The 71,929-nt window shown below is 45.1% G+C and overlaps 2 protein-coding genes and 1 long non-coding RNA gene across 4 annotated transcripts; 1 reads left to right on the plus strand and 2 right to left on the minus strand.

Annotated features, from left to right (window-relative positions):
* Window positions 1–7,397: 7,397 nt before the first annotated feature.
* ddx39ab (DEAD (Asp-Glu-Ala-Asp) box polypeptide 39Ab) lies at window positions 7,398–15,749 on the minus strand. The gene is made up of 10 exons (XM_015945201.3): window positions 15,619–15,749; window positions 14,793–15,011; window positions 13,996–14,123; window positions 9,638–9,914; window positions 9,433–9,551; window positions 9,213–9,344; window positions 8,421–8,530; window positions 8,089–8,233; window positions 7,847–7,994; window positions 7,398–7,635 (listed from the first exon to the last, which is right to left on the minus strand). The coding sequence occupies exons 2-10, from the start codon at window positions 14,998–15,000 to the stop codon at window positions 7,619–7,621; spliced, it is 1,284 nt and encodes a 427-aa protein (XP_015800687.1). The 5' UTR covers window positions 15,001–15,011; window positions 15,619–15,749; the 3' UTR covers window positions 7,398–7,618.
* Window positions 10,729–12,374, plus strand: LOC139062222 (uncharacterized). Its single transcript, XR_011515823.1, has 2 exons — window positions 10,729–11,584; window positions 12,152–12,374. It is a non-coding gene; the product is annotated as an uncharacterized lncRNA (long non-coding RNA).
* A 7,763-nt stretch (window positions 15,750–23,512) lies between the features above and the next one.
* Window positions 23,513–30,930, minus strand: si:ch211-106h11.1 (volume-regulated anion channel subunit LRRC8D). 2 transcript variants are annotated; one of them, XM_070542097.1, is made up of 6 exons: window positions 30,548–30,930; window positions 30,117–30,446; window positions 27,228–27,767; window positions 26,910–27,160; window positions 25,715–26,092; window positions 23,513–25,647 (listed from the first exon to the last, which is right to left on the minus strand). In XM_070542097.1, exons 2-6 carry the CDS (start codon window positions 30,417–30,419, stop codon window positions 24,525–24,527), a joined length of 2,595 nt encoding a protein of 864 aa, XP_070398198.1. In that variant the 5' UTR covers window positions 30,420–30,446; window positions 30,548–30,930; the 3' UTR covers window positions 23,513–24,524. The 2 variants fall into 2 exon arrangements, with proteins under 2 accessions (XP_070398198.1, XP_054606738.2); XM_054750763.2 differs by having other exon boundaries at window positions 30,544–30,930.
* Window positions 30,931–71,929: the final 40,999 nt, after the last annotated feature.

Below are 71,929 nucleotides of genomic sequence, written 5' to 3' on the forward strand. Positions count from 1 at the left end.
AATGTTTCAGATCAGCAACAGAATTTCTGTGTCAGACAGAGATGATGTGAGTAAATACGAAACGCAGTTTTCAAATGACGATTTCAGTTCATTATTGAACAAATCCATCAAACCAGCCGTGTCCAGTGTGTGAGTCATCTCCCTTAGGCTAGATCTTGAATGAACTGAGTTCATTTACAGCAGCCGCAGTCAGACCTGCTGGATTAAGAATCGCTTCATTCAAACCAGTCTGGTAACACGAAGGAGGCTAAAAAAATCTCAAAAAGCAACACACAAGAACCCAAAACAACATCTAAAGCCCTGCAGGACTCAGTGGGTCAGGGTCAGAGGTCATAGTTCAACATGGGAGAGTTGTAAGACCCTTCTGGTGACCCCGACGGCTGCTGGTCCCAAACCCCAACACTAGAACATCAGTCAGACACGGAGATGGTAGTGTGATGGTCTGGGGCTGCTCTGTTGCTTCAGGACCTGGACCAACTGCTGTAACCAGAAATCAGTGGCGTGCCCAGATCTTTTAAAATGGGGTGGCACCAATGGTTATGATTTTTTTCTACCCCAAGCATTTTGTAGACAAGTCTATTTAATGGGAATTCAGTGGGGTGGCCAATCAGATTCCAAGGGTGGCATGTGCTACCCCAGGCCACCCCCTGGACACGCCCCTGCCAGAAATGTCTGACCTTTGACCTTAAACAGCCCATTCCTGCTGGAAAACCCACAGAGACGAGGGATTCCTCAGCAGTCGTCACAGCTGCTGCTGCCGGTCCTGTAAAGATGCTCGGTGATCGTTGCTTTTTCACACGGGTAACTTTGGTTTGCTGATCTGACACCGTTAATACGACCCCTGACGAGCAGCAACCCCACCACAACCTCTATGGTACACCTTACAGACCCTGTCTCCTTCGCGGGCAGGCCCTATCTAAATAACGTGTTTGTTTTTAAACGTAAAAAGACTTTATTCTGGTGGCGCAGCTCATCCACGAACCTTTCCACGTGCCGACAAGCTTCAGATGTTCGCCGACAGATCCCCGACGAGGGTTTGTTCAGAGCAGCTATGTACGGACGATCTCTGCCGTATAAAAGCCTGTCTTCATCTACGTTTAAACAGTTTAGAGCATGATCGTACGACTCATCGTGGTGGCTGAGATTATCTGTATTATAACTAAATATCTGCTTTCACAGCTGGGCAACAAACGTACGGCCGGCATCTGAGGTGGATTCTGTTCATGTCTCAGTTGTTTTTGAATAAAGAGATTTTCATCCTGACTGTTTTGAACATTTTAGAAATGAAAACCGTTTCCCACAAAATCCGGGTTGGCTAGCAGAAATCCAGATGAGAGAAAAAATGATAGAAAGGTTCCTTTTTGTCTCACGGGACAAAGTAAAACCCAAACAGGTTCATCTGTCAGGCCTTCGCTGTGTTGGTTTTGTTTGGATTGTAATTAAAGTCTTTAAAGTTTGGAGGGGTTGAGTCGGAAAAGGGTAGAACGCCTTCTCCGGGTCAGGGATGAGGTCCTGCCCCAAGAGGAGGAGTTTAAGTATCTCGGGGTCTTGTTCACGAGTGAGGGAAAGCTGGAGCGTGAGGTCAACAGGTGGATTGGTGCTGCATCTGCAGTGATGCGGGTGTTGAACCGGTCTGTCGTGGTGAAGAGAGAGCTGAGTCAGAAGGCAAAGCTCTCGATTTACCGGTGGATCTACGTTCCTACCCTCACCTATGGTCATGAGCTTTGGGTAGTGACCGATAGAACGAGATCGCGGATACAAGCGGCCGAAATGAGTTTTCTCCTCATGAGGGTGGCTGGGCTCTCCCTTAGAGATAGGGTGAGAAGCTCTGTCATCTGGGAGGGGCTCGGAGTAGATTCGTTGCTCCTCCACTTCAAGAGGAGCCAGTTGAGGTGGCTGGGGCATCTGGTCAGGATGCCTCCTGGACGCCTCCCTGGTGAGGTTTTCCAGGCAAGTCCAACCGGGAGGAGACCTAAAGACCTAAAGGAAGACCCAGGACACCCTGGAGGGACTATGTCTCTCACCTGGCCAGGGAACGCCTTGGGATTCCCCCGGAGGAGCTGGTCCAAGTGGGAGAGGGAAGTCTGGACCTCCCTGCTTAGGCTGCTGCCCCCGCGACCCGACTCCGGATAAGCGGATGAAAATGGATGGAAGTTTGGAGGGGAACCATTTCAACATGGCCGCCACTCTAACTTTAGCAAACACAAAACATTACGTTTTACAACTATTGAGCCAAAATGTGGTGTCACCGTGTGTATGGTGTGATTTCCACACAAACTCCTGACTCCACACACTCGTGTGAAAATGTTGGCCTTTATGTACGCCGGTGATTCGACCTTTGCTCAAAAAGCCTGGACTGGATGCTTCGCTGGCTGCAAACTACAGGCCCATTTCTAAACTTCCATTCTTAAGTGAGGTACTGGAGAAACGTGTTTACCACCAGCTCTTGGTTTTTATGGATGAGAATGCCATTTTTGAGACTTTCCAGTCTGGCTTCAGAGCTCTACACAGCACGGAGACAGCACTGGTTAAGGTTGGTTTATGCTTGACGCGTCCGCGAGGTCCGCATGGCTCTGCGCGAAAAAGTTGCGTCATTTTGCTTCATCTTAACAACCACGCCCCTCCACCGCGCCTCCGCACGGCCCAAAATTTCCGCAACGTGCACCTAGGAAATTTTCTTACCACGCGAACGGTCGGACGCGGAAAAACATGGCGGACCGGCAAGAACTAGTATGGCAGAGGTTGGTAAATACAGACATTTGTATGATTCAGCTCTCAGAGATCACCGTGATCAACATGTTGCTAATAATTCTTGGAGAGAAATAGCTCGCACTGTCGGAAAAGACGAGGACGCTGTTAAAAATGCTGGAATGCCTTGTTGTAAACAGTAATTTCTACTTCTACTATGGTGTAGTGTTGGATGCATGCCGTAGAGCTCCATGCTGCCCCCTACAGTTTGGGAGAATATTGGCTCACCGCAGAGACGAGCCGCATGAACCATAAACGCTGCGAGTTGTGAAGCACGTTCCATCTGCGAGCCGCATCACCAAGCGGAAAGTAAATGCGTCAAGCATAAACCAAGCTTTAGAGTGCTCAGGGACTTTTATCTAGCGACTGATAGCGGTAATTCTGTGTTGTTACTTCTGCTGGACCTCACGGCAGCCTTTGACACGATAAACCATGAAGTGCTGCTTCACCGTCTTCATCATTGTGTCCGGATTTCTGGGTTAGCCCTGGAATGGTTTAGATCATACCTGACAAATAGAAAAATGTGTGTAAGGATGGGAAGTTATTCCTCAGAGTACTCTGATCTACCCTGGGGGGTACCGCAGGGCTCAATATTGGGACCTCTGTTGTTTTCTGTTTACATTCTGCCCTTAGGTGACATCTGCCGTGAGCTTGGAGTTCAATCCCACCTTTATGCTGACGATTGTCAGCTGTACCTGCCTCTGAACACGCCAAGTGGTCTCTCTATTTCTATTCTTACGAACTGTTTGAGACCAAGACCTGGATGAGTGAACACTTTCTGAGCCTAAATGATCACAAAACAGAGGCTGTTTGATCCAAGCAGACATTGTGACTCTTCCCTAACTGACTGTGGGTCATTTAATGGCCAGCTGAGTGCTTCAGTGACTAATCTTGGTGTTAAACTGGATAGCGCCCTTAGTTTTGACACCCACATCAATGGAGTGATCTCCTCCTCCTTTTTCCACCTTCGTCGGCTGGCAAAGATCAAACCGTTGTTGTCACAACATGATCTTGAGACGGTAGTTCCATGCCTTTATCACGGTGCGATTGGACTACTGTAACTGTTTTATTCGGTGTGAGCAAGGGCTCAATAGCCAGGTTGCAAATGGTGCAGAATGCTGCTGCCAAATGTTTAGAGGGCAGGCGCAAGTATGACCACATTACTCCTGTCCTGGCTGCGCTTCATTGGCTGCCCGTTCATGTAAGGATTCGTTTTAAAATACTCTTATTTGTTTTTAAAACGTTAAATGGTTTAGCCCCTCCTTACTTGGTGTCACTGCTTCAACCGTACACCCCTGCACGGTCGCTCCGCTCGGAGAACCTCATGCTCCTCTCTGTCCCAAGAATGCGCCTAAAGACATGTGGTGATAGGGCTTTTGCTGTGGCAGGTCCTAAGCTTTGGAACGAGCTTCCTCTCAGCAGAAGGGCCTCCACCTCTGTGGTGGTTTTTAAGGCAAGGCTAAAATCCTACTTTTATGATCTGTCTTTTAATCCTTACTTGTTACCATCCAGCACTTCACTGATGTTCACCAGGATCCCATGTTGATGGTGGGAGAGTCGGACCAGAGAAAATCCATCTCCAGCACCTCAACCTTGGGTAAAGCATCGACGTTTCATTTAGACAGTTTAGTGATTCATTTGCAAATATGCACATAAAAATACCAGAAAAAGAATGAGTTTTGTAAAGCATCACCACCAAGAGCCTGAGTAAATTTAGTTGTTTTTTTTTCCCCCAAAAAATTAAATAAGAAAAGCTACCCATCCATCCTTTTTCATCCATTAATCCTGGATCGGGTCACGGGGGCAGTAGCCTAAGAAGAGAGGCCCAATTTCCCCCTCCCCAGCCACTTGGGCCTAGCCTAGTGAACTAGATCAAATTCTTGCTTTGCAAAGTTTGGTCTAGGCACGCTCCATTGGAACCTCCGCAGCTCCTACCAGGACTCTGGCTAGCCAATCACAGCTCTCTAGAGGGGTTTCAAACACATAAAGAGCTGTGATTGGTCCATAATGGTGGGCCAATAATAGTGCTCTATCTGCTTAGTGAACAAATCACAGAGCTTTATCCGCTTTGTGGGCCAATCAGGGCTCTCTATTGGGCCATTCCCATCTGTACCGGGTCGGCCCAGGCCGGGTAGCTCCAGTCGGCCCCAGCCTGGCCCGGTTGATTCCACACATCCTTGCTTAGGTATGCAAGGAATGCAGTCAGAGACACTTTCAGCTTCTGGGTAATCAGCATTATAATGAATGATAATGAATTGAGCATGCCCACCAATCAGAGGCTTGCTCTAATGGAAGGTGTGAATTTGCTGTCAGCAGTGGGTGTGTTGGCCCTGGTCGGCCTGAAGCAGACCCCCTCGAGAAGAGGGCTGAGAATGAGCCTTGGTTGGCCCGGAAAAATACCAGGCCACCCAGATATGTAAACAACCTACGCTACCCGGCCCGGGCCGACCCGGTACAGATGTGAATGGGGCTTATATGCCTGGTGGGTGGGATGATGCAACAGAGTGAAACAAGAGTATGTCACATTCATTGTCCAGTGGAATGCGGAGATCATTTGAAAGACAACGGTAGAACCCGCCCCACAACCGAGAGCCATCAATGGAGCGTGGCCAAACTAAATAATACATTTATTTAGTCTGGCTTGCCAGGCTAACTTGGGCCAGCTCCTCCGGGGGAATCCCAAGGCGTTCCCTGGCCAGCAGAGAGACATTCCTCCAGCGTGTCCTGGGTCTACCTTTAGGTCTCCTCCCGGTTGGACGTGCCTGGAAAACCTCACCAGGGAGGCGTGTAACCAGACGCCCGAGCCACCTCAACTGGCTCCTCTGGATGTGGAGCAGCAGCGGGTCTACTCCGAGCCCCTCCCGAATGACCGAGCTTCTCACCCTATCTCTAAGGGAGAGCCCAGCCACCCTGTGGAGAAAACTCATTTCGGCCGCTCGTATCCGCGATCTCGTTCTTTCGGTCACTACCCAAAGCTCATGACCATAGGTGAGGGTAGGAACGTAGATCAATATAAATAGCCTGATTTTGATATCAGATTCAGATTTCAGATTTATTGGCCAAGTAAAATTACATTTACAAGGAATTTGTCTTCGGTAGATGTTCGCTCTCTAAAACATACAACAACCACAATAAATGAGAATAAAAATACCTAAAAACACATAAGAACATGTATACCCACACACATGTTCATTTACACACACACCTATATACATACCCACACACATATCCATAAGCATACTGAATAAGTATTAAAAACTATAGTAAAAGGACGGTAAAATAATCTACAGATTCAGGAGAGAAATGGCTGAAGGAAAGAAACTGTTCTTGTGTCTGGTAGTTTTTGTGTACAGCGATCTGTCGCGTCTGCCAGATGGGAGGAGATGGAAGAGAGTAGATGCAGGATGTGTGGCATCCTGGACAATATTCATTGCCTTTTTCCTGGTCCTGCTGATGTACAGTTCCTGGACAGAGGGCAGTTGGGCACCAATGATTTTTCCTGCTGTTTTAATAATACGCTGTAGTCTGCATTTGTCCATTTTTGTGGCTGACCCAAACCAGACAGTGATGGATGAGCAAAGTATGGATTCGACTGCAGCAGTGTAGAAGATGATCAGCAGCTCTTGTGGTAGGCCGTACTTCCTTAGTTGCCGTAAGAAATACATCCTCTGCTGAGCCTTTTTGAGGATGGAGTTGTGAGGAGTGCTTTCTAGAGTCCTAGAACCCCCCAAGGCACTTTACACCACAGTCATTCACCCATTCACACGCTGGTGATGCAGCTACAGCTGCACACTGACAGAGGCGAGGCTGCCGAGCACAGGCGCCACCGGTCCCTCCGACCACCAGCAGGCAAGGTGGGTTAAGTGTCTTGCCCAAGGACACAACAATAGTGGCACACTGAGCAGGGCTTGAACCTGCAACCTTCCGATTACGGGGCGAGCACTTGGCTCCTGTCTCATGATGAAACGGTTACTCTAGAGCTTCACCTTCTGACTCAGCTCTCTCTTCACCACGACAGACCGGTACAACGCCCGCATCGCTGCAGACGCAGCACCAATCCGCCTATCGATCTGACGCTCCAGCTTTTCCTCACTCGTGAACAAGACCCAGAGATACTTACTCCTCCACGCGGGGCAGGACCTCATCCCTGACCCGGAGACACTGGTCATACAGGCGTAACAGCCTGTATCAGAGCGTCCCACACAGCACGGTCCAACGCCATCTCCACATCCACAAAACCCATGTAGATAGGTTCGGCGAACTCCCACGCACCCCCCAGGAGTGGTCCAGTGTTCCACGGCCAGGACGAAAACCACATTGGTCCTATTGGATCTGAGGTTCGACTATCCGACAGAACCTCCCCTCCAGAACCCCGTAAGACCTTACCAAGGAGGCTCAGGAGTGTGATCCCCCTGCAGCTGGAACACACTCGGGGGACCACCACCCCGGTGGAACCGCCCCTGATGTCCAACACAGCTCCACAGCAGCCAGATAAATGCCGTCTTTCCTGCAAAATCTGCCTTTTTGCTCAAATGTCACCAAAGAACTGATTTCTACCTGAAACTAAGTATTGTAACACACGAGCCCACGCCACCGTCCACCAGAATAACACGCCAGTCAGCAGAAAACACGCCTCAGCACCACAGACATGAAGTGTTTTATAAAAAGTTTTAATTAGGCAAAATCAACCAAAAAACAACTTGTAAAAGACATACCCCCCCACCCCAAAATAACCCAACAATAAAAATAAACATTTTGTGGAAAAAAAAAAACAAAAAAAAAATGTGCAGAACTGTAAAAATCAACGGGGAGCCACTTCCAAACACAAGACACGACGGATGAAGAGGAGGCTTCTGTTCGGTCAGAGGACTCATCTGGACTGCTCGACTGGGGGGGGGGGGGACACAGAAGACAAACGTTGTTAGCACACGTAGAAAGAAAATTTGTACAACAAACAAGTTGGATGTTCACAAGCAAACCTCCACTTTGAATGGAGTTTCTGAAAGAACCGTTTTTGGCGCCGCTGGTCTTCACGTTGGCGTGGATACCGGGCTACGTGTCACAGCTCAACATCCGGGAGACATCAGCGATCACTTACTGTAAGACGAGATGTCGATCTCGTCCGGCAGCTCGGCCACGTTGACCTCAAAGCGGTCCTGAACCTCATTCAGAGTCTTGGCGTCGGTCTCGTCAGACACAAAGGTTATGGCCAGGCCTTTGGTCCCGAACCTACCAGCACGAGCAACCTGAAGGGCGCAGAAGCAGCAAACCGGAGGTCGTTACCGCGCAGGAGGAACTCGAGTTCACACAGGCGAGCCTGTGCTGTTAAGAGCTTCTCACCCTGTGCAGATAGGTGTCAGAATCCTCGGGCATGTCGTAGTTAAAGACGATATTCACTCGCTCAATGTCCATCCCTCGGCCAAAGAGGTTGGTCGCCACCATGATCCGCCTTTGGAAGTCCTTGAACTGTTGATAGCGAGACAGTCTGGAGGAGGAGAAGCAGGAGGGAGGATTATCGACACGGCTGCTGGCGGCTTTCGTGGAGCGCTTCTGGCTTTCAAAGCAATCGTGTCGAGTTTACAGACGAGACCTTACGCCCCGATAAACACTCTTAGCAACAGAGTCCCTGTTTATGAGAGGATTCAACTGCAACGTGTGTGTGTGTGTCTGACCTTTCCTCCTGAGCCATTCCTCTGTGGATAGCAATGGCGGGGAAGTTCTGTTCCACCAGGAGCTGGGACAGAGCGGCGCATCGCTGAATTGACTTGACAAAGATCACCACCTGCAGGCCAAACAGAGGAAGTTACAGACAGCCCATCACCCTCAGGCAGGACCAGACTCACGCAGATGTTTCAACGGTCACTTCCTCATGAAATCACCCCAAAGCACCCAGGGAGTCGAGTCCAGATCCCTCCTCCTGGACTGTAAACACTAACAGTCAGTCTCTCCATGCAGCGAGCCGGGAGTTTCATCTCCACAGTTGTGGAGAAGATACTTCCGTTCCGTCTAATCTAGTCTGCACCGAATGATACCTAGAACCTGTCCTGAAGAAGAGTTTATCTTCAGGGCCCACAAAACATCTCAACGTCTGCTCTTCCCATCGTCATCTATAAACCGACGAATATGGCTTGAAAAGCGTTTTCCGTGTCGCCCAACCTTAACGTGCACACTGGGACGAGGCCTGACAGCTCCCGGAGAAGCACACGCAGAATAAATCCAGGACGCTGAAAAGTCTGGAAGCCGAAGCTCCGTGTTTGGTCTGCCTGAGGTACGACACCTGCGGCGAGTCCCTCATCGCCGCCAAAGCGGAGCCATTTTAGAAGGCGGCAACACGCTGAGCTCGTTCTGTAACGGGATTTAAACGTCGTCTCGGAGCAGAGGTCCTTCGAGGACAGATATCCTTTTACACAGGAACACTAGGAACCGGCCCGAGTGGCCCTGAGGCATCGTGTCTGCTGAGGCACCTGATTGAACTCCAACACGTCCAGAAGGTCAAAGAGCTTGCGGTTTTTCTCGCTGTCCTTTAGCTTGCAGTAGTACTGCTGCAGACCATGGAGCGTGAGTTTGGTCTCGTCGTCCACAAACACCTCCATCGGCTGCAAGAGAATGTCAGAATGGGTGAAACTCGAGCAGGAGCTACCATTTTCTCCGTGAGCAGAAACAAAAATCTGGTCGTCGGCTTACATCCTGCATGAACTTGCGGCAAACTGGTCGGATCTCCTTGCTCAGCGTGGCACTGAACATCATGACCTGCTTCTCGTGAGGAGTCATCCTGAAGATGTTCTGCACGTCACGCCTCATGTCTACCACACAGAGGGACATTAAAACCCACATGAGTACATTCTGACCTCCGGCCGGCTGAATCCACCCCGCCGGCTCCAGAACACACCCAGCTGCTCCAGCATCTTGTCACACTCATCCATGACAAAGTGTTTGAGGTGTTTCAGGTTCAGGGTCTTGTTGTTGATCAGCGCCAGGATCCGACCCGGCGTTCCGACCACAATGTGAGGGCAGTTATTCTTCAGGACTTCTTCGTTGTTCTTGATGAACAGGCCGCCGAAGAACACGGCTGCTTTCACGGCGGGCATGTACTTGGAGAACCGCTCGTACTCTTTGCTGATCTGGAAGGCCAGCTCTCGCGTGTGACACATGACTAAAACACACACCTGCAGAGAAGACGCAGAAACAAGAGTCGTGGTTACTATGACAACACACCACTGGAGCAATCAGGACACGTCACTCACATTTAAGACAAGATTTCAACTTTACATCATGATAATAACAATGGAGTAGTTAGAACACCAATCAGCAGCAGCAGGAATTAGCGACAGCGTGGTGAAACTTTTACGGCTTTCATCACAGTTCAGACCAGCTGATCTGTGATTAATCCCATTATTGGACAGCAGAGCTCAGCTCCGTCAGCCACACCCGATAACCGTCACACCCATCGAATAAAGAAACAACGTAAAAAAAAACAACCTGTCTGACAACAAGAAGCGTGCTAAAAAATCCCAAACATATCACGCTGTTTTTCTCCCCAGAAGAAGCTACAACGATGTTCTGCTGAGCTGTGGTGGCCTCATGGAGGGGCCATCGGCTAGCACACTGCTGCTAACCACTTAAACATTCTCCCTCTCCTGATAATAACACTTTACTCTCTTTGACGTTGGATGTGCTACTACTAGTTTACCCGTTTAATTACAGATCCACTAGGATAAATACAATAAAGTTTATCTCACCAAATAGCATATTTACTAAGAAATCACAATATAACTATAGACACTTTACTTTGTGTGTGTGTGTGTGTGTGTGTGTGTGTGTGTGTGTGTGTGGTGTGTGTGTGTGTGTGTGTGTGTGTGTGTGTGTGTGTGTGTGTGTGTGTGTGTGTGTGTGTGTGTGTGTGTGTGTGTGTGTGTGTGTGTGTGTGTGTGTGTGTGTGTGTGTGTGTGTGTGTGTGTGTGTGTGTGTGTGTGTGTGTGTGTCTGCTCTGTCTTCTCCATCCCCAGTGAGTCGTGGAGGATGGCTGCTTATACTGAGCCGGGATTCTCTGGAGGTTTCTTCCTGTTAAAAGGGAGTTTTCCTCTCCACTGTCGCTGCATGCTTGCTTAGTATGAGGACTGCTGCAAAGACTCTGACACTAATCAGTGACTCGATGCCACCTGCTGGGTTCCTTATATAGGAAACTTGTTACTGATGGCTTAACGACCTGGCCTGTGTTGGGATGTTTACGGTGTGAAGGTCCTCGAGACGACTCTGGCAGTGACTTGGCGCTTTATAAATAAACTTGAACTGAATTGAAATACTTCACATTATTATCATTATATTAACACATTAGTAGAGCTGAAACAACTAATCGATTTAATCGATTATAATCGATTATTAAAATAGTTAACAACTTTTTTAGTCATCGATTAGTTGTTTAATAATCATATTTTACCGCATAAAGTCTATTTTTTACCACAATCTGACATCGGTTACAATCTGTTAAATTTGCCGCCAGTGTGTGGCAGTAATGAGCCACTGATCTACCAGTGGGGCCGTAGAAGAAGAAATTAGCCAATAAGTGCCCTCGGTTTTCATGACGTATCACGTTACTGACGCGCATCTTGCTGTGAGAGATGGCGGATCAACAACAAATACGGAAGAAAAATAGAAGCGACAAAACAAGAGAAACCCCGGACAAAAACCTCACGAGTATGGGAGCACTTCACTAGATGCCTTGAAAAGACCGGTGACCTACAAAATATGCAAAAACCATGGCACGACGGAAGCACGACGTCCCTAAGTGAACATTTGAGACGAAAACGTGGGGGCTGATGCAGCAGAGGAATGTCCGGTAAGTAACAGAAAATAAACAAGCTAACGCAGATCACATTTGGGACTTAGTGTTAGCTGAGTTCGTTATAGTGGATGTTAAACATGTTTTTTTTTTTTGCCGCGTCAGTTTACGGTGTTCTACTTCTGATTGACTAGATGCAATCGTGAATCTCCTCCGTGTTGTGAATCATGCGCTTGCCAAATTCAGCACGTCTGTTTATAAGAATGTTCTCGTTAAGAGAAAAACGGCACAAACCCATAACTATGTTCCTCATTCAAAAAAGGACAACTCCGCGGAGAAAAATATACAGACGAGCTGTGTCCAGGTGAATATAACGCAGCATAGTTGTACGCTTTCAATTTTTAAATACAGGAGAAATTCAGAAAGTCCTTTTTTTTAACTATTAAAAGGCTGTTTTACTATCTAACGCTGTAAAATGCCTCACAACACATTTTTGTCAAAATAAATGATCACTGTATATTGTTAATTAATTCAAATAATGTAATATTGATTTAGTGTTGTAGTGTGTGTGCTGCTTTATTTTATATGTGTACTTAATTCAGTTTATTTGTGTTTCTTATGCAGAAAAAAACAAGCAACGATGGACAACTACATGGGGAACAAGACACTCACCCCCAGCAATGCATACCACTTACAAACTCTATTCCAGATTCTACATTATTTTTTATGGAATTTACCTCTTATATTTTGATGCCAAAAAATTATTCTGGACTGATATTTTGCACTGTTTAGCTCATTTTACACTGCTGACTGTGGTCATGTGCAATAAAATAGATTGCAGTCAACTGCACAATTCTCTTATGTTTTTTCTTTTTCTTAACTGAAATGTATTCATCACTTGTATAGGTTAAATAGCTAAACAATAACAAACCGATTAATCGATTAATCGAAAAAATAATCGACAGATTAATCGATTATGAAAATAATCGTTAGTTGCAGCCCTACACATTAGTAAACACACCAGGGCTATTCAGTTCCAGGCCTTGAGGGCCGGCATCCAGCACGTTTTAGTGGTTTCTCTGCTCCAACTAGGGTTGTCACGATACTAAAATTTCAAACTCGATTCAATACTTGAAAAAAAAAAAACTCGATTTCGATACTATTTAAAAACACCAATTTATTGAACACGTTTATTCAAAAAATAACATTCCTCTATTTATATTGCAAAAATTAAATGTTAAGAATTAAGTGTATAAAGTGCTTAAACCTTTCAAGTATCAGCATTTTTTAAAACATGCATACAAAAACTGGCGAAAGTTAACACTTTAAATCATGAATTGTCTCACTATATATACACTATTTGCAGAGTGAAGTTTTGCTGCTTAAACTCTGTTTAAGGTGCATTCTTGTCATAAGATGTAATGCCATATGTTTTGTTCTGTACTTTTGAACAACTCTGTTGGTCAATAAAGGGAGAAAACGAATTTCTCCACAGTAGGACAAAGGTACATCTACCGGTAATCTTAATAAAAACAGATTGGCGCACGGCAGTGACGTCATTAAAAACGCCGGTTAGATTAGCCGCGGCTAGTCTGTTCATGCCTAGAAATCCCAGACCCGCTCCAAACGAACAGGGAAATCACGTTAATGATCCCTAACAAAACCTTTCGACATGAAGACGTTTTGGTGCAGATAATGTCTTATTTCGAGGCTGCACCATGGGTGCCCGTCCGCACCCGTTATATGGATATACACTGATGGCGATTCGCCGATGGGTCTAAATACCCCGGGGAATCCAAGTAGCACCAAAGTTGTCAGCGTGAGTAAACAAACGTACTGCATGCTAGAAATTAAGTCCGGGTTGCAATAAACGGGAGTTTCCTTTAAGCACATAAGCGTGAATATACAACTACGTGTCGGACTTGGTATGCTACTTAAGTTGGGCTGTGAAGCGCCTCCCAAATTTGCTGTTTATGTTTTTGTTTATTTATTTGGCAGACAAAACTTGGATCGGAGACAACTCGCGTGGGAAATTGCTATGTAGCCATGCGGCGTCTTCTTCTGTTTGTCTGGGAGGCGGAGGCTGCTTTACGGCATCTGGCTGTCGTGCGTGTCGGTGTACTTGAAGAAGGCTGTGTATAATAGTCCATAATATCGATACCACAGGGATGGAATATCTCATTTAGATACCACTTTTAGTATCGATTTATATCTGGGTATCGATTTTTTTGACAACACTAGCTCCAACACACTAGATCCAGTGGTTGAATCACCTGTGCAGCAGCTCATCGGGCTCTGCAGAAGCCTGTTAATCACCTGCTGATTTAATTCAGGTGTGTGGAAGCAGGGTTAAACTAAAACATGCTGGACACCGAACTGATGCGAGTGTTATGGATGCAGGATACCACAGGAAAGCGCTACGCCCTCTGTTGTCCTGATGGGGAATTGTTTCACAACGCTCCGCTCACCTGCCCGTCCACTGGTTCAATCTGCTGCAGCGTGGCCAGAACAAACACAGCCGTCTTGCCCATTCCAGATTTGGCTTGGCACAGGATGTCCATACCAAGGATGGCCTGTGGGATGCATTCATGCTGAACTGGAAAAAAGAAAATCCAACATTATCACCAGCATGTCCGTGTCGTCACCAGAAGACGGTAAAACAAGCTGCTGGACAAAGCAGCTCTCCATCTTCAGACACACAGTAGTGTGTTGTTGTTGATTTTTAAAAGTAAACACAAAACAAAACAGCTTCAAACAAGCAGAGCAACGATCCTTCACATGCACTCAAGGCTTGGGTGTGTATCGCTGTGGAAGACAACACTAGGCACACCGGTTTTTGTTGCTGGTGCAGCAGCTGTCGAGTTCACGATGACTCACAGGAACGCTGACTTCGATTAACGGTCAAACTACAATCGTGACACGTAGCACACATACGCCCGACTAGAGACCTGCTTGTTAGTGTTGACACTAACCCCCCACTAGACAGCTCCCCCCACCGCCATCAGCTGTCTGATTTAAAGACTGGAATATAAACTAGTCTTCAGCAGGTCTCAAGTCTGGGACCATCTGGTCACAAACAGCTCTCATGGCTGGACCTCTCGTTGCTGACTAGACAAACTTTAAACAGTTTTAGAGCCTGGAGGCCAAACTGGAAGATCAGCATGTGCTGCTGCAGAGGCTTTTTCAGAAAGTCCTTCCAAAGAAGAAGAAGAAGAAGAAGAATCATCATTTCTAAGACCCAACAGTGACGGCTAAAGGCACACACCTTCAGATGGATGCTCAAACCCACAGTCGATGATGGCTCGGAGCAGCTCCGGCTTGAGGAGGAAATCCCTGAAGCCGGAGCTGTGGATGGACACATAGGAACCCTTCACCTCCTTCTTGCCGGCAGGGGCGTCCCCCTCGGGGCCTCCCTGGGGTTCTTCATCTTCCTCATAATCCAACAACTCGTTGTCGACGTCATTCTCAGCCATTGTGTGTTTGCCTGGAACAAACGTAACGTTTTAAAAGGCAGCGCGATTGTTGAATGCACTTACGTGGACCTAAACTGGACTTAACTCGGAGCGACTGAGCTGCATTGTTTAACCACAAGCCCCGCTAGGACAAAAACACCTGGCGCTAGCTTGCACTCGTTAGTTTTATTATGAGAAGTGACACTAGAGATGGTTCGGACGGCACAGACAAACGCACACAGACCCACTCGGACACACGCATTAGATCACGCTTTCACCGGCAGCGCGGAAACGATTAGCTTCAGTTATTGTGTTGCATAACTCCTGCTAACGAGGCGAGCTAACCTCTTTAAACACCGACTGTACCAACAACCCGGCTGTTTCTCTTGCACTAAAATCACGATACATTACTCCTGAAACACACAACACGCTGACATAAGCGCCACATCCCCTCAGAACGGAAACAAATATGAACGAGCTAAGCTAACTGTTGCTATGCTAGCCTCCGTCGTAGGGTAACAATACACCTAAACGGCTAGCTTCTAAAATATCAAGGAAACCCACAAATGATCACAAAGAGAGCGTAAAGTGTTTAGCTTTAAAACTAATCGATGAGTTTAGCCGAATTAATGACCTTACTTTAGAAGGTATAACTGAAAATCCGCCGGGTCACAACCACATGGACAGGCCTCAGTAGGTCCGTACCACAAACCGGAAGTCCCGCCTCCATCTGGAATGCAGTTGGTGGACTGGTTCAACTGCCATGAACATGAAGCCGTGTTCGAGTTGAGCAGCGCCTCCTCCTGGAAAACAGACGAGAGCAGACGGACGCAGCAGGGGGAGTTGCTGAAAGCCGGCGTTTAAGTCGGACAGATTTCCCTACATGTGTAGCTCGCGGGTGACGATGGATGAAGATATCGCGTTAGAGTTCATACTTGTTTAATTATTTATATTAATTCTGGTGCCCAGTGGCGGTTCTACATGGAATTAACCCCCCCCCCCCCCCCCCCGGGTGAGGCCCCCTTTGAGCGCCCCCCCCCCCCACACCACCCCACCTGCACGAACACACGCATTTTTTCTACAAACAGGCATGTTTTATTAGAATGACTGTTGAACATTCATTTTTCTAAGTTGCACATATTTACATTAATTACTATGAAGTTGTCAGAATGTAAAGCAATATACATTATATACTGTATCAAAATATATAGAATCAAATATACAAAAACAAACAATAACTAAATATTAAGAATATATAAACATAATATATAATAAATATTCTAAATAGCTTAAACTTTTCACACATAACAAACTAAAGATAATCACTACAGCATTGCACTTAGAACAGAAAACACAAACTAAAATTAAAACCTAACCTTGATGCAAAGTCGTCAATAATGTCATCATATGAAATCTGCTCCCCCACTGAGTGACTGATACTAATCAGAGCCAGGTTAGTGAGCCGCCCCTGAAACACAGCTGACCTCAGGTATGACTTGATCAAGTTTTGAAAAGCTCCTCTTAGCTTGAGCCACAGTGACTGGCAGAGCAGTCCAAAAGTTGGGGTAGATCTCCAATAGATCTTTATACGATCCATAATATTTTAGAATTGCCCCTGAAATTGTAATTTAAACTGACATAAAAAACTGTAGACTACCAAAAATACCAACTTTTACAGAACAAATCATGTAAAAAATAATCAGTGCAGCCATCTGCAATAAATAAACAGGATAGTTAGTGGTGACTGGGGAGTTTTCTTCTGCTTGTAGAGTTGTTTTATTTATTATTATGTGAGCATGATCAACATGTGTTTGTTGTTGTTCAGGCAGGCCACAGGCTGCAGCGAGCATTTAACAAATCCTAGTTTGGATCAGTAAAAAACGATTCAAGGAATTTTTTCGAACCATTTGAATATTCGTTTCAATATTTCAGCCCTATTAGCTCTGTTAGCAATTAGATGACCGAATTTAACCGTTAAAATCCCAGTTAACTGGTTCAAAAAATTGAAAACATGCATCATGAGAGCTACATACCTTTATCTTTCTCCTCTTTTTTCTTTTTCTTCCTGAATCGGGCACCTGGTGGTTTTAGCCTTTTATGTTCATCTCTTCTGTTTGGCTCTTGACTCAATAAGTTTCCTTTAGTCAGCACTAAACTATTTGACCTTGATGGGGGGGGGGGGGGGGGAGGGGGGGGGGTTGACCACAAAATCGTTTTGTTTTTGCTTTTTTATTCGGCCATTTTACACAATTCAGAAAAACCTGAAAGAACGATAGGCCTGTGTTTATGATATTATGAATGAAATGTGCGTTAAATGGAAGAACATCAAGGTGTGATTGACTTTAGCCATGTTAATACAGTTGATTCAGCCCCTACCCGCTCATTTCATTTGGGAAAGACTCAGAGGTGAATTCCCCCGCGGCACCCCTCCCCTTCCTGTTCTTCATAGACACACGGTACACGTGAACGTTCTCAGTTAGCAGGAGCGCCTGCAGCTGCAGGGGGCGCCAACTTGCTGTTTCCAATCCAGAGACTGTCATATGACAGATAATAGAAAACCTCGGTGCGGCGCAGATGTCTTTTTTTTTTTTACTCAGCACTTGTGCGCCCCTTTTGTGTCATGAAAAAATGCCGCCCCGGGCAATTGCCCTGCCTAAAACCGCTACTGCTGGTGCCTGTTAGCAGCTGAAACACATCCTCACGTGCTTGTGGATATCAAGTATTGTATATGAAGACATGACTGTAATAATAAGTAAAGGTCATCAGCTGTAGCTTCAGTGTGCTCATAGAAAACGTGATGAAAGAACACAAATCACATTTCTATTTATGGCCTATGTAGTTGTCATCATCAACGTTACATGATTTACAGAATACATGTGACCAACTAACATTTTGCATTCTACCACCGGATGTTTGGATCAAAATATAAACCAATCAGATCTTAGATCAGGTGAGAGCCAGGCGTTTCCCGTCATCCTCTAGGTTTTGCAGCCGGTGGAGAGCAACTGCTCCAAAATCTGCGGCCGCCTTGATCTCACGAGGTTGTCGTTGCCTACGTAGGCATGACGTCAGAGCAAGTCGGCGTCAAGTCGGACACGAATCTAACCGGCAAGCACTGCTCGCCGATCACCGCTGGTCTAATCTGCACAGAACCGGCTCATCTCGAACACGGCCAGTATGTCATCAGCATCAGCTAGCGATTGGACAAAAAGAGTTCCACAGGTTTAAAACGCGGGATTGGATCAGTGTGTAGTTTATGTTTATGTTTATGTGTTTAGCAGACGCTTTTGTCCAAAGCGACTTACAAATGATGATCGGCATGTTGCCCTTGAGGCTAACAACAACAACAATAACAACTTGACATCAATCATGGAGAGGAGGGGACAAGGAGTGGACGGTAGAGATGGGGGAGGGGTGCAGGGAGGGTGCTGGTTTAGAAGATGCTCTCTGAAGAGCAGGGTCTTCAGGAGTTTCTTGAAAATAGAAAAGGAAGCTGTAGTTCTGGTAGTGCTTGGAAGGTCATTCCACATTTGTGGAACGATGCATGAGAAGAGTCTGGATTGTCCTGAGCGTGGTGTAGGCACTGCTAGCCGACCATCCTGTGATGACCGGAGCGGCCGGGCCGAGACGTAAGCCATTACGTCTGTAAACTGGTTAACTCTAACCCCAGCGGTCGAGAACTAAGCTTCCCTTTTATGTCTCTTTCACATCTGCAGGCTGCAGAAGGATGGACATGTACTGTCTGGTTTGAGTACTGTGGCTATCAAAAGTTTCATAATAAAATTCTACTTGAATGTCACGATCCTGCCCTGGAGCCATTGGACTTACGGTTTACGGTCCACACTTGCAGACAAGGACCAAAATTGTGACAGTCCTCGGTGCCAAAAATTGTAATTAGTTTAAAGAGGGACTGAACACCATCAGAAAATGTAACTCCGCCCCTCGCCAAGATTTGAAAAATGCTATGAAAGTGGGTGTTGCCCAGAGGCACAGAGTAGCATGGCCAAGTGTGGGAATTTCCATCCTGGGGGAGTGGGAGGAGACTGTATGATGACTTGAAATTGTTCCAGCCCCAGCCAATCACAAGTTTAAAGTGCAGTAGCCGCTGTTCTGCCTCAGGGGGCAGCACTGAGACGTTTTTAGACCTAAATTCTAGATTTAATCAAGTTTAAACAAACATGTCAAAAATGCACAGAAACAGAAAGATTGCATTTGTAAAGACCCAATTATACAGTTTATAAGCAAAACAAACGTTATTTTGGGGTTTAGTTACTCTTTAAGCAACTGTTTTTTAAAACAGGTCAAAAATAGGCATTTTAATAAACATAAAATGTTATCTGTATCAACAGCCTGCTGGAGACACACAATATATCATTCTACAAATGTTATTTGGGAGCTGCACAAAGTTCCTGCGAGGGCCACAAATGGCCCCCGAGTTGGACTTTGGACATGCCTCGTTCAGGACATTATAGCTAGGACCAAACCCTTTGCCAAAGCAAACTTTACAACAGAAGGGAATAAAACTAAAACCAACACAACAGTGAAACACACCACAAATATGGATGAATAGAAGGGACATTCTCTATTTTGACACCTTAACACCCAGGACACAATGACATAATTTTCACTTTAGAAGTGTGTGTGTGTGTGTGTGTGTGTGTGTGGGGGGGGGGGGGGGAATCTTGACAGTATGCTCTAACGGGAAACAGGCTTCAACACAGTTGTTTTCCACTTGGTCCCAGAGCTCAACCAGTGTTAATTTAATATAGCGTAGTGTTGTTTTTGGATGGTAAAAATTGCAGGGGTCAAAACTTGACTTTGGAAAAAGTGTGGGGGGGGGGGGGGGGGGGGGGGGGGCATGCCAGGACAGAATAGTGTCTACTGGAATTACTAGCGGGCTGCGCAGTGGTTAGAGCAGTTGCCTTGCAGTAAAAAGGTCCTGTGTTCGATTCCCGGCCTGGGATCTTTCTGCATGGAGTTTGCATGTTCTCCCTGTGCATGCGTGGGTTCTCTCCGGGTTCTCCGGCTTCCTCCCACCATCCAAAAACATGACTGTCAGATTGATTGGTCTGTCTAAATTGTCCTTAGGTGTGAGTCTGTGTGTGCATGATTGTTTGTTGCCCTGTGTGTCTCTGTGTTGCCCTGCGATGGACTGGCTCTCTGTCCAGGGTGTACCCCGCCTGATTGCCCGTTGACCGCTGGAGATAGGCACCAGCCCCCCCCCGACCCTACGTGGATGGATGGATGGAATTACTAGCACACCTTGTAACTGGTGCAAACTGGTTCCACTCGGCACATTCTCATGAAAACACAAGCCTGAACCTTTTTAGTCACCACCGGTGTTCATCAGGGTTCTGTAGTGGAACCACTTCTGTTTACCCCCAGTAACATATGTTAAAGTCAACACTGATGTTCACCGCCACACAGAAGATGCCCAGCTCTTCATTTCCAGCCCGCTTCCACCGTCCCACCAACCTCTGAGTGTAAGAGGGAAATTCTGGTTCACATAAAATCTCATCAAACTAAAAAGTTTCAAAAACAGAGGCTCTCGTCACAGAAAAGGTTGTAGGGTAATTGTGATTTTTATCTTGAGAGGCGCTATATAAAAAAATGCTTTTTCTTCTATGAGAACATGAGAAATTAAACGTTAGGGACAAGCTGGGGACAGAAAGACATGAGCAACTTCTGGTGGATAAAATGAAGCGGGCAGAAAAATTTACATTCAGTTGTTGGTAACTATTACTCAGAAGGTCTTCAGAACCCGTGACACGTTAGTCTCCAAGGAAAAGCATGCCCGCCTCCAAAAACTGCTCTTTAAAGAGCAAGTCACCCCCAAATCAACTTTTTTTCTGATAAACTATATAAATGCGCGTCTAATCGTGCTGCAGACACGTGTCATCAATAGTTTTGCACTTTAGTGCATTTTTGTTAAAATTTTAATTTTCTGCCTAAAACTGTCAGTGTTGTACCGTTGTCAGGTAAAAACTCTGCACTGCATTTGAATTTAAATCTGCCATCACTATTGGCTAAGAGGTGCCCTAGAACGTTAGCTGGTACCATATGATGTCACAATGTCGTTGTGCGCCTGTGTGTGTGTATTTGTTAGCGGCTCCGCCCTCTTGGTCTGCTAGGCAACAGCATTTGTGTCATGTTCCCGAGCCGAGGTGAGTGCTCCTCTTCCACCTAACCATCTCTGAGCTGATTACCCACAGGTGAGGAGCGGAGGGGGCTGCAGCTGCACAAGATTTCCAGTAAGGAACTTGGATATAAAAGGAGGATGGAGACACCTCACTGCGCCGGATGATTGCTCCAGTTTAGGTAGCCCCAGCCACTCATACTTGTACTCGTTTGTTCGCTTGACTCGTTTTGGATATTTGGATTTCTGAACTTGGACTGTTTTTGGATTACGCTTTTGGATTACCCTCACATCTGGTGTTTGCCTGCCTCTCTCAGGATCTCTGCTCACCCTGCCTCATCCTCGCCACTAGAACTCTGGATCACCTGTACTACGTCCCATCCTCCTCCGTTGTTCCTGTTCTGGACCCTCTCTCCTGCCTCACCCACCCGCATCACTCATCCTCTTCCCAGCGCACGCCTCGGCTTCCCCGCCTTCCTCGTTCACCACGGAACGCTATATGGACAAGAGCTGTACAGCTCACTCCCCACTGGACTTACCAGTGCTACTTTTGTTCCCATTTCTTAACAAAGTACTTTTCTTTAACTCAACCAGTATCATCGAGTTGATTCTGCATGTCTTGGGTTAGACACTTACCTCGAGTCATGACAATTTGTTGCATTTTTCAAACAGTGTAGTGTCATGAAGGTCCTCTAATTTGTGACAAAGGTCACATTTTCCCAGCTAGGTCAAGCTGGGTCAGACTGTGACTTTAATCCAGGAGTCATGATGGCTGCGGAATATATCATCCTTATCTGCTGCTGTTCCGTCCCAGAAGAAGGACACTTCAAGTTTCACAATAATAATTTTAAAAATAATTTTAATAAACTCTTTGACTTTATTACTGTTTTTATAATCATCATAAATAATCACTTGGTTCAGTATAAATGTATTTTTAATTACTGAAATGAAATATTATGCTTTGGGTATAATTATGATTATGGTTGATGATCAGTAATGTGTGTTCAGAAACCAGAAGGTCAACTTCCACTTATCCATCTAACACAGAGCTTATCCAAGGAAGGCAGTCTGCCATCACATGTCCTGACTCATGACCAAAGCTTTCTTGCTCTGAGAGAGGGCGCGTTCTGAGGGGTTTGTTAAAACTAACTTTCTAGCAGCAAAACTCCAGTTCGTGAACCAACTAACCCTAACCCTAACCCCCTCTCTGAAAGAAACCTTCTGAGAACATTCACACATCCAAAACTCTTATTTCAGGTAAAGCTATTAAAACAAGTTTTAATATCAAAGCTGGTAAATTGTCATCCATGAATTGTCATTTTTAATTATCATTTAAATAGTCGTTTCAAATCGTAAAGTTTAAAATTGTTAGTAATAAATTCTTCATTTTTAAACTTTTTCTCATTTTTGAAATGAAGCACAGAAAGGTATAATTATTTCTGGTTATTGAAAAAGCAAAGATTCCTAACATCTGATTCAAAAATAAACTTTTGCTATTAAATTTAATTATTTTAAAGTAAACATTAATCTTTGGATTAAAAATAGACCAAACAGGTTGGTGTATGAACTTCTATCGATTATATAAGTATCCTGGATATTTATACATGATATAGGCTCATGTGCTAATGTGCTTGGTCACTCTCAGAATTAACAACTGTCAGCAAACAGTGTTGATTCTGGTGTGCAGAAATACGCTACAACAGGAAGTGGGAGTTGAGTAAGAATCTGGTAGGGGGTGACTTGCTCTTTAAACGTAGTACATGAACGTAGGGGGTGACTTGCTCTTTAAACGTAGTATATGAACGTAGGGGGTGACTTGCTCTTTAAACGTAGTATGTGAACGTAGGGGGTGACTTGCTCTTTAAACGTAGTATATGAACGTAGGGGGTGACTTGCTCTTTAAACGTAGTATATGAACGTAGGGGGTGACTTGCTCTTTAAACGTAGTATATGAACGTAGGGGGTGACTTGCTCTTTAAACGTAGTATGTGAACGTAGGGGGTGACTTGCTCTTTAAACGTAGTATATGAACGTAGGGGGTGACTTGCTCTTTAAACGTAGTATATGAACGTAGGGGGTGACTTGCTCTTTAAACGTAGTATGTGAACATAGGGGGTGACTTACACTTTAAACGTAGTATATGAACGTAGGGGGTGACTTGCTCTTTAAACGTAGTATATGAACGTAGGGGGTGACTTGCTCTTTAAACGTAGTATATGAACGTAGGGGGTGACTTGCTCTTTAAACGTAGTATGTGAACGTAGGGGGTGACTTGCTCTTTAAACGTAGTATGTGAACGTAGGGGGTGACTTGCTCTTTAAACGTAGTATATGAACGTAGGGTGTGACTTGCTCTTTAAACGTAGTATGTGAACGTAGGGGGTGACTTGCTCTTTAAACGTAGTATATGAACGTAGGGGGTGACTTGCTCTTTAAACGTAGTATATGAACGTAGGGGGTGACTTGCTCTTTAAACGTAGTATATGAACGTAGGGGGTGACTTGCTCTTTAAACGTAGTATGTGAACATAGGGGGTGACTTGCACTTTAAACGTAGTATATGAACGTAGGGGGTGACTTGCTCTTTAAACGTAGTATGTGAACGTAGGGGGTGACTTGCTCTTTAAACGTAGTATGTGAACGTAGGGGGTGACTTGCTCTTTAAACGTAGTATATGAACGTAGGGGGTGACTTGCTCTTTAAACGTAGTATATGAACGTAGGGGGTGACTTGCTCTTTAAACGTAGTATATGAACGTAGGGGGTGACTTGCTCTTTAAACGTAGTATGTGAACGTAGGGGGTGACTTGCTCTTTAAACGTAGTATGTGAACGTAGGGGGTGACTTGCTCTTTAAACGTAGTATATGAACGTTCTATCAAAACAAAAGGATCCTAGCTTGAAACTCTGACAGGTAGCCAAGAACGAGATGACTTATTAGTTTTAGATCTGGGAACGTCATTTGGAAGCGGGCCAGGATAGTTGTGATAAGTTAGGCTTGATCGAATGCAGCGGCTAAGAACTGAGTTACAGATAAATGTTTCCTGGTTTTTTGTTCCGTGGCACCAAAATCAGAACGTCCTTTCTGGTTAAACGTCTTTGCTTTCAATAACGACACCCTCACACGTTCATTCAGCCTGTTTCATTAAACACTTTTATCTAATAAATGGAGCAACAACACCACCCCCCTTTAGCAAGACTTCTTCCTTATTTTCAGTCGACTCCTGTTAGTCGCCATTGGTCTTTTTACCGCATCACAAACTAAAGAGGTATTTAAAGCACAGTAGCAAATAAAATCTGGGTTGGGAAAGGAAATCAACCAGTAAATTTACACGGTAACAAAAAGAAACATTACATGAGAAAGCCTTAGGAGCAGACTAGTGCCAGTGTTAGGACAGAGTCTGGTGCCAGCTTTAGATTTGTGACTCCAGAGCTGAAGAGAAGCACCAGTGGGCAGGAGGCCAGTGAGAGAAGCTATCCGAGTCTGTTTCCGAGAGATCCTCGGAGCAGGAAGCCCTGCTGGAGGAAGACTGGCTCAGGAAGTCTCGGATGTGTGGCTGTAAGGAGAGAAGGAGCCAGTTTTCGACCAGCAGAGCCCCTCCACACAGCCCCGAGCAGCAGCCCAGCTCAGCAGGAAGCTCCTCCAGACGGTTGCTGCGTAAATCCAACCTGCTCAGGCGTTTCAGAGCTGCAATCCCGCCGGGCAAAGAGCCGAGAGAGTTATGGGCCACGTTCAGGACGCGCAGCTCCAAGCAGCTGTTGAAGAGGTCAGACGGAAGGCTCTCCAGCCTGTTACCACTCAGGTCCAGCTCTGTGAGCAGCTTCAGCTCCTTTACTGCAGGCGGCAGCTCAACAAGCAGGTTTCCAGCCAGCAGGAGCCTACGAAGACGACGGAGAGTGAATAATGCGGGTGGAAGGCTCCGAAGATGGTTGTTGGACAGATCCAGGAGCTCTAAGCCTCGAAGGACACCAACGCTGTGAGGAAGTGTCAAAACCTGGTTAAAGGCTAGTTTAAGGCTAGAGAGATGCTGAAGGTGAGCCAGACTGAGCAGCTCCTCCAGAGTCCTCAAACTGTTGTGCTGCAAATCGAGCATCTGCAGGTTGGTGAGCGCTAACAGGGCAGAGGGCAGACGCTGCAGCTGGCAGGCCCGCAGCTGCAGCTCCGTCAGGTTCACCATCCGCTTCAGGCCTGTCAGCGCAAGTAGCCTCGTGTCCTCATTGTGGATCTCCAACCTCACCAAACTGCCCGCAACCTCACACAGCTCCACGGGGATCCGCTGTAACAGGCCTCGAATCACCAGAACACGCAGTTGACGGAGCTGACGAAGGCTCCCTAAGGCCCAGCTGTGGCCGACACCACCCTCACCGCTGAAACGACCAGAAAGGTGGAGCTCGTGCAGACCACGGAGGGAGAAGGCCCAGTTGGGGATCTGGGATGCCTGAGCGAAGGTGATCTGAAGGACCTCCAGACGTTCCTGCAGGACCGCATGAGCACCGGGATCCACAGATGGACAGCAGTGGTGAAGATGGAGCTCCCTGTTGGTCAAGATGACAAAATGAGCGTGACAAAAACCTGCAGCTAACAAAGTTACTGGGTATTTACCTGAGTGAGGTCATGTTATACACCTGTGCAGTAAACCTGGCATCAAGAATGAGCTCCAGTTCAAGGACCTGCAGCTGGCTGAGGGTGAAAACAGCTGAAGGGAGGCGAGGCAGCGCCACGAGCTGCAGTCTGGAGCAGCCGTCGGCGTCCACACTGGTCATGGCATGTAGCTTGTCCTCCCCCCAACACCTCTCCAAACTCTCCTCCAGCAGCCTGCTCTCGCTCACCGGAGACAGAAACACAGAGAGGCGCTGGGACAGCAGAGGGTCGTACTGGTCCAGCACGTGTAGGAGAAAGGCCAGGTCGTTCCGCAGGTCAGGAATGCGTCCGAGGGAGTCCAGCTCCTCCAAGGAGGGGAAGGAATATCGCTGAAGGCAACTGAAACAAAAACAGATGTAATCTTTTTATAGCTAGAGCCACAAGGACAAAACGATTCCTTCGTAAAAACAAAAACAAAATGTTGCCAGAAGTATCCCTTTGTGTGGAGCCTATGGCAAGTTTGGTACTCATACCATTTAAGTAGAGCAGCCAAAGTCGGTGTGACGAATCGTAATCGAGTCAGACCTTTCCAACTGATGTGGAAAGCGCCAATCCGCCGTCGATCTCCCGCTCCAGCTTTCCCTCACTCCTGAACAAGACCCATCTCTGGACCTCATCCCTGACCCGGAGAAGGCCTTCTACTCTTCCCCGAGGGCCGCCATCCAGCACGTTTCAGTGCCTTCCTTCAACACACCTGTTAGATGTTTCGGGTGAATCAAGTACGTTGGAGTAGGGAAACAACTACAACATGCTGGATGGTGGCTCAAGGGGGAGGGAGTTGCCAACCCCTGGCCTGTGACGTCATGAGGACACATCCGACTGAACGTGTGGCGTCCGCGATCCAACATGAGGTGATCCTGGTTCAGAGCAGATTAGTGACACTTCGATCCTCCACCAGAGGAGAAAAGGTCTAATCCGGCAGCTTTGTGACGAACAAACTTGATTTGTTTAAGTGGTAGAGGTCAAGAAACTTGTGACACATTTGGTGTTATGGTATTAAGGAGTACTGCTGTCCTGATTGGACTCTTTCAACAGCAAGGACATTTAATTTCTAACTTCTAGAGAAGCTAACAATCAGGGGAAAGCACCGTATTTGGTGAGGAACCAGTTAAAGAGCAGCTTTTGTGATTTCTATCCACTCCGCAGCGGTTCTGACCTGTGAGAAACCCAGACGAGGGTGTAGAGGTTAAGAAGGCCATAGAGTCCCAGGAGGGTCATGTAGGCCACCAACAGTACACGTAGGAGCGACGACAGAGGGTGGACGCACTCGAAGGCTGCATACCCAGACAGGTGGACCTCCTCCAGACGACAGATGTGATGGAAGGAGACGGAGCCGAGGAGAGGGGCGGTGTAGCTCACGATCAGCGTCACCAGCAGCAGTTTGAACAGCGTCTGAGCCAAATACACCTGGAAGGACAAAACGAGGCTAAAACCTTCCGTCACTGACGTGCCAAACACAACAAAACAGATCTACCTTAAAAGTCACAGATGAGCTTTCACAGTGGGACCGGAACTTTCTGACTCTTTCAAACAGCGCTCTCGCCTCTTCCCCGTCACTTTTATCCAGACTCATCACCTGCCTGTGGCTCTTCTGCATCACCGGAGGCTCGGGAGGACAAGCGTTGTCGCCAGAGCTGAGGGACGCAGAAGACACCGTGGAGTTACAGGACAGGGTGGAGGGACAGGGAGAGGGGGGGACCGATGATGTCTTCAACAACGGGCTGTTTGAGCCTGAGCTGACACTGCGGGTCACTGGGGGTGAGGATGGAGGGAGTCGTTGTGGTTGTCTCTTAGCCTGGCGGATGTTCTCCTGATGGGCAGCAAGGGACAGGGCCTGAGACGTCCAGGGAGACTCGCAGCACTTTGCCAAGATGGCCAGGAACTGCTCTATGCGAGAAGAAGTGAGAGGGAAGTAGAGCCAGAAAGATCCACCGGCCACCAGGACGAGAGACTGCAGCAGGATCACGTAGGGGAAGACACGGGAACACGCCGGTAACGCCTTGTGGTAGCACACCTACGACAGAAACTCCTGGTTAGTTTCCACGTGGGAGACAGAAAACCTCCTCAGATAAACCTGATTCCCTCGCCTGTAATCAGAGGAGCCACTTCTCATTCTGTAAAATCCTCTCCAAGCTTGGCTAGAAACTAGTGCGCTAGTGGTGGACATTTCTGCTCATGCTTCAAAGGAAAAGCCAAAGTCGAAATCGTCCAGAGATGATGCCAAAGCCGTTTCAAACCAGCGCCGTTCCTGAGCCGACGCCATCTTTGCTCCGGCACAGCCTAATGGGCTCGACACACGGGAGGCGACAAACGACCGCGATCAGCGATATTCGTCGCTGTCGCCATTATTACTCCATTCTGGTTGTACTAGATCTAAGTGCTGCATTTGACACCACTTCTCACAGCATACGTCTCAAAAGACTAGCATCTATCGGCATTAGTCACACATCCCTAGCCTGGTTCACCTCATACATATCGGATCGTACTCAGTTCATTCAACTTCAATCTCACTCTTCTAGTCCTTCCCCGGTTACTGCAGGAGTTCCCCAAGGCTCAGTTCTAGGCCCTCTTTTATTTATCATCTATTTGCTCCCCCTTGGTTACATTTTCCGCAAACACAACGTTGATTTTCACTGTTATGCTGATGACACCCAGCTGTACATTTCCTCCAATCCAAATGCATCCCTTCCACCACTCTCCCTCTCTAACTGTCTATCTGAAATTAGATCTTGGCTCTCTCAGAACCTACTTAAACTAAACAGCAATAAAACGGAACTCCTACTCATCGGCACCGCTTCTGTTTTAAAAAATTCTCCCAACTTCTCTATCGATCTTGACGACTCCACAGTTCACCCATCCTTACAGGTACAAAGTCTTGGTGTCATACTAGGTGGTACATTTTCATTCCAGTCTCACATTAACCGTGTTACTCGAGTCACATATAACCGTCTTCGCAATATCAACAATATCTCACGCCTCATGCTGCTGCAATCCTCGTTCATAGTCTCATCACCTCTCGCGTCGACTACCGTAACTCCCTTCTGTTTGGTCTCCCAACTAAATCCCTTCATAAACTCCAACTTCTCCAGAACTCTGCAGCAGCATCATTACTGGGACCCCCTCAAGAAATCACATCACTCCTGTTCTTAAAAACCTACACTGGTTGCCAATAGAAACCAGGATCACATACAAGATCCTACTACTTACATTTAAATCTGTACATAGCACGGCTCCACTTTATCTATGTAACTTACTAACTATTGCTACCACTTCCCGATCTCTTAGATCCTCATCTGCACTTCGTCTGGTTCAACCTCGAGCTCGCCTTACCACCATGGGGAGCAGAGCTTCCAGTTGCTCTGCTCCCCGGCTCTGGAACTCACTTCCCTCTGCCGTTAGAAATACGGACTCTCTTCCATTATTCAAGGCACACCTCAAACCCACTTATTCAAACAAGTTTATTCCCTTTAGACCTAGACTTTAGAACTGTTTCAAAATTTTACGCATCTTGTTTGTTCTTATTGCCCTCTCTCACCTCTGTTGTTTTTTGTTTCTATCTTTGTAAGGTGACCTTGGGTTTGAGAAAGCCGCCCTCAAATAAAATGTATTATTATTGTTATTATTATTACGTGACACACGAGAGGCGACCCGCGGCAGCGGCCAGCGGCAAAGCCGTCGACGCGTTCTGTTCCATGGCGAAATCGAAACATGCGTTGTTTTGATTGGCTGTGTCAGGTTGGAGGGAATTAAGGTTATTTAAGCGGTTCAGAGTTAATAAAGTGGTAGATGTGATGTTTCACAAGGTGCTGCTAGAGTTATGTGAAATCTTACTTCTGATTTTACTATAAAAAAAACTGAGAATGGGTTCATCCCATATTAAAACTGGGAGAGGGCTGCTCTCTGTCTAGCAGGACAAGCTTCAGTTCATCACACGGTTTGGACCTCACATTAAGATGGACACAGTCACAGAAGGAGAAACGGAGTCCATGTTTGCTCGGAGACGTACGGAGCATCCTGCCCGCTCATTGGTCAGGGTTAGGAAGGAGACCCGCGATTATCTCTTTGTCGCGCATGTCTCATTGAAAATGAATGGAGGATGTCGCCTCCCGTGTATCGAGCCCATTAGCCCGCCCACAGAATGCTGTGATTGGCTTAGCCAAGCCCAGGGTAGACCTGCTGAGGCTGCAATGGAGCATGGCCGACCTGTAGAGCCAAATCTCTTTGCCACTGCTACAGTTCTAGATGTCTGGGCTGGTTGATCCACAAACAGAAAATCTGCCAACCGGACAGATGACAGGTCAGAAGACGGCTGTGAAACTCCCTCAGAAGCACTGATGTGAGCTACGCCTGCCAGAGACAGTACCTGGCTGACATAAACATACTGTTGATGCTCCAGGTGTGTGCGGCGGCCGCGAGCTGGGCCGATGTTGACGGGAACATGTAGAGGAGGCGGGGCTGCATCTTCGGGGTCACGAGTGTTTCTAACAGCCAGATCTGAAGGCAGACACACCACTCTGTCCCTCGACAGCTGTTCGGTGCACGCCAGGACTGAAACCATCAGCATCAGGACCACCAAGTAGTCCATGAAGACCTCCCACCAGGGTTTCAGCAGCTTACATGAGTTCTGATGGTGATTCAGAGGAGCCACTTCTGACAGGGAGAACATGGCACCGTCCGGCTGTGAGCAGGATATCTGTCAGACAACGGCGAGGGTAACGGGTAAAACTCTGATGTTCGGAACAATGTTCACATCTGATTAAATAAATGTGTTGTTGTGTAGCCGTAGTTACCTACTAGATATGAAACTGCTCCACAGCTTTTTACAGACACTCCAGGCTGTTGTGGTCCGGTTCTGTGCTGAAAAACTCCTCCTGAGCGGACTGACTCTCAGCTTTTCAAGCGTTGCCATGGCAGCCGGGGGCCGTATGTGGCTGGTTCAGCACCAGCCTGCAGGCCCACCGAGGGTTTGTCTGCACCCTTTAACTCCTTCAGGACTAAATTACAGAGGAAAAGGCTAAAGAGCGCCAGGAGGGCGAAAACAAGTCGGTTGTGTTTCTTTAAGAAACTTCATAAATAAATCAAGTTAACTTGTTGGGTTAAAAGAAATTATTAAGCAGCAATAAAACCATAATAAACACGAACCTTTCTGTATTTTTCTTAATCAAACAGGAGAACTCGTCGTTTAGTTTGTAGTATTTTGGGTCAAAAGGGTGTATCTTGTTACTAGGAACAATAAACCGTTGAAGATTCATGATGAAGCAGAAGTGTCTGCTGATGAATTTAGTTCATCTGCTTATCGATGCTTCAGCTCATCTCATCAGGAGGTCCGGGACAAGGTTAGTGACCCGTTTCAACCTGCAGAGGGCGCAGTGTTAACACGCACACACACACACACACACACACACACACACACACACACATACACATACACACACACACACACACACACACACACACACACACACATACACATACACGCACACACACACACGCGCACACACACACACACACACACACGCACACACGCGCACGCACACACACACACATGCACACACGCACACGCACGCACATGCACGCGCACGCACGCACGCACGCACATACACACACGCGCGCGCACACGCACGCGCACGCGCGCGCACACACATGCACACGCACACACGCACACACACACACACACACACACACACACACACACACACACACACACACACACACACGTATTTAGGCCACTAACAAACTTCAGCAGAGATGCAAACTGATAAAGAACCACAATGAGATCTACAGCTGGTGCACGTGTGTGTGTGTGTGCACGTGTGTGTTGTCTGTGTTAAACAAGTTGTTTACGTGTGCATCGTGTGGTCAGGAGCAACAAGTACGGAGACCATAAAAAAGCCGTGGTCGGGACGTTGTATCAGTGGTAGAAAACGGTACACACACGTGGGAGAGCGCGGCATTTATCGACGCCGCAGAAGGAAATCTCAAAATGAAGTGTGTCACGGTGAGGGACGAACCTGAAGCTTTATTGTTAACTCGCCCGGTTACTATTTTATAAAAGCTCCTCTTCGGTCTCGAGTGCAGAAGAAAAAAATCAGACGAGGGCTGATTGTCTACAACTGTAAACTGTTTTTGAGCCTCTATAGAGCATATGGCACGTTGTTGAGGCTCACAATGACCCAGGAGCAGATAAAACCCACGAATAAGCCCTACAATGGAACGACTGGATTTCCCCACCCACTAATATCGCATCTAATGACAACACAGGCCCAGTCCCTGGTTAGACTTTTTAAATGAACCAGTAAAACTAACGATGCACGAGTTTGTAGTGGATGAAACAAGACAATTAGGAAATGGACGTCCAAAAGTGCTAATGTGAAAATGTACCTATTCACCTCAGAGACGAGGTTGTTAACATAAAATTTTATAAAATTCAAATGAAGAAAACTGACGAAAGCTTGAGAGATTTTACTCTCACAGATTCTTACAGCGATGCCGCCGCTGCTCGTGTGTGCTAGCTTGTTTCCAGACAGAAGCACAACATCAGAGCGGCGGCAGAACCAGCACGTTTAACAACCGTGTCAAACAGAAGCTCTGCACATTCATCTGAACAGATTTAGAAATGTTCCTAATAATAATAATTCCTAATTTGTTTATATTTTTGAAACACTAAAATATAAATTTAAACTTGTAAGGATTTTAAAGTCTAATAGCTTTGTGATAAAAAAAAATCTGTTCTCATTGCAGGAACTCTGTAAATAGCCTCTAGACCAGGGGTCGGCAACCTTTTCCCATCCAAGAGTCGTTATTACCCGTTTTCCATTAGTAAAGAAAGCACAGCAGCTGCGGCGTTGTGGGTGGGCCTGCGGGGCCTGGGCCCACCCACTTGCACTTGGGCCCGCCCTCAGACAGCGAGAGCTTCTTTAACCAATCACAACGGGTGACAGCAACCAACACCGTCCACTCGTGCACATCAAAGTTATCTTTCAACAGAAGATAATTGATAAAACAGTTTGTGTAACAGTGACTCAGAAGTTGTGGCTCGTCTGATCCGACAATAATGTGATACTTTTCACCCTGTTGGTGGTTTTAATGTTGAGCAGGTGCTGCTTTTTACCGAGTCGCACGTCTCCTTTTAAAACACAGTTCAGAATACAAACCATGGACGTAATTGGGGGGGGGGGGGTTGGGGGCATGCCCCCCCCCCCACACTTTTTACCATCCAAAAACAATATTACGCTATATTAAACTGACACTGGTTGAGCTCTAGGACCAAGCGGAAAACAACCGTTTGCGTTGAAGCCTGTTTCCCATTAGAGCATACTGTCCCTCGTTAGCAGTGACGGAGATAACGGCGCAGAGTGCACGGCTCTGGTGTTGATCACGTTTAATGATTCTCTTTGCTTCAATCTTCACAAGAAGGCAGAACGGCTAAACTGCATTTTTTAAATTTGACCGTTTATTTGACAGAGAAACCTCCGGGCTGCAGATGCGCTGACATTTTAATCGTTACGCACGTCGCGGAGGTAGCGTCATCAACCAGTAAAACGTTCCCGTCAGAGCACCTGAGCTGGACGCCGAGCTCAGCGCAGCTCGTGGTCGGCGCGTACGTCAGGCGGGCAGCGAGCTGAAGATGTGGAGAGGGGCGTGGAGCGCTCTGTCGTGTTTTATTTCAAATTCTTTATTTAATCAACATTTTCTTAAAAAGGAAAGAATTTCAGTCAACATTGTTTATTTGGTGATTTTAAAGTTCAGAAAAGGAAAAAAAAACACAAGTAGAACCTACCTGCCTACCTTATTTACAAAATCTATTTTATACTCAGAATGATGAATTAAATACGATAAAAATTTAAATTGTAATAATAACAATAACAATAATGAATGACAACAAAAATAAATCAGCAAAAAAATAAAAAATAAAAAAAATAAAAAACACCAGTAATCTGAACATGAATCAATGAATAATACGTAACGTGATGAAGGAGCTACTCCTCCAAGGTTATTTAATCTTTTCCACAGTTCCCTTTGACACAGCGCCAGAGTGCATGAAACAGCCTCAAGGTCATGCACTCGCTTCTAAACTGTTTACGTTCCAGCGATGAAGACAGAAGATGAAGACTCTTTTCTTTTCTTTCATTAGATCAAAGAACTATTTTCAATAAAGCTAATCAAAACAACTGTTAGTCAATAATACAATGTGACGATCTGTGAAATCTCAATATTATGATTAGTGTGTTGTCTTGCTTAATCTCATAATAAGCAAACGAGGCGTGAAAACTCCTTTTCCAGATCTTTATTTAGCACTCACCACCACTACTGTATCATCCATGCAGTTTCCCTCCTAATCTACTCCCCTGCCTTCTGGGTAATTGAGTTCTTTCTGAACTATCTCATAACATCACATCTTTCTCCCTATAGAACAATAATAATTAACTCTCTCATAACATCACATCTTTCTCCCTATGGAACAATAATAATTATCTGTTAGGATGCAACCTTCCTGACGAACATCATAACCTTACTGACAAAATGACTCCTCCACCTGGAACAAATAAGCATTCAGCTTCTCTCTACATTTTTTTTTTTTTTTTTTTTTAGAACACCTTGCCACATTTACTCTAACAACTCTCAATTAGTCTCTTAGGTGGCTGAACATGTCTCTTTGGTCTCACCAGTCTTTCACCCTGTGGTGATGTCATAGTTTTCAAAAGTCTCTCAGCAGCAGGTGACGCAGAATCCTGTGACGGGCCACTTCTAGCGTCTTCTGACCCTCTGTTTGCTGACTCTGTAGATTTCTCCTTGTCCTGCTGCACTGTCTCCTGAGATTCTGTGTCTTTTCCTTCTGGATGTAGCTGAAGGTCTACTCGATTTCTCCTCAGGGACACTCCACCCTCCATCTGGATCTTGTATGAACGTGGCGCCACCTCCTCCTTCACCTGACCTTGATGTCTCCAGGTCCCTGTAGTAATGTCTCTGAGACGCACCTTGTCTCCTGGCTTCAAGGAAGGCAGGTGTCTCGCCTTGCGATCATGCAGCTGTTTTTGTTTCACCTTTTGTCCATCCTTTGCTTCCTTAACTTTATGTGCAGTTTTTGGCGTCAGCAGGTCCTCATTGACTGGCAGGTTGGAACGAATACGTCTCCCCATCAGCATCTGAGCTGGTGACATTCCATTCTGCAACGGTGTGCTTCTATAGATCAGTAGGCTCTTCTGAAAATCCTCTCTGTCCTGAGCTTTTTTCATTAATGTTTTTATTATCTTGACAGAGCTTTCCGCTAAGCCGTTGGACTTTGGATATATGGGGCTTGATGTTGAGTGTTGAAACCCCCATTCCTTAGCAAAGGTGGCAAACTCACAGCTGGAAAACTGGGGCCCATTATCGGAGAAAAGTTCACATGGGACACCATGCCTGGCAAAGACAGTCTTTAGATAAGCAATTACTGCTTTACTTGAAGTTGTCTGCAGTTGCCCAACTTCTGGATAGTTTGAAAAGTAATCTGTCACCACTATGTAACTTTTCCCATCAAAATCAAACAGGTCTGTTCCTACCTTATAGTGAGGTCTGTGTGGTGCTGGGTGAGCCAGCAGTGGCTCCGCCTGCTGTTTGGGCCTGTAGATGCGGCACTGTTCACATGAAGCTGTGGTCTGGCTGATGTCTTGGTTGATTCTTGGCCAGTACATTACTTCTCTTGCCCTGCGTTTACACTTGACCTCTCCGAGGTGACCTTCGTGGATCTTTTGGAGCATCTGTTTGCGTAACGAGGATGGTATGACATATTTGCTCCCTTTCATCACTATGTCATCCACCACAGTTAGTTCTCCTCTGCAGTTCCAGTAGTCCTGGATTTTCGCTGAGCACTCTTTCTTGTTTTCTGGCCATCCTTTCATTATTGTACTCTTAAGTTCATTCATGACTTCATCTGCATTTGTCTCTATTTTTATCTGTTCTGATCTGTCAGCAGATACTGGCAGAGATGTCATCACCATGTCAACATACGCTTGTATGTCCAGACTTTTCTCAAGGTCTTCATGCTCTTCCTTATCCACTGCTCTTGACAATGTATCAGCTGTGTACATATACTTTCCTTTGGTGTAGATCATGTGAACGTCGTATTTCTGTAGCCTGATTAGCATGCGCTGTATCCGTACTGGACAGTCATTCAGTGGTTTGGACATGATGGACACCAGTGGTTTGTGGTCAGTTTCCACTTCAAAAGTTTGGCCATAGACATACTGATGGAAACGTTCACATGCATACATGCTCGCTAACAGCTCCTTTTCAATTTGAGCATACCGTGTCTCTGCACTCGTCAAAGCTCTGGATGCGTAGGCTACCGGCAACCACTGTTCCTCATGTTGCTGCAACAGCACTGCACCCAGTCCGTGTTGTGATGCATCTGCTGAGATCCTGGTGCTTCTCTCTGGGTCATAAAACTTTAGCACTGGGTCTTGTGTGAGAATCTCTTTCAACTTTAGAAAACATTGCTCTTGCTCATGGGACCAGATCCATTCATTCTTTTGTTCAAGCAAACTTCTGAGAGGTGCTGACAATGTTGACAGTTGTGGGACAAACTTTGCCAGATAGGTGACCATTCCTAGAAACCTTCTGACGTCGTCTTTGTTGTTTGGTCTTTCCATGTTACATATTGCTGACGTTTTCTTTGGGTCTGGCTTCACCCCATTCTCACTGACAACATCTCCCACAAATGTAAGTTTTTTCACTCCAAACTCACATTTATCTTTGTTTAGTTTCAGATTGACTTCTCTTGTCTTGTCTAGTACTTGTCTCAGTCTTTGGTCATGTTCTTCTCTAGTGGTTCCCCAAACTATGATGTCATCCATCATGGTCTCCACTCCTGGAATGTGCTCAAAAATCATATGAATGGTCTTGTGGTAGACTTCAGGAGCTGACAAGATGCCGTATGGCAGACGAAGAAACCTGTATCTGCCCTCAGGTGTGTTGAACGTACAAAGTCTAGAGCTCTCCTCGTCCAGCCTCAGCTGCCAGAAACCTGATGAGGCATCTAGTTTACTGAACCACTTAGCTCCGGCAAACTGTGCCATGATTTCTTCTCTGGTTGGCAGCTTGAAATGTTCTCTTTTAATTGCTTTATTTAAATCCCGTGGATCCAAGCATGTTCTGAGAGCACCTGTTTTCTTTTGTAGAACCACCAGTGAGCTGACCCATTCAGTTGGCTCATCTATTTTCTTGATGACCTCTAGTTTTTCCATGCGTGCCAGTTCGTCTTTTAGTTTTTCCCGCAGTGCAAATGGGATTTTCCTACAGGGATGCACAACAGGTGGCACATTTTTATCCACACATATTTTATGTTGTCCTGGGAGACATCCAAGTCCTTCGAAACAGTCTTTATATTCTTCCATGAGGGAATCCTGATCATTCGGGGCTTCTGGTGTGGAGACTATGTACACCCTTTTAACCAGGTTGAGCTTTACGCATGCACTGAGTCCTAGGACTGGTTGTACACTCTTATCCACGATCAGCAGCTGTGCTCTTATCTGGTGTTTTTTGTATCTGAATGTCGCAACACATCCACCTTTAACAGGAACTCTCTCTCCTGTGTATCCAGTGACTTTTATTTTCACCGGATGCATTTTGCTCTTTTTTGTCATAGCTTTGTAATGTTCCCATGATACCAAATTAACCTGGGCCCCTGTGTCCAACTTGAATGGAATTATTGTCTCATTAACTTCAACTGGCACCACCCATTCCTCTTTCTCTGATGTAGAGGTGTGTACTTCATCTACAATGAACTCCTCCTCATCCTCTGCTTCTTCATCGACTGTGTGAACTTTCTGTTTTGGAGCTGCTTTACAACATTTGGCATAGTGATTCATTTTCCCACAATTGTTACAGGATTTCCCAAATGCTGGGCACGATTTTGGTCTGTGACTGCTTCCGCATTTACCACATCTGAACTCTGTAGCTTTCCCTTTTTGGTACTTTTGTTTGGTAAATGTTTTCTTTATTACTCCATCTTTGCTTAGAGCATGCACTGACGTCTCACCTCTCCGGAGCTCCTTTGCTTGTGCTCGTGTGGTTTCCGCTGCTCTGCACATGCTGACACACTTATCCAGTGTAAGTCCAGTCTCTCTGAGCAGCCTCTCTCTCAGTGCATTATCCACAGTTCCACAGACAATCCTGTCTCTTACTAGCGAGTCTCTCAAAGTCCCAAATTCACACGATTTGCTTAATGTGTGAAGCTCTGCTAAATATTGATCAAAAGGTATTCCCTGCTTCTGATCATGGGTAAAAAATTTGTACCTCTCATAGGTCACATTTTGTTTAGGTACGAAGTACTCTTCAAATTTATTCATCACGTCAGCCAAAGTCAAATCAGCTTCATCCAGCTGAAAGCTATTATATATATCCAATGCATCTTCCCCTATAACATGCAAAAGGATGTGAGCTTTCAGTTTTTCATCATCTCCCCCTGCTCCGCTTGCAGTCAAATATATATTAAACCTCTGCTTAAAGCGCTTCCAGTTTTCAGCTTACCAGTCACTTGCATGGATGAGGGCGGGCTTAGCTTATCCATGGCAGCACGTCGGGGTATCTCAATCACTGCAGCTCTTTACTGTTGTCTATCTGCTCTCACAGGCACCGATTCCTCTTCTGTTTGCTCTAAGTGACCACACACGATCAGCTTCACTTTTACCCTCGCTCCCGGGCGTCACACGATGCAGCACCGGTCTTTAGCATGTAGCTCTGTAGCGCGCCATTACTCACGCTCTCCATAGACTCTCCCTCTACATCCGTCTTTCGCGGCTCCCCCGTGGCAAATCTGTCCTTCGTCTTGCTCACGGCCACTTCTGACACCATGTGTTGTCTTGCTTAATCTCATAATAAGCAAACGAGGCGTGAAAACTCCTTTTCCAGATCTTTATTTAGCACTCACCACCACTACTGTATCATCCATGCAGTTTCCCTCCTAATCTACTCCCCTGCCTTCTGGGTAATTGAGTTCTTTCTGAACTATCTCATAACATCACATCTTTCTCCCTATAGAACAATAATAATTAACTCTCTCATAACATCACAATTAGTATGTTTTATATTAAGTAATATGACTTATTCTAGTCACTAGACACGCTGATACATTAAGGTAAATAATCACATGACACACTGCTGTACTGATCCAATCAGAACCTTCCTAGTCTGAAGCGTGGCGAGTCTCTGTGGTGTTTATTTAATCTGTCAGCTTTGATTCGTCCAGAATCAAAAACATCCAGATTAATAAAACAGAACAACGCCATCTTAAGTTCAGTTCTCAAGATCCCATGAAGTTCACCACATGTTAAGTGAAGTACGGACAGGCCATCTATACTTTTCTTTCTAAGCTGAGAACCATCAAGCTGGGAAAAATCTGCCGTTGTTTCCCACCACACCAACAACGGCTCCTTCAGAATAAAAGCTGAACTCGCTGACCCAAGGAGGGTCCTCTTTTTGACGCTGTGAAACACCTGTCGCTTTTTACCTGGAGACTATCCAAAGACTGGTTTGTCGTGCTGTGATGCTGTACCATCGGCTCCAGTACCGAAAGGAGGGTCCGTGGACCTGGCATCCGGATCTGTACGGAGGTCTCACTGAGGGTATGTGGATGCGACAGAATGGCGTCTCATGTGTTTATGACCACGGGTCTTAAACTCTGATCAGTTAGGAGCAAAACATCATCTCCCACTCAGACTTTGCTTCTCCGGATGCGAAGGTTCTGAATCTAACATCATTCACACACACACCAACCACCTTACACTTCATTCCAACAGAACATCCATCATTAGAGAGTTAGTCTTGTTAAATTGTTTAAAATTATTTAGTAAATAAATTTCCTTAAATGTTTGAAAGTCTCTCTCTCTTCTAAAGTGTTATTAGAAAATCCCTGTAATAAAAAGATCCAATCTTCTGATTTAAATAACCCAGTGTCCGTAAGATGGGATTCATGCTAGATATGAATCTTTAATGTCTTATGGTCCTTCATTAAATGTAATTAAAATCTATCATTACAAATATTCATTTAAACAGACGGTTTCTATGAATATAAACACAAGTGTGTATAAAACACAACATCTTCATTCACATCTCTGAATGGATCACTTACAGTCCAAACATCTTAGATGAAGCAGAAGTGTTTGTAAGCAGGTCTTCTTGAACCGGCATTTCCTCGATTCTTTGCTAGAAGTTTGATGTTGTTCCTGTTTCACTGAAGAGAAAACTTTCATGGTGACACTAGAGAAAAACCTGTTAGATGTTTCTTCGTGTCTTTCAGGGAAACGTAGAGTTAAAATTAGACACCAGCACCGTGGTGTGGCACCAGGAGCGTTTCAGGTGGACAACGTCCCACCAACACCCCGGCCTCTAGAAATTCTGCTGTGAGAAGAAGGCTTGTGGCTTCTCACCTCTTCATTTACACACACACACACACACACACACACACACACACACACACACACACACACACACACACACACACACACACACACACACACACACAGACACACACACACACAGACACACACACACACACACACACACACACACACACACACACACACACACACACACACACACACACACACACACACACACACACACACACACACACACACACACACACACACACACACACACACACACACACACACACACACACACACACACACACACACACACACACACACACACACACACACACACACACACGTTTGAACTTACAGGCATAGATGTTTGGGATTGGTGAGGAAACATCACAGGCCTGCTCCACAACATCTAATCTCTCCGGTCCTTAACAACCACGCGCCCTTTTATCATGAACTTTATTATTTTAAAGCTTTCAGAAGTACGGAAGGCTTTTTAAGTGAAAATGTCATTTTTTATTGTTGCTTCTCTCTTGTAATAAAAAAGCAGGGATGCTTTCTGGTGAGATTAGACTTAGATTTAAATTATTTACGTGTTTTTGATTTTCAAACGTTCGCTGGGAGCGCTCGGCGCTTGCTAAACGTAGCTTCGCTGTCTCTCGTGGTGAAATGCAAATGTTGATTCATGTCTTTGCTTCTGCTCGGCTGGACTATCGACCTCTACTCATGTCATGTGCCATAGACAGTGCTGCCACCCTCCTAACTGCATCCTCCAGATCTAGTCCTGTCACCCCACTACTGATGCAGTTACCCAGGGCACCTCAACATCCTGGTTCTGACTTGAAGGGCTCCAACTGGACCAAGTCCAGTGTACACCGATGGGCTTTTGAATCCTCACACCTCCATCAGGTCTCTGAGGTCCCATGACCAAGGCCTGGCTGGACTCCCCTAAAACAGAAAAATGATGGCGACAGAACCTTTCTGTTCTGGGTCCGGTACTCTGGATCTCTCCTCCTCTGGCGCTGAGCTCACTGGACTCGGTCGATTCCTTTAAGAGGCGGCTAAACTTTTGACTTCTGGAGCCTGCGACCCTCCGGTTATGGGACGGGCTCTTAACTCCTCTGCCACCATCGCCCCCATCCTGAGAGGTGCTAAATAAATACAATTTTAAGTACTTTAAGCAGTTTTATATCAAATTAAAACTGTGTAATTATTGATTGAGCAAACTAATACGACATTTACGACGGAGGAGCTTTACAGTGTTTGATCTTGTGGTGAAGTTGAGTCCAATGACCATGCTGTCTCTTGTTTACTCGTGTGTTTGGTGTAAACAAGGAATCAGGACATCATCTATTCAAGCATATGCTGCAACTGACCGAAGTGTCCATTTGATCATATTTTAGTATTTTTTTATTTTACTTCTGTTTTATTGTTACCGTTGTTCTTGGGTTTGTTTTGTGGATTTTTGCTCTTGTGTCTTTTGTAGAGCCCTGCACTGAAGCCCTAGGCCCGCAGGTCAGCCCGGCCCGACGGCCCGCGGGTCAGCCCGGCCCGACGGCCCGCGGGCCGGGCTTCGGGCCAACGACTGTAATTACCTCGGACACGGGCCGGGCGCCTTTATTTTTAATCTAATTCATAAAGAAAAGCTGAAACACTTGAACGCAGCAGCACCTGCCTGCTTCTCACGCACCGTTAGCTCAGTTAAGGTGTGTGTGGTTCATAAATGCACCGATATAAACGACTTCTCAAGCTGCTGACTGAAACGTGTGCCCCTGTTCTCATACGCCATTTTATGTCACTCTGATGTCAGAAGCCATTCGTTTATCCTCATGAAAACGGCAGCGTTCTGTTTGTCTGTGAATAAATTCGCTCTGCAGTTAAAAATTACAGCATTCATCGCTGGTTTGTTTTCTAACTGGAGAGCGCATTTTCAGAGCGGCAGATTAAATTTACAAACGCATCCAATCAATATAGTGTTCATAAATTTCATCTGCCGCTCGAAAAACACGCTCCGTTAGAAAAAAAGCTGCATTGATGCCGTTTTTCTTTTTCTTTTTTTAAATTTGTTTTCTGCAGAACGTTTCTCACAGTAATCAGAGCGCTGAGAATCCTATCACGCTAAAACATTATGAAAGGTTAAAAAAAGGTCGGGCTCGGGCCGGGCCAGAGAATCCTGAAAACCTTTTCGGACCGGGTCGGGCTGAGGCTCCACCCCCTCGGGCCGGGCCGGACACGGGCTCAGATTTTAGGCCTGTGCAGGGCTCTAGTCTTTTGCATTGTTTTGAATCTTCTGGGCCACCGTACTTATTTACCTAGTCTGTCTGCAGGTGACATCACTCAAAGCTAGCAAAGTCTGTAGAAACAGGAAGGAGTCCTCTGACCTGAGCAACTGCAGTGCCGATCCTCCTGATTGCAGAGGTGTGACCAAGTAACTCCTTTGCAAGTCACAAGTCTTTTCAGTCAAGGCTCGAGTCAAGTCCAAAGTCAATGATGCGGAGGTCCAAGTTCTTACTTCTGAATTTTCATGTCATAATCAAGTCATCTGTCCGACTTCAATTTAGTGTTGTTGATAATAAATAAATTCCAGAATTAAAGCTTCGTTTGTGTTTATTAAATAAGCAGAACTGGTTCTAAACAAAGAGCTGCTGCGTTCAGCAGAACAAGATCCAACCCAGAAACTAGAACGATTGATGATTTTTGTCCGTGCCGTGTCACTTTTGTGCTAAAATATCAAATATGCTCAAGTCATCATCAAATCAACAGATGCAAGTCGATTCAAGTCACAAGTCATTGGCGTTCAAGTCCCAGTCAAGTCGTAAGTCTTTATAGATTTTATCAAGTCAAGTCAGAAGTCATTAAAATAATGACTCGAGTCTGATGCGAGTCCCAGTCATGTGTTTATGTTTATGTATTTAGCAGTCGCTTTTGTCCAAAGCGACTTACAAGTGATAATCGGCATGTTTCCCTTGAGGCTAACAACAACAACAACAACAACAACATTAACATCAGTCATGGAGAGGAGGGAACAAGGAGTGGACAGTAGAGAGGGGGGACGGGTGCAGGGAGGGTGCTAGTTTAGAAGATGCTCTCTGAAGAGCAGGGTCTTCAGGAGTTTCTGGTAAATAGAAAAGGAAGCCGCTGTTCTGGTAGTGCTTGGAAGGTCATTCCACATTTGTGGAACGATGCATGAGAAGAGTCTGGATTGTCCTGAGCGTGGTGTAGGCACTGCTAGCCGACCATCCTGTGATGACCGGAGCGGCCGGGCCGAGACGCAAGCCTTTGTGACTTTGTGACTCGAGTCCACACCTCTGCCTGATTGTCAGGTCTCCAGTTCTTCCCTCAGTGATATATCGGGCCAGCAGTAGGTCAGAGGGAAGAGTGGGTTGTCCGGTATTCAGAGGGTCGTAGGATCAATCCCAGCTCCCAGAAGAGATCCAGCACGCAAACTCCGAGCGATCAGAACAACGTGCTAGCAAAGCAGCAAGGAACGATGTCGGCACGCGGCTGAGTTTCTCGTTACCGTCTGACAAAGACAGTTTGACTGAGTGCAGCACTTGTCATGCTCAAGTGTCCCGTGGTGGAGCAGAACCAGATGAATGCGTCCAACTTCATGGTGCGTTTGAAGCAGGATGACAAAACGCTGCAGGAGGATTTTCTCAGCGTGTGAAACAGAAACTTCAGACACTAAACTTGCAGCTGTTGGTCAGTGAACAACATTGTGTTTTTTCCTTTTGTCCCTAACCTCAGACGTTCACGTTTACGCAACCAAAGGTTAGGGTCAGGCTAACCCTAATCCTAAAAATAGTGAGTTTTTTATACTTCCTGTTGCTGGTTTTGTTTCCTGTGTGAGTTGTTCACGCCTTTCATACGTTCCACACTTTGAAAAAGGTAAAAGTATGATTTGTGCTGATATCATATCGGACTGATTCAAATTCAATTCAAATTCAAAGATACTTTATTAATCCCAGAGGGAAATTAGAGTTTCAGGACACACAATTCTGAGATCAGACATGCAGGCAAAGACACATGACAAGAATTGGTGACTGTGGTCATTCGCAACCTGAGTCGCGCTACCTTAATAGAGATCAGAGGGTTACATGAGGATTGGTTCAGGTGGAGGGAAAAAAGGCACTTCAGAGTTACCCTCCACAGGGAGGGCAGCTTTGCTACGCAAAAAACACCTCAGACGGAAATGCAACAGACTTCAGACATTACACGACATTAGTCTCCACTAGGTGGGGGGGTGGGGTTTGGGACTCTCCAAACATCAGTGCATGCAGCCACGATAAGCAGCGCTCGTCACCTCAGTCTGGACAGGGGAGGAGGTCGTTGGGTTTAGAGGGCACAGTGACCCTGGAACAATTCGGCGGCCTTCACAGCTCGCAGTCCCACCCAGGCTGGGATAGCGAGACAGAGTTGCCACGGCGACGGCAGTATTCCACATTTCTTCGGGGGGGGGGGGGGGGGGTCGTTTCAGCCTTACAGGCTCAAGGGCACCAGATTCAGATAAGAAGTTGTTTGGGGGCCAGACAGAGATCATTTCCTCTTTGTCTTAAAGTTCCGCTGGTACATTAATCTATCCCAATTCGTGCCGATTCGTCCACTTGCTCCTTGATCGCATCCATCTTTCGTGCCAACGCATGAATCTCAGCCAACCAGGAGCCCTTCTCCCGTTCTCATCGTTGAGAAAATGTTGTCAATCGCGTTGAGAGACCAGCTGACCAGGTCCATTTTTAATAATTTCCAGTTTCCAGAAAAAATGTAGAAGTGCCGTCCACCCAAAGACAGACAAAGAGCCTTGGGGATACAATGGGGAGGAGAGGAGGAAAAAAGCGTCTGTACTCTCCAAGAGCCGGAAGAAGAACACCGGTGTTGGTCAGTACCGAAGTGCCATCCCTAGTGCTTACCCAACTAAAAAACACATTTTATTAAGCTTTTTCACACATTGTATGGCACGATAATTAAAACATAAAGTTAAATAAACAAAATAAATGAAAATAAACATAAAATCCCATCAGGTAGGCTAGAAAAGTCAATAGAAATCCCATGTGAGTTACAGGAGTTACGTGCTCGCCCCTTAATCAGAAGGTTGCAGGTTCAAGCCCCACTCAGTCTGTCGCTGTCCTTGTGCCCTTGGGCAAGACACTCAACCCACCTTGCCTGCTGGTGGTGGTCGGAGGGACCGGTGGCGCCTGTGTCAGTGTGTCCCAGGCCAGCTGTGGCTACAGCTCATCTCCACCAGCGTGCGAGTGGGTGAATGACTGATTGTGTTGTAAAGCACCTTGGGGGGTTTCATTACTCTGGAAGGTGCTTTTTCAAATACAGGCCATTTACCGTTTACGAACTACCTTTTCAGCTTCAGGACAAACTAGCAGAGTCCCAAAAAGAAAAACACCATCTGAAGTCGCGGACCACAGAAGATGTTTGGACCTAGAAAACGGAGACTGGTGTTCAGAGATATCTCGTTTCCTTTGGAAATGCGGGTGTTCGGTTCTGGCAGTGGCGTCTCAGGGAAGATGCCTGAGGGGAGGAGTCAGTGTTTGGGTTCAAAACCGTGCTTGTTCTAGCCTGGCCTGCCACACGCGTCCTCTGTTGAGAGAACTAGTCTGGTAACTCACAGGCAGAGCGGCACATGAGGGGCGGGACTAGCCAGCTCAAAAATAACCAATCAGAAAAAAGGCGGAAATGCCGACTGTACCGCGTGACTCTGTAGTACAAAATGGCGTCTGGCGACGACACACAAATCTTTCTTTAGAAGAAAGGCTTTTAGCGCTTCTGCTTGTTGTGGTTTTGAAGACATTCAAGTCATTTAGACCAGAGGAAAGAGCCGCAGCGAACGCCGCTTCATTCGCCATGTTTACGACAAACTGAGCATCACAGCGTGTGATGTACGCTACTCAGCGCTGATTGGCTCGGTTAGAATTCTCAGGGGGCGGGGCTATTTGAATAGAATTTCTATAAGGAAGCACAGGTCCGGCTGGTCAGGCTCAGCTTATTCTGTAGATTTGCTACAGCAGCTTTAGTGAAATCTGCAAAAACCTTTTCAGCGGCAGATAGAACAAGGACAGCGTCTACCGTGGTTGTCCATCAACACAGCTGCACTCTTCACCTCTGTTCTCTGCTGAACGATGAACATCACCAGATGTAGGCAGCAGCTATCTTGGGTACCGTGCCGTTTTAGCGTTCTCACACCTCGTCACCTCTCTGTGACCTTGCTGCGATAGTTTCATGAGTGGGAAAGGGGAAGCCCATTTCCAAGCAGAATCTGAGAGCCATTGGTTTTATCTGTAACCACTCATCATCTTCATCATCATCATCATCATCATCATCATCGTCATCATCATCATCATCGTCGTCGTCGTCATCGTCATCGTCATCATCATCATCATCATCGTCGTCGTCGTCGTCATCGTCGTCGTCATCGTCTTCATCGTCATCATCATCATCATCATCGTCGTCATCGTCGTCGTCATCGTCATCATCATCATCATCATCGTCAGCATCGTCATCGTCATCGTCTTCATCATCGTCACCATCGTCTTCATTATCGTCACCATCGTCACCGTCATCGTCGTCATCTTCATCATCGTCATCGTCATCATCGTCATCGTCATCATCGTCATCATCATCATCATCATCATTGTCATCTTCGTCATCATCATCGTCATCATCATCATCTTCATCATCATCGTCGTCATCATCTTCATCATCATCGTCGTCATCATCTTCATCGTCTTCATCATCATCATCTTCATCATCGTCATCATTGTCATCTTCATCATCGTCATCATCGTCATCATCATCATCATCATCGTCATCATCATCATCATCATCTTCATCGTCGTCATCATCATCATCATCATCTTCATCAGGATTGTACTCGTCTTTCTGGTTTGTCACGCGTTTGTCTTGATGTTTCTGCAGACATCAGTGTGAACTATAATCTCTTACTGGCTTTAAATTTATGTCACAGTAGATCGGATTTGATGTTAATCTGAATCTGTGAAGATTTTAATCTGGGGGCAGTTGATTGAAAAGAGTGAGATGACGGGATAACCTGTGACATCGAAAGAAAACCACCTCAGCAAAAGCTTTGTTTCCTGTTCAGTGGGTGGCGCGGGCGCGTTGCTTTTGTACATTACAATATTGTGGGTAAAGTCCGTTGTTCCCATGGTTGTAATTGAGAACAGATTTAATGCTTAGACACAATTCATGAGAAGGATGACGTTCTTTTCTCGCCATTCTCACCCTCTCTGGGCGTATAACATCAGAGCCTGTCTGAAACTACCAACATGGAAGTCGCTCAGAGCTTGTAGCTTTCATCATTTCCTTTCTCTCATACACAAAAAGTCCTGTACCGACCACAACCGTTGTTATTTAGCCGTCCAGTTTGAGAGAAAGTGGTAAAGGTGCGAGGAAATGAGAAGAAAAAGGGTGGGCGGGGCAAAGTGCAGATGTAGGAGAAGCTGGTGGCCGTGAGAAAGCAGACAGGCGCGTTGCAAGATTATAAAAAGTGTGGGGGATGTTGTCTGTGCCTAAAATAATTTGATGTTATTCATCTTGTTAGTTTAATTTCCATAATAGCGGAGCAGGTGTGAACTTTAGACGCGTCACGCATGTCTCCGTTTTAAACACGTTTAAACTGTTCAGAATACAAATCCAGGCTCTGCCTCGTTAGATCGGTGTAACTAAAGTTTGTACTGAATGAAACTTTACATTAAACCATGTTGAAAAGAAAAGGATCCGATTAAATCGTCTCCCCTCATTTACAGTCACAAGTACAGCGCAGTGCGCGTGGCTCTGGGGTTAATCAGGTTTAACTGTTTCTCTTTGCAACAATCTTCACAAGAAGGTAAAACAGTTAAATGACAGCTTACAGATATTTCCATTTGACTGTTTATTTTGACGGATAAACTCAAGGATGTTGGTTGTTTTGAAAGAATTACCCCGACGCACACTGATGCACACACAGATGAGCTGACATTTTAATCGTTACGCACATCGCGGAGGTAACTAAATCAGTCAAGAAATGATTCCCATCAGAACATCAGAGCTTTATACTGGACACTGTACTCAGCGCGGACCGGAGTGCACACGGTGGACAGTGGGCTAATGATCTGTAGAGGGGTTCGCAGCGCAGTGCAGAACCACGGTGCATGCGATAAGATTTCCTCCCACTGAAGCGGTCTGGAAAGCCGGTCTCTCTGAGGGATGTGTCACTTAGAAAAATGTTCGCTGATTATGAAACTTTGGCTGAACAGCGCTTGTTCCCGTCTCTAATATGGAGACGCATGACGCATCCAGTCGCCTCTTCAGCTCAGAAAGCACCTGTAGAGACTTTTGATCACGCACAAAGTTTATGTGGAGCAGAAGCGGTCGGGCCACGGCAGGTGGAACGTTCCTAGCCTACATGAAGTGAAACTGTTTAATTGTAACAGTAATATGTAACTGGACACGCTGGTCTGGTTGGTTAGACCAGTGTTTGAAGTGGAAAACACACACACACACACACACACACACACACACACACACACACACACACACACACACACACACACACACACACACACACACACACACACACACACACACACACACACACACACACACACACACACACACACACACACACACACACGGTTTACGTATTTAAATGATGATCAGGCTGCTGTAAAATGTAATCTCCATCCACATCCAGACACAATTATCCTCTATTCTCTCTCTAGTTGCTCTGCTCTTGTCTGGGCTGACGTAGCTGACGGTGCGCGCGGCGCGCCTAACTAGCGGCTCTGATGCACATTTTACGCATTTGGAGAGGTGGGCTGGATGCTTTGCTTTTACTGGAAAATGGATTTTTTCTTGTCCAAAAATGTCGGAGATGTTGCCCCATGAACAACCGTAAGAACTACTAGTGTGCATGTACCCTTATGAAAGAGTCCTACGTGGAGAGGTAAATATCAGAAGTGCAGGTAATGCATTCTGGTGCCTATAAATGAAAAATGAATGAAAATTAAATTGGGAGTTTTTATTTCATATTTTAGAAATAAAAATGACGGGGGAAACATTTATGACGTCTTTTTAAACGAAATTTTCTAGCGCGACCTGCCTGCTTCACTTAAGTCACTGCTTATTAAGGTCCGTCCAGAATTACCGTGGCCCACCCAAGAATGAAAACCTGGAGCTGCGCCTGTTATAAACCTCTGCAAATTGTTGTTCTTCACTTCATCAAACTTAGACTTTGTACAGCTAATGTCAAGATGTAAAATTATGAATTCAGTCAAGCTCTTCCGTCCCTCCCTCTCCTGTTTGACCCGGCTGTCGGGTCTAAGGAGAAGCAGGAGAGGGAGGGGAAGAGGGAGATGAGGCAAACAGAGTGAGCGCGACGGAGAAACCAGACTGGTGTGGAAGTGAGCAAAACGGCTGGAAAAGCATGGCTGCTGAACCATCTCAATAAGAAGAGTGTGGGTGCTGAACCCCCCACATCCCCCACGGGTGCGACGCCCATGAAAGCGGAGCATCACTTCTTCTGTCAAGACCCAAGACTGATGGCCACCAGCAGCCACAGTCGGTACGCAGACAAACCCAGAGCAGAAGCTGCGGTCTGACCCTGATGAACCCCGGTGATGTTTTGCACATCTGATTACTGACGGATTACAGCGACGTCATTTAGAGATTTTCATCTGTGTCGTCAGGAGAATATGTGCGCTGCATGGCTGTGTGACAACAAATGTGGCTAGGCCACCCTTCTGTGTCTTTATGCTGTTTCTCAGTGAAATGTTAGTATTCAATTTTTATTCATTTTTTGTGCTGAAAATAACAGCAGTGGACTAATTCCTTGGCTATTTACCTGAAATGTTATTTTTTCTTATTTCTCTAAGTGTACCTGCTGTCTTAACAAGCAAGTTTCCTCACTGTGGGACCAATACAGTCTATTCTACTCTGTTGGATTTTCTTCTAGCAACTGATTAATTCTTAAAGGTGTTCAACACTCATTTAATAATACACTTGCAGTGGTCTCTAGTAGGAATGGATGCCTTGTAAGTCGTACTCTGGGGAAAAAAGCTCAGGTGTGCCTGAATCAGGAAGTACAAGTCAGCCAGAGGAGAAAGTAGCTTCAGACGGCAGGATCTGGAGTCTTACTTCCTGATATTTGGACATCTCTCCTCTGACTGGCTAACAGCAGCACAACTCTACCACTGACTCTGCAATGTTGATGTTTTATCTCCACAAATAACACGAGGCTGGAGGAGTTCTGGTGGTTCAGAACGCCTGTGCTCGGCTTCTGACCAAGTCCTCCAAACACACCCACATCACCCCGCTTCTCCTCCAGCTTCACTGGCTGCCAGTCAACTTCAGGGTTCATTTCAAGATCCTGGTTCTGGTCTATAGGGCCTTACATGGACAAGCACCATCTTACATTGGTGATCTTCTTAGTCCCTACACCCCCAGCAGGTCCCTGAGGTCCAGTGACCAAAGCCTACTGGTTGTGCAGCACCAGGCTAAAGGTCAAAGGTGACAGATCATTTGCGGCTGTGGCCCCCAGACTCTGGACCTCTCTCCCCCTGAGCCTGAGACCAGTGGACTCAGTGGTCTCCTTTAAAAAGCAGCTGAAGACTCACTTGTTCAAGCTGGCTTTTGTATGACCTTCTTCACCTCTCTCTCTTTATTCTGCTCTCCCCACCTATTCCACCTTCCTCAGGATCCACTGGTTTCCCTCTTTCCTGCTCACTCTCTCTCTTTCTTTACATTTTTAATCACAATTGCCTATTTTTGCTCATTTTAAATATATTTTTAAACATTTTCAATTTTTTTTTAATATTTTTACATTTTTTGTTTTTCTGAAGCGCCTCGTGGTTTTTATCTTGAGAGGCGCTATAGAAATGATATTTTCTTCTTCTTCTTCTTCTTCTTCTGTGTGGTGGAGTAGCTAACGCTAACAGCTAGCTTCTACTAGCCGAGACATTCTCTGCTGTTTCCTGGACACTAAACCAACAACAGCCTTCCCCGTCGTGAGTCCAGATGGGTGAGTCCATGAATGTTAGTGACAGTGTGATGTAGGTCTGTCAGGATTTTCTAATCCTAGAGTTTCACCGTCTGTTTTCTAGCAGATGCTACTGCAGGAGATAGGTGTAGGAGACTATTTTCATGTTCAGCCTGTATGAAACACTCAGAGTGACCCGTTAGAATCAGAGATAATCATTAAAACATGGTTTTCAGTCAACCACAAATTTAAACTCAGCAAATAAAAAACCTTTTTAATTTGCTCCAAAACTCTTTGGTGAACTTGTTCAAATTTGTTACACAGCTGACATTTAATTTCTATGGCTAACTGGTGAATTTTCTGCTTATTAGAACTTCAACACCAAGAAAGAAACAACAGCAAAATGTGTTTATTAGTCGACGCAGCGGGATGGGAAAGTCCAGGCAGCCTTGGGAATCTTCGTGATTTTCCTGCGTAAATCGTTTGTTATTACGATAAAAAAAGAGACACCTGACGGGACACGCCCAAAGAGAAAAGTTTTTTTTTGTTTTACAGTAGCACTGATGTAGATTTGAAGTTTAGTTCAACTCAAACATGTTGTAGTTCAAAGGTCAGGGTTGTGTGCATGGCAACCTGGTAGCCCCTCATACGGCCCTAAACCACGATGGCGTCTTTGTTCTCAGCTCATGTGAGAGTTGTATTGGGACCCCCATGTTGCTGCTCTTAAATACTCTTTATCATAATTGGATTCACCTGTGTATGGAGGTCAAGGATCAAGGGTCACGGATACCATACCAATTATTAGTTCCAAAGGTTTTGGAATCAATGAAAGACAACAGTGACCAAATTAAAGCACCTGCCTAATTTTCTTTCAACTATTTTTGCACACTTTCTGTAAATGCTAAACTTTGTTTCACTTCTCAAACGTCACTGTGTGTGACTCGGTAACAAGCAATTTAATTAAGTTTACCCAACTTAAAATTATTAGTACAATTTTAATAGTTTTGTTTGGATACACTTAATAAAATTGCTTGTTACCAATTGCAGCAGTTCAAATAGGTTGATTAAACTATTCTCTTTTTTTAGTGTGTATTTAACTTTTTATCATAACATCCAACGGTTTAAACGGGAAAGTCATGAAGATTAACCAGGCTGCCCAAACTTTCCCATCCCACACTGTATGTAAATCAGGTAAGATATAATTTACAACGTTTACTTATAAAAACACTTCAAAATGTCAGAAATATTAATTTAAAAAGCAATTCATTAAAGAACAGAACATGCACGCGTATCTGCTGCTGCATGCTATACAGGTGCTGGCCAGTAAATTAGAATATCATCAAAAGGTTGAAAATATTTCAGTAATTCCATTCAAAACGTGAAACTTGTACATTATATTCATGCAATGCACACAGACCAATGTATTTCCAATGTTCATTACATTTAAATTTGATATTCATAAGTGACAACTAATGAAAACTCCAAATTTGGTATCTCAAAAAATTAGAATATTCTGAAAAGGCTGAATATAGAAGACACCTGCTGCCACTCTAATCAGCTGATTTACTCAAAACACCTGCAAAGGCCTTTAAAAGGTCCCTCAGTCTTGTTTTGAAGGCACCACAATCATGGGGAAGACTTCTGACTTAACAGCTGTCCAAAAGACAATCATTGACACCTTGCACAAGGAGGGCAAGACACAAAAGGTGATTGCTAAAGAAGCTGGCTGTTCGCAGAGCTCTGTGTCCAAGCACATTAACAGACAGGCGAAGGGACGGAAAAAATGTGGTAGAAAAAAGTGTACAAGCTCTAGGGATAACCGCACCCTGCAGAGAATTGTGACGACAAACCCATTCAAAAATGTGGGGGAGATCCACAAAGAGTGGACTGCAGCTGGAGTCAGCGCTTCAAGAACCACCACGAGGAGACTCATGAAAGACATGGGATTCAGGTGTCGCATTCCGTGTGTCAAGCCACTCTTGAACAAGAAACAGCGCAAGAAGCGTCTCGCCTGGGCCAAGGACAAAAAGGACTGGACTGATGCTGAGTGGTCCAAAGTTATGTTTTCTGATGAAAGCAAGTTCTGCATTTCCTTTGGAAATCAAGGACCCAGAGTCTGGAGGAAGAGCGGAGAAGCACAGAATCCACGTTGCATGACGTCCAGTGTAAAGTTTCCACCGTCAGTGATGGTGTGGGGTGCCATGTCATCTGCCGGTGTTGGCCCACTCTGTTTCCTGAGGTCCAGGGTCAATGCAGCCGTCTACCAGGAAGTTTTAGAGCACTTCATGCTTCCTGCTGCTGACCAACTTTATGGGGATGCAGACTTCACCTTTCAACAGGACTTGGCACCTGCACACAGTGCCAAAACCACCAGCACCTGGTTCAAGGACCATGGTATCCCTGTCCTTGATTGGCCAGCAAACTCGCCTGACCTTAACCCCATAGAAAATCTATGGGGTATTGTGAAGCGGAGGATGCAATACGCTAGACCCAACAATGCAGAGGAGCTGAAGACGACTATCAGAGCAGCCTGGGCTCTCATAACACCTGAGCAGTGCCACAGACTGATCGAGTCCATGCCACGTCGCATTACTGCAGTTATTGAGGCAAAAGGAGCCCCGACTAAGTATTGAGTAAGATACATGCACATTCTTTTCATGTTCATTCTTTTCAGTTGGCCAACATTAGAGAAACAAACATTTTTTCATTGGCCTTTAGAATATTCTTATTTTCTGAGATACCAGATTTGATGTTTTCATTGGTTGTCACCTATAAATATCAAATTTAAATGTAATAAACATCGGAAATACATTGGTCTGTGTGCATTGCATGAATATAATGTACAAGTTTCACGTTTTGAATGGAATTACTGAAATATTTTCAACCTTTTGATGATATTCTAATTTACTGGCCAGCACCTGTAAACATGACCATGTTCACCGTCCTTACTTGTAACCCCCCAGTACCAAACACCTCCCATGTACAGCTTTCGACAGTGAGATGAAAACACTCTGAAACAAAGCAAAAGGAAAGTAGCTTTGACTTCATTCACACTTCTTTGGTTCTTTCCCCCTCCTCAGCTTTCAGGTTCCTAGAAAGGCAGGTCTTTTGCCAGCGGGGTAACAAGAAGCCCCCAACCCCCCCACCCTTACCTACACAGATGAAGCAGAAACCCACTGAACCCACCAGCCCGTCTCGGCTCCCTGCTCCCCTCTCGTCTGCCCCCCGACAGCCCCTGGGAGAACGTTCCAAGCCCCCCACCACAGCAACCACACTGCTCTGACATGCCTGTCTTCATGCACATCAAGAGAAGCTCGGCTCTACTCGGTGCCACTCAAATCAGAAATAGAATGAGCTGCAGAACTATAGCCACACAGAAAAGTGTCGGTTTGACTTAGTATGAGGTCCTTGAAGGTTTGCTTCAATCTGAGGCCAGATTCAGGCTTCTTTCCTTGGCGTTAACAGATAAGTGCTGAACAAGTACTTTATCAAGTACGTACAATACCTAACTGAAAAAAATCCCTCAAAATATTGGATTATTTAACTCCAGCCATTTTTTTGGCGTCAGTCGGGACACGTTCATCGTCTCTTCAATAGCTTTCACAGCTAAAGTGAAATCGAAACAAAGGCGATCTGGAGCTTACGAGCCGTGGAATACTTGGTACTTTTTTGCAGTGAACTTGAAAGGAATAATTTCCACTTCTGTAGCTGCCATTTAAACCCAAAAATCATGGTACAATCAGTTCTTTGTAGAACATACCGTTTATATTTGAGTCATTGATGTTAGGACGCTGCAGCAGTTTTACAACACAACAGTCTTTGTGTTTAGAACATCTTATCAGCTGAAAACCTGCTCTTCCCTTGTGTCCACCGGTCAGTACACTCTAGTCTCTTCAGTTCCAATCCAATCCAATCCAGTTTTATTTATAAAGCACTTTAAAAGACCCAGCACAGGAACAAAGTGCTGTACAGAAAATACATTAAAACAATCGACTAAACAGAAAACAGCAAGGATAGATAAATAAATAAAACACATGATACATAAAATTAAAATAGCCCTATATTAAAAATAAAAACTTGATAAAACCGCATTAATCACCTAAAACAGCTAAAATAAAATAAAATAAAAAATAGAAACCAACATCTCACAAGGTATCAAAAGCCAGGGTAAAGAGGTGGGTTTTCAGGAGTGTCTTAAAAACAGATAAGGAACTGGCCTGTCTTATCTCTAATGGAAGTTCGTTCCACAGTTTTGGAGCTGCTACAGCAAAAGCGCGATCTCTTCTAAGTTTACGCTCAGTCCTGGGTACAATCAGGAGCAGCTGATCAGCAGACCTGAGAGAGCAGGAGGGTGTGTAAGGCTGTATCAGGTCAGAGAGATAAGAGGGGGCGAGGCCATGAAGACCTTTAAAAGCAAACAAAAGAATTTTAAAATGAATCCTAAAAGAAATGGGCAGCCAGTGAAGTGAAGCTAAAACAGGGGAAATGTGCTCAAACTTTCGAGTGCCAGTTAAAAGACGAGCTGCGGCATTTTGCACCCTCTGTAGGTGACTGATACATGATGCACTGACCCCAATGTAGAGTGCGTTACAGTAATCCAGCCGAGTGGTTACAAAGGCGTGGATCACTGTCTCAAAGTACTGCCGTGAAAGAATTGGCTTTATTTTTGCCAGCTGCCTGAGGTGAAAGAAGCCAGATTTTACCACCGCCCTAATCTGATGTTCAAACTTTAGATCACAGTCCACTTTGACCCCCAGGTTGGTGACAGTTGGTTTAACAAACTGGGCCAAGGAATCTACAAACACATTGGGGGTCTCAGTAGGACTACCAAAAATCATCACCTCAGTCTTTTTATCATTGAATTTTAAAAAGTTCACAGACATCCAAGCCTTCATGTCGTCAAGACACTGAAGTAATGGCTGTATGAGGTTTCTGCCTTTTTTCTTTAGAGGGGCATAGATCTGACAGTCGTCAGCATACAAGTGGAAAGCAATGCCATGCTTTCTCAATATAGAACCGAGAGGAAGAAGATACAAAGAGAAGAGGAGGGGGCCTAGAACTGAGCCTTGAGGGACACCACACAAGAGAGGAGCGGAGGACGACACATAGTCACCGAGACTGACACAAAGGCTTCAGTTACCAATGATGTTCATCCAGGACGCCGTGGTTTCTGAAGTATTGCTGATGATAGGCAATGTCCAGATTCACTTGAAACCAGTGCTCAAAACCCATGTTGTTAGGTGGTTTCCATCTTTGAGCGATTATTTTCTTCATCGCTGTCAGTCCTGCACGCCAGATTCTTCAGCTTGTCTCCGTATGCGATAGCTGTGAGTCATCATTTCGTAAGTAAACAACAGGATCCGAGGGGAGAGGGACACCACTCAAATCAGCATCACAACAATGTAGAGGTCCTGAACTCCAGGACGTTCCCGTCCAACATTAATAAAAGATCCAGCGGATCAAAATCAGCAAAACTGATCTGATCAATTCTCTCAATTTGTGAAACTCTATGAAAAAACTGCATTTGCACGTAGTAAAATTAGGTTTTTTAGAGGCTCGCTCAAAATTACACCAGCTTTCACCCAACAGGCTTTAAGGCCCCGGGTCGACTAATTATCCTCCAAGGCTTTATTTCCTAGGAAGGGGTTGACTCTTCAGGTCAGCGTGTTGTTATAAATATATGAAACTGTCTTTTTGGGTGCATCTTGTGAAGTGTCTAGCTTGAGAAACCTATTGATCCATAAAGGAGAGGATGTATACAACCGATGTTTTCATTTTAAACATATTTCTACAGCCCTGAACGTCACTAACATTTGCCTCAAAATTGAGCTGAAATGTAACACTTTGAGTTGACAGTCCTACGAAAAGGAAATCCTGGTAAGATCTTGCTCAATATCTTACTAGAGAGGGTTCCTTTGATCCTCTAACCTGCAGGAGAAACTCCTCCAAATGTAGGCCCAGAACTGACCACTCAAGGCGTTTACGGTTCCAAACATAACTTTTGTTATAATGAATCAGATATTTGCCACTAGCCTAGATGATAGAACGTTTATTAACTAGCATCAATGCTGATTTGGGAATAACTGACCTTGCATGAGAGAGAACCGAACCGAACCTCTTGTAGAACAGAACTTTGAACACCTGCCGAATAACTTAAGGTGTCATCTGCATAAAGTGATACGGAATGTGACGAAGACCCAAAGGTAATTACAGCTACTTGGAGGCAATTCTGAGCATGACTAGGAACAGGGGATCTACTTGTCTCGTTCCTCTCAGATCAGAGAAGCACTCTCCTATGCTAGGATATAAGGTCCGTGTCCTGTACCCATCTCCAAATTAGAATCTTTTAAAATTCACCACAAAAAAGGAGATTTTACACGAGCAAAAGCCTTTTCTGCATCTGAGAACAACAGTCCACAGGCTGGTGGTAACTACATTAAGACCGATGTCACCAGAATCAGAAAACTTTATTGGTCCCCAAGGGGCAATTAATTTGTGGCTTACCACAAGATCAACATTGTGAACAACACAATCACTCACTTATACAATCCATCACACAATCACACCATGTGTGTCACTACCAACATCCCGAAAACATCATAAGTGAGCAGTGGCGCTCTAAAATGGGCACATACTTAAAGGCCATTGTTGTTTGGCCATCCTTCTCGACTCGGAGTTAAGCAGTTCAATAGCCGATGGAACAAAGGAGTTGGCGAAATGGTTTGTTTTCCGATAAGGTATAAAAACGACGTCCTGAGGGCATGGGTGCAACGCATGGAGGGGCTGACCTTAGATACCTTTAGCCTTTTGTAGTGCCCTCTCCTCCCATAGAGACTGTAGGTCTCTTTGTTTGGCTCCAATCATTTTAGAGCAGATTTTGATCATGTTCTGCAGCTTATTTGTATCCTTCATAGACACGGCGTTGTACCAACAAACAAATGAGAAGGTTAAACGGCTTTCTATAAAACAGCAATAAAAGTTGCAGAGAATCCTTTTATTCACATGAAAATAATCCAATTTCCTTAAAAGACAGATTCTCTGCTGAGCTCGTTTGAAAATGGAGTCTGTGTTTGTGACATACCGCAGCTTGTTATCGATCCAAGAACCAAGATATTTGTACTCCTCGACCACTTCACCGTGGATGACACTGCTGCTGAGATGGGGTGGTGTGGAGCGTCTAAAATCAATAACCATGTTGTTTTTGTAACATTCAAGTCCCGGTAGTTATTGTGACACCATTCTATGAAGTCTGACAACGCAGGGCCATGGTTCATTTCAGATCCCGAAAGTAGGGACATCAAAACAGTGTTGTCTGAAAACTTGACCAAGAACCTGTTGTTCCTAGTGACCCGGCAACTATCGGTGTACAGAATGAACAGCAAGGGGGACAGAACCCGCCCCTGAGGAGATCCGGTGTTGGACATTGATGTCCGGGACATCTGACCATTCACAAACACTCGCTGGATCCTCTCTGTAACAAAGTTCAAAATCAATAAAAGAAGCCGATCGGGCAAATTAAAGACAGTGGCAAGTCTTTCAATCAGGATGTGGGGCTGCATCTGGGATGGAGAAGGATGGCAATCTTGTTTGATTGGAGTGAATTAATTTACTTACAATACATTTCAGTCTATTGGACAGAACCTTTGGGAATAATTTCAAATCGGCATTAATCAACAAGATTGGGTGATAATTGGTTCAGTCAGCAGATCTGTTCCCGGTTTAGGGATAGCCGTAATCACGGCCATTTATACCTGGTGTTTACCTCTTATTTGTGGCTTTCACTGCAACTAAAGACTCCCTTTCTTCCATAGTCAGCGTTGGTAGGTTCAGACCTGCAAAGAATCACTCCTCCATGGTGAGTCACTCATATTGAAACCAGGTCTTAAAGGCCTAATTGATGCTTTCGGTCAAAGTCACTATACTTGGATTATGGAAGACACTCCCTGCTTGTCAATGCCAAAACATGGTAAATGGTAAATGGCCTGTATTTGATATAGCACCTTATAGAGTCCTGGAACCCCCCAAGGCGCTTTACAACGCAATCAGTCATTAACCCATTCACACACACATTCACACACTGGTGGTGATGAGCTACGATGTAGCCACAGCTGCCCTGGGGCGCACTGACAGAGGCGAGGCTGCCGAGCACTGGCGCCACCGGTCCCTCCGACCACCACCAGCAGGCAACGTGGGTTAAGTGTCTTGCCCAAGGACACAACGACAGCAACAGACTGAGCGGGACTCGAACCTGCAACCTTCCGATTACGGGGCGAGCGCTTAACTCATGTGCCACCGTCGATGATTTGGTCTGCTACCTTCCAGATAATGTTTACATTTGAATGATTTCATTATATATTCAAGCTTGTTTTTTTAACAAATCCTTCATCTCCGCTTGCTTGGACGATAAATAATTTCCTTTAATCTCATTATGGTTTTGTTTCAGCTCCCGTCCAGCTAAACTGTTTAGGAGTTACAAATGCGCCCCTCGCTGACGCCCAAGTCAATGTTTTATCTTTAATGCTATTTTTAATCAGACTAATAAATTCTTCTAGTTGTTCTTAAATTAATTTAAATAAATCCAACATTTTCGACAGAGTGGTGTTAAAGTAGCTTTTTGGAGTTTTCCCCTTTCAGAAGGGATGTAGGACTTCTCAGAAATCTTTAAAAGTGATAATCTTGTCGTGTGCTGTGATATAATGTCAGAAATACGCCTTTGTTTTTATTTTATTATTATATATTTTTTTGCTAAGTACGCCCCTTGTCCTCCGTGCAATAAGAAACTGAGCGCTGACCAGAACTAACCAATAGCGTTAAACTACCGCTTACATCCGTCACATGTAAGGAACACCTCGGCTGATGCAGAGTTTGATGAACTTTTCACGGACATTATGTTATGTTTATGTTTATTCATTTAGCTGACGCTTTTATCCATTAAGTCTCTAAAATATAAATACGTGAGAACACAGCATGACATGAGAATAATAATCGTGAAACAGCGAGTTTTAGCTGTCGACTATAGGGTTGTCACGGTGTGAAAGTTTAACCTCACGGTTATTGTGACCAAAATTATCACGGTTTTTGGTATTATCGCGGTATTTTTTAAACGTGTTACATTTTCAGACAACTACATAAACCCTGTATATCAGGAAAATATTGTCCTCAGTTTGCGTCTAAATTTTGCCTAAAATGTGTTATTTTGTATTTATGTTGTTTGTTTGTTTACATTTTTCCCCTTTAGTCTTTAAAATACCAATATTTGCCCATAACTTCTTATTTTATGTCTGTTTGATGTAATCATTTTAAAAATATTAGACCAGATGATACTCAGTACTCAAGTAGCCTTCTAATCAGATACTTTTTTACCCTTACTTGAGTAATAAACCCTATATCAGGAAAATATTGTCCTCAGTTTGCGTCTAAATTTTGCCTAAAATGTGTTATTTTGTATTTATGTTGTTTGTTTGTTTACATTTTTCCCCTTTAGTCTTTAAAATACCAATATTTGCCCATAACTTCTTATTTTATGTCTGTTTGATGTAATCATTTAAAAAATATTAGACCAGATGATACTCAGTACTCAAGTAGCCTTCTAATCAGATACTTTTTTACCCTTACTTGAGTAATAAACCCTATATCAGGAAAATATTGTCCTCGGTTTGTGTCCTTCCAGTGAGCTTTACAGATGTGGGAAAATGTCATCAGGCAGTAATCGTTGTTAAATTCATAATTATTCTCGGAGAGAGACCAACTCTTATCTGCCCCTGGGAGCCCCGTAATGCATAGCGTCATTTCAACATGGCGGTGTCCGCGACACGGTTTATATGCAGGTAGCGGCGCTGCGAATGCTTTATATAGCGACTCGTTGCATTCTCCCTCAACCCAAATCCTCGGATCACGCATTTTAGCTAAAACGCTAACGTTAGCTTGCCTTGCGTTGACTGTAGAGTTGTGGGTGATGGTCACGCAGATGTGTCATGAGATGTGAAGCGTTGCTGCCTTTCACAGACACTTTTTCTGCACGTGCTGCAAACAGGATAGCCGTCTTCTATCAACTGTCCCTCGGCATTCTTCAAATATCCAAAAGATGCCCGTACTTCCCACTTTGTCTTCTTTGAGGGATAATAAATGTCCTCCTGAGCACTGCCGTCTCCTCCTTTGACCATTATTTCAGCTTTAGCTTCAAGAAAGTTTTGGTTGTAAACAACAAAGTGCGCATGTGCCGCCGGCAACTTCAGCAGATGATACGGTGGCTGGTAAGGGTCACCGCGCCTACACCGCAGTCACGGTAACCCACCGAGATAATATATGTTTTAAAAAAACAAGACGGTTATTATTATTGTCAACTTTTTTACCAGAGTTTACCGCTACACCGGTTACCGTGACAACCCTAGTCGACTACAGAAAGACAGAAGTAAACTGGAAACGTGAAGTCGCCATCTTAAAAAAATGGATCGAGAGACTTTTTGTGTGATGTGCTTGTCAGCCACTAGATGGTGCCATCGGACAAGAGAAATACTCCGGAAAGAGTCTTTAAGTCTCCATCTGTTCTCCTTGTCATTCCATACTTTCTCAGTGTTTGGTTTCAGGAATTATCTGCTTAAAATGTTCCTTATTCTGACATCACAATCAGGAAGCCCCAGCCAGATATCGGAGCTTCTCAACATACAGCAGCCTGAGTGCGGGTGGTCAGTGGCAGACTAGCCATCGGGACATTCCCGTTGGCCTGACAGCTGGTCTGCTCGGAGATCACATGTTGGACAATCGACCCGCTTACACCCACAGGAACCACCAGAAAAGTGTACCAATGTCCCAACCTCCTGGTGAACAGAGAAGACCTGATGGGTCAGCGGTCTGCAGTTTGGACCACACCTCAGCGAGGCATGATGAACCACACCAGTCTTACCAAGACACTGTGCTGAGGCATCCACTTACAAAAGGTCTCCATGATCCAGAATAAAGTGACTTAAAGTCATAAGTGACAGAGCCCAGAAACAACGGCTCACTCTGGAAGGTCCTGAAGCTGTCCAGAGTAAAACTGCTGAGATTGCTCTACGTGACGGATTTGGGGTGGCGGCTCTCGGATTTGGAGTCTGCCCTGTAACTGGTGGGTTGCTGGTTTGAAAACAGACTGTCTGCTGGTGGTCGGAGAGACCGGTGGCGCTTATGTAGAGCCGCCTCGCCTCCGTCGCCTCAGGGAAGCTGTGGCTACAACGTAGCTCATCGCCTCTCCAGTGTGTGAATGACTGGTTGTGTTGTAAAGCACCTTGGAAAGGTTAGAAAAGTTGGAAAAAGCTAAAAGTGATGATGCATTAAGAGATGTTTCCCAGCTCGATCAGCTGAACGAGTATTTGACGATGAGACAGCAGATCTAAGGTGACAGAGGGATTTCCACAGGTGGTGTTCAACATGATCCCACTCTGAAACGCAGAGGTTCTCCTGTTCACACGAGAACGAAGACATATTCAGACGTTCCTGGAAAGGCTCGGTGTATTTGTAAACCCACCCACTCGAGCAGCCATCGTGTGTGAACCGAGCAGCGCTGGTTAGGACGAAGATGCAGAAACTTACACGTGAAACCCGTGATCGTTACCAGATCTAACTTCTTTTAACCTGATGGATCGTTCAGGAGGTTTCACTTCCTTCCACCTCCAGTTAAACAACACCCAGCAGCCTTTCAAAGTGAAATCAAACCTTGTGTGAACCCGTCACCATCGGATGGGTGTGAGAACTCACCACAGAGGATGTTGTCAGCAAGGAGGACGCAAGAGTCGGTCAACATTCAGCGGCGCCACGGAGGTAAGACCAACAGCTTGTTGCTCGGTGTGGTGATCACACTCGTGTTGTTCTGGTGCACTCACACCGTCGAGTTACATCAGTGTGAGATGATTTACTTTAGGTTTAATAAGGAAATAACCTAAATCAGACTAGATTCTGGGAAGCTGACATAGGCTCTTTGGTATTATTTGTGGCTTTTGACCTAAAACAAACGTACAATGACATGCCCAGTGTGGTATGTGCATCACACGTTAAGGAACTGCCACATGAAGCCAACTAATCTAGAAGATTTTGTGACCTTGTTTTATTTTTAAATCTCTCTGCAGTTGCTCTAAATCCTCCCAACAGTTTAGAAGACGCCTGCCACCGCAGCAGCGTTGTCCTCCATGAAAGCCCCCCCAACTTTCTGTGCAGGTGTTGTATTTGTTGAGGAAACCTCAAGCTTTGGCATCCTAACTGAAGACGCGCCAGCAGGTGTGCGACATCTGAGGCTCCAAAAGTGACACGATAGACTCGACTTTGGCACGCTCCTGCAGATTTTTAGTGCAGCGTTCGTAATTCTCCCCTCATCAGATCCCACAGACACCTCCTGTGCCATGCCACGCTCTTTCCTCGTGAGGACCAAGAGGTCCCATCGAGCGAGTCCACCTAAGAACTGCTGCAGGCAAAGGTCTCAAACGGATGCTGAGAAGTTTGGGATGAAGCAGGACGACGGGAAAGCCGAGAAAGCGGTGTCACCTTTGTGCTCCGTGCTGGAGGTCAGGGACCTCCTGGCTGCACCAAGGCCAGAAGCCCCTACAGATAAGCTTTGGTCTTCAGGTATAAAACCTACATAAGTTTCCATCTGCAATAGTCGCGATGATTTTTAGCTGATTATAAAGATAAATCCCAATGACCGTGTTTTGATTTCAACAATCAAAGCCCTGGAGGGGAAGGGAGCCGCCCCGGTCTCACCGTGGTCTTCACACAGACAACGGTCCAACAGAGAGCGGGAACTGGAGAGACTCGTCTTCATGTTACTCCAGCACACGTCTCACACCGACCTCACGTCACCCGTCAGGGAGTGTCCGCTCTGCCAAAAGGTAGGAGACGTCCGCAGCTCTGGAGCGTGCCCACTGTCCCACGTAGGGGAAAGAACAATGTGTTATAAAAATTCCTGATTGGTTTTAAGAGTTTGAAATGAGTTGGTTAAAAAGAAGACGGCAATCTTATCCAAACACTCTGAGCAGCAATAACCCGAACAATGCCCGCTGTACAAGGATCCAAGTAAAGATGAATATTTAGCATTAAATCTGAATATTTACTGAAGAGGGTTGTTGTCTACAATCAAATACTTAGTTACTTGGATTTTCTGCTGTTAGATGGAAGCCCCCCCCCCCCCCCCATAATTAAATAGGGGGGGTCCATTATTCTTTTATCCATCGTCAGTCGAGAGCTTTGATAGATGATCTGTAGCTGAATCTTACCTCTGAACTGTCGCTTAACCGTGCTTTTATTTTGACAGGCCGCATCTGTTTTACTGCAGTCTGAATGAAGACGTTAGCAAAATGTCTAGTTTAAAGCTTCACATTTCAACATTTACAGTTTTATTCTAAAGCTTTTTGTTTAAGTTCAACAGTTAAATTAAGAACCTGATTTACTTTGAAAAACGTCGGAAATTTCTAAATAAACGTGGAAAATAAACCGAATTTCCACTCGGTGTAATGTGGCGGTTCCTTCCTGATCGTGGTTCTTTACAACCAGCGTCCCAAAAACAGAATCAAATGTTTAGAATCTGATTTTTCCTCAAATCATAAAAAAATCATCACAACTGAGGAAAGAACGACTTTTCATTCTCGCTTCTGTTGATGGCCGCGATGATCGGGCAGAATCACGTGGAGTCAGGACTAAGTAATCAGATTACTGTATAACTGAATAATAATGATAATAATTGTGTGATTTTTTATTATCAACATTCAGATTAGATGGAGAATTCACTCTCTCACACGTTGTTTTTTCTAGATTTTTCTAGGGCAGCAGTAGCTCAGCAGGTAGAGCAGGTTGTCCTGTAACAGGGATGTGTATTGTTGAAATTCTGGCGTTACGATACATATCACGACACAGGGGAGACGATACGATATATCACGATATATTGCAATACATCCAGTCAGACGTTACAAGCAATTTTTTTTTACTGAATTTATTGTAAGAATGCTCAATAAACAGTCCAAACTGATACGTAACGTGTTTAACATGAGGTATCTGACCCATGATGGAGGGATTTACATTTCAATGGTGGAAACAAAACCCGTTGCACACTGCTGCCAACTAGTGGGTGGCGATTAAATTGCACAAAACGAAAAGAAAATACACAAATGTTTGCATGTAAATGCTTTCAAAGATTAGATACATGGCTTTTGAATATTGATGTAATAAACGCAGGAAAAAGATCACGATATATTGCCATATCGATATTTCTGATACACGGTTTTTGAATATCGATATAATATTGCTGGAAAAAATATCACGATATATTGCCATATCGATATTTTCTTATATACCTATCCTGTAATCAGAAGGTTGCAGGTTTGAGCTCGGCAGAGAATGCTGCTGTTGTGTCCTTGGGCAAGACACTTAACCCACCTTGTCTACTGGTGCTCGACTGCTGTCAGTGCGCCCTAGGGCAGCTGTGGCTACAATGTAGCTCATCACCACCAGGGAATGAATGACTGATTATGTTGTAAAGTGCCTTGGGGGGTTCTAGGACCATGAACCTGACTCATTCCTGTGGGAAGTTACCGCCCTCAGCAGAAACTTAACTCGTTTTTCTTTGGTCCTCAGTCGGTTTCAGATGCTCTGATCTCAGGAGGTCTTCTTCAGGACCAGCCCTGCAGCACCGTCTCAGTTCCTTTCATCAGATCGCTCACGGACCTGGCCCACCTGCCCTTTGGCTTCAGAGCAGTCAGCAGCTACAGCAGATCAAAGGTGCTTAAAGGGAAATCGCAGCCATTTAAAGATGTTTAAACTATCTTTTTCCTCCACAGCTTCCCAAACAGCCGCTGATTGGACCAATAAAGTTTACACTCTAGAGGACTGATAGGCTAACGGCTAGTCCAGACACAGCTCGCGTCTGAAACGTCCCACTGGCTTGTGTCGTGTTGTAAAAGGGGACGGACTCAGGTGTGTGGTCTACAGCAGGGCTTCAGACCTTCTGCCGTGGTTCTTAAAACTACGGCTACATATTTAAATACAGATGTTTACTTGTTTAATGGAATAATCGTACTGAATGTTCACAACAGACTGATACTAAAAGCACCAGTCGTGTTTTAAGATCTGCTTTTAAATCACTTTCCACAAATTTCAACCTCCCATAGAAAAACATCCATGCTCTTTTTGCAAACATTTGCCCCTTTTGAATTAGTTTTACTTTAAAAACCAAACAATAGAAACAAAGTTGTGTTTTTCCAGATGAATATGGATGCAAGTGGAAAATTTTAATCTCTCATTGTGAACGAAAGGATTGTTGGAATCTTGGTTTGAATCTCAGAATTCTGCATTTTTCTGAGTCCTGGGGAAAAAATAGATTATTAAAAAATACAAATATATATTTTTCTCATAACAGTTGCAGCTCTAAACATGCTTTATTCTGATAACTGAGGGGAAACGACCCTCTGATTGAATCCGTCTCACATGAAGTGATGTCAGCAGCTTTATTCTTTTCAGTACCTTCCAGAATGATCCGCTTCTGAGCTCTACCTATTTAAGAAAACCTGCTGGAGCTGCCCCCCCCCATGCTGCTATAAGCTGAGTAGCTCTAAGTAGAGCAGCTGCGCCTCCAGCTCTACTAGAGTCAGACGTCACAGTTGTGTACTTTTTTAAATTATTTGTTTATAGCACATAATTCCTAAGACCAAACCTCGACTCAAAGCAGTTGCTAGGTAGCAAAAGCTTTTATTCGTGTTTGGAGGGTTTAAAGCGACGACAGAGACCCATATAGCTGCACCATGAGGAGGCTAGAAGGCAGTTTCACTTATTAAGCCTCCTTTACATCAATTTTTACGTCTCCGTCGTTTCCATGTCACATGGTAATCTACAGTGTTGGGGAATAGTAATGATGAGTAACTGTATTCAGTTACTTTCATTATACCATTGGAATACTTGTGTGTTTTCCACTTTCCACTCAAAAGATGAAAGATGCTGCCTCTGTTACCATAGTAACCCTGTGGCTGAAACAGTGAGAAGGCTACACCCCCAACTAGCAAAATGAACGTGAGTGGCCAGGTACGGATTGGTGGAGTGAGTGGAGCCACAACCACAGCCAAATCAACCTACTTGTTAAAGAAAAAAAATGCATTCACTTCCTGGAAATTCAAGCAATTTTTCACTGTAAAAGAGGAGAGAGGTGCTCTAAATCTGATGGTTCAGTGCAATCTTTGTCTCCCAGGCAACAACCTACTAGCTGGATATTTGAGTGTGTTTGTTTATGGAAACCTGAGACTTTTTGTTTTATCCCAGCGCCATGCAGCGCCGGCTTACAGCCGCGCTTTGTCGTAACCGTAATGTAGTCCCAGGTCTAAATCAGCTCCTGCAAATCCTTTGTGCTACTTCTCAGGGGCTCGACACACGGGAGGCGATCCCCTGCAGCGGCCAGCGGCAAAGCCGTCTACGCGTTCTGATCCACGGTGAAATCGAAACTTCCGTTGTTTTGATTGGCTGTGTCAGGTTGGAGGGAATTAAGGTTATTTAAGCGGTTCAGAGTTAATAAAGCGGTAGATATGATGTTTCACAAGGTGCTGCTAGAGTTATGTGAAATCTTACTTCTGGTTTTACTATAAAACATAATAATAATCAACTTCTCCTCCATGTTTGCTCGGAGGTGTACGAGCATCCTGTCCGCTCACTGGTCAGTGAATGAAACCTCCGTTGATTGGTCCTCGTCCAAGCGACAGCGATGAAAAGTTGAAAATGTTTCAACTTTCTGGGATCGCGTCGCTGGGTCGCCTGTGCACGACACGTGCACGAGCGCAAAAGTCACACGGACGTTTTTCGCGTTTCGCTTGGTAGGAGGGAGACCCGCGATTATCGCTTTGTCGCGCATGTCTCATTGAAAATGAATGGAGGAGAGGCGATGTCGCCTCCCGTGTGTCCAGCCCATTACTTTTCATTTGCAGTCGCCATGATTGCTGAGTTCAGCAGGAATAATTGGTATCATTATTGAGTCATTTGCAAATAAATGCTACTAGTTCCCATTCACTCCATTTGTTATGCTAAGCAAAAGCAAACGGGCTGCTGCCGGATCAGCTGGTCACAAAATGCTTTTATCTCACTTATCTTACTCCGGGGAATACGGTAATAGACACATTTTCCCTTCGGGGTGGAATGTCCCTTTAAAGTAAGTTATTTTTATAGACTGCGTCTTCGAGAAAGACAGTTTATAAAAATGATTTCTCTATGTATGTATGGGGATAAATACAGTAATACTGTGTTTTGTTCAACCACTTTATCACAGAAACAGAAATATAATCTGTTCACAAAAATTATTACATTGTTTTATTCAGTCAGTTCATATTGTTTAGCATTCATATGCTCTCTGGTTTCCTGTGGGAGGAGCTACAAACGCACATTGGGACCGTTAATAACCTTAAAGAGCAAGTCACCCCCAAATCAACTTTTTTTCCTGATAAACTATATAATTGTGTGTCTAACCGTGCTGCAGACACATCTAGTCAATAGTTTTGCACTTAAATGCATTTTAGTTAAAATTTTAATTTTCTGCCTAAAACTGTCAGTGTTGTGCCGTTGTCAGGTAAAATCTCTGCACTGCATTTTAATTTTAATCTGCCATCGCTATTGGCTAAGAGGTACCCTAGAACGTTGGCTGGTACCATATGATGTCACAATGTCGTTGTGAGCCTGTGTGTGTATTTGTTGGCGGCTCCGCCCTCTCGGTCTGCTAGGCAACAGCATTTGTTGCATTTTTCGAACAGGAAGTGGGAGTGGAGTAATACTCTGGTAGGGGGTGACTTGCTCTTTAAATGCTGGTTTTAAAGGAAGTAACGGAATATGATACAAAATACATTTTAAAGTAGGTATTCAGCATTTAAATACTTTAACAAAGTATTCTCCCCAACACTGGTTGTCTACGAGCAAAGTCACAAATGCTTGCCCAAATAATCACTTCCTGTCAGTCCAACTGGACCTTTTAAAGACTGTTGCCGTAAATCACGTAAAACAAAACTGACAGTGGTGTAAAGCTGACAAAAGATAACCCTATTTCTCTGAACGGAGGCTGTTTTATGAGTTTTCCAAAAACTCATTTTAAAATGACCAAAATATCAATTAAAGCAATTGTTTTCTTTAAATTTTTATTTCGGTGTAACCAAACACTCATGATTGTCCGTGTGTGTCCAGGAGAGGAGCTTCGCTTGTAAGGTGTGTGGGAAGGTGTTCAAGCGCTCGTCCACCCTCTCCACTCACCTCCTCATCCACTCGGACACGCGGCCCTACCCCTGTCAGTACTGCGGCAAAAGGTTTCACCAGAAGTCAGACATGAAGAAGCACACCTTCATCCACACAGGTGAGGGAAACAAGCGCCCAACAGGCCGTTAGCTGAGTGTCATCCTCACACGTGACGTCCGTCTGATGTTCTTCCTGCTCAGGAGAGAAACCACACGTGTGTAAAGTTTGTGGGAAAGGGTTCAGCCAAAGCTCCAACCTCATCACCCACAGCAGAAAGCACAGCAGCTACCGGCCCTTCAGCTGTCCCCACTGCCAGAACAGCTTCCAGCGCAGGGTCGACCTACAGCGCCACCAGGAGGCTCCGTGTGGCTATGGAGACACGTTCACTCAAGGCTGAGCCAACCAACGCCAAGGCTGTGATAAAAGCAGGAAGTGGTGGTGTTTCTGTGTATTAATACACAAATCTATGATTATTCTGTAAATATACATCAACAATGTAAAGCTCACACAAATAAACAACAGTTTGCTCTGGAAATGTTGTTCTAATGTTTGTATAAAAAGCCTCAAAAGTCAGTTTTGAATGATAATGGAATAATTTTAGGAATCTTCCAGGCAGCTACGGAGCTCTTACATGATTTCATTAGCTCACAAGTGCCCTCCAGCACCATCACTCCACCAGGTGACTCATTCGTGACTCCAATCACGAGCTTTAGTCCGGCTGTGTCATGTAAAAATGACCTTTTTTAGAAAGCTTTTAAAAACGTTTGATGGGTGCTTCTGTGGTGAATGGGTTAAAAACACTAACAGCCAACTCTGCACTTCCTCTAGAAGAGCTGTGGATGTCTCAACCGAGAGCTGGAGTCAGGCAAACCCAGGGGACAAAATGCAAATGAGAAGACTGACGTTCCGGCTACCGTTCTAAAAGCCTTAAAAGATAAAATCTCTTTTTGATTACCTGATTCTACTCTTCTGACAATCTGCAGCACATGTCTGATTGTCCAAAGATAATCTTACAAGATGTTCTTGCTGTGTGAGGTGGGTTAAGATCCTCTGATAGGAAACACATCAGTGCTGGATTGTCTTGGTCCTATTTTCAGGGTCAAGCATAAGTGCTGACTGTTGAATGTAATGTGCAGCCAATCAGAAAGCAAGGTGACAGAAGCACGCTGCAGGCTCCTTCTCCTCCGCCATGTTTGTTTACTCCAGTCACCTTTGATCTCCAGAGGTTTTGCAGGACGTCCTGCAGAGCTCAGGACACACACACACACACGCACACGCACACACACACACATTTGCAGCCTGGATGCAGTAGCGGTTACACTTACCGTTTCAAGATTCGACTTAAACTGAAACTGTTTTTTGAAAAGGCGACTAGCGACAAATCTAGCTTCTATTCTTGGTGTTCTGAAGGGCATTTGGACGTGAAAGCACATATCGTTCTCAAACTGCTGTTAGAGAGTCTAGTCCAGTCTAGTCCAGTCTAGTCTAGTCTAGTCCAGTCCAGTCCAGTCCAGTCCAGTCTAGTCTAGTCCAGTCTAGTCCAGTCCAGTCTACTCTAGTCTAGTCCAGTCCAGTCCAGTCCAGTCTAGTCCAGTCCAGTCCAGTCACTCCACATCAAGAGCACCGGGAGCCAATAAATAAATAAGTCTTAGCTAAACATGTTTTACATTTTTGTTTACCATCTGCTAAGCTGGTTGATTTATACATATGTTAGAGGTGATGAATGTTTGTTAGCTTTAACTGAATTAATTCCAAAGGTTTATCACTTGCAGATGAATATCAACAATCATTTCCTGTTGACTTTTATCAAGCGGCTCATATGCTATTTTACAGTCAAAATCCAGGATCTTGTGCATTTTACAGTGCTGACTGTGTTCTGAATGACGCTCTGCTACTGCAGCACCACAGTTTAGCTCGGTACCTGTGTAACTGACTGTTGTAACTTTATTATTATTATTATTAGTGATTTCATTATTTATTTTCAAATGTCAAGTAAAGTAGCTTTCCGGAGTTTTCCCTGTTAGAAATGACGTAGGATTTTTCAGAAATCCGTAAAAGTTATCATCTTTTTTTTCTAGGGTTAGGGAACCCTAAATAAACCCCGCCCTGCAGAGCTCCGCGTAATAGGAATAGTAATCGGATAAGGGCGATACTCCGGAAAAAGACTTTAACCACAGCAGCCATAATTAACGGGGTTAAAGGTGCAGCAAGAACGACATCTTGTGGTCAAATTTGTCCAAAACAAACGAGTCCGCTCTGAGCAACTGTTACCAGGTGCGGATCAGCACCAGAAGAGTCTAGATGGTGAGTGAAGACGAGTCATAAACAGTAAGTTGATGAAAAGAAAAATACATTTTGCTGTAATATTGAGTTGTTGGTATTTGAAAAAGCAGCTTGAGATCTTTTTAGAGCTGACTGTTGTTAACGAGCCCCCGCACCGTGAGAACAAACATCCCAGCTCTAAAGCCGATCTTCATCCGCGTACGTCACGTGACCGGGAAGCAGAAAATCCGTGGGTGTTTCTCAATGCCAAAAAACCTTGCCTTGATGTCTTGGCCCCGCCCCGGTTGCTAAGGAGATACATCATCAGGAGCCGCCAAGACGTGTTCCAGTGTT

This window comes from Nothobranchius furzeri, chromosome 12 (assembly GCF_043380555.1).
Source record: "Nothobranchius furzeri strain GRZ-AD chromosome 12, NfurGRZ-RIMD1, whole genome shotgun sequence".
NCBI classification, from domain to species: Eukaryota; Metazoa; Chordata; class Actinopteri; order Cyprinodontiformes; family Nothobranchiidae; genus Nothobranchius; species Nothobranchius furzeri.

Excerpts from the sequence above, each read along its gene's own strand:
- ddx39ab (XM_015945201.3), bottom strand. The coding sequence starts at position 15,000 with ATGGCTGAGAATGACGTCGACAACGAGTTGTTGGATTATGAGGAAGAT. Across the intron at positions 9,552-9,637 it reads CAAGATGCTGGAGCAGCTGG|ACATGAGGCGTGACGTGCAG; the intron begins GTGTGTTCTGGA and ends TCTGTGTGGTAG. Across the intron at positions 8,531-9,212 it reads ACGTGTTGGAGTTCAATCAG|GTGGTGATCTTTGTCAAGTC; the intron begins GTGCCTCAGCAG and ends TTTGGCCTGCAG.
- si:ch211-106h11.1 (XM_070542097.1), bottom strand. The coding sequence starts at position 30,419 with ATGTTCTCCCTGTCAGAAGTGGCTCCTCTGAATCACCATCAGAACTCA. Across the intron at positions 27,768-30,116 it reads AGTATGTTTATGTCAGCCAG|GTGTGCTACCACAAGGCGTT; the intron begins GTACTGTCTCTG and ends TTTCTGTCGTAG. Across the intron at positions 27,161-27,227 it reads GCTCATCTGTGACTTTTAAG|GTGTATTTGGCTCAGACGCT; the intron begins GTAGATCTGTTT and ends TTGTCCTTCCAG.